This window comes from Phaeoacremonium minimum (assembly GCF_000392275.1).
Source record: "Phaeoacremonium minimum UCRPA7 unplaced genomic scaffold PA7_03_scaffold_61, whole genome shotgun sequence".
NCBI classification, from domain to species: Eukaryota; Fungi; Ascomycota; class Sordariomycetes; order Togniniales; family Togniniaceae; genus Phaeoacremonium; species Phaeoacremonium minimum.
The window spans coordinates 1-68,268 of record NW_006920968.1 but is presented as its reverse complement, the minus strand read 5'-3'; the positions used below and the strand labels follow the sequence as shown (position 1 = coordinate 68,268).

General features: G+C 52.0%; 16 protein-coding genes across 16 annotated transcripts in view; 10 read left to right on the top strand and 6 right to left on the bottom strand.

Moving 5' to 3' along the window:
• UCRPA7_1094 (putative rna exonuclease protein) overlaps nt 1-2,072 on the bottom strand; it is a gene marked incomplete at both ends in the record, with an annotated part of 2,777 nt that extends 705 nt beyond the window's left edge. Inside the window, 2 exons of the mRNA XM_007913667.1 lie at nt 1-1,511; nt 2,063-2,072. The exon at nt 1-1,511 is cut by the window's left edge and continues 705 nt beyond it. Coding sequence (XP_007911858.1) covers nt 1-1,511; nt 2,063-2,072 — 1,521 coding nt within the window. The remainder of the gene's footprint in view (nt 1,512-2,062) is intronic.
• Nucleotides 2,073-8,427: 6,355 nt separating this feature from the next.
• UCRPA7_1093 (putative nadh-ubiquinone oxidoreductase kda subunit protein) lies at nt 8,428-9,090 on the top strand (the record flags this gene model as incomplete). The annotated part of the gene is made up of 3 exons (XM_007913675.1): nt 8,428-8,568; nt 8,640-8,881; nt 8,949-9,090. The coding sequence occupies 3 exons, from the start codon at nt 8,428-8,430 to the stop codon at nt 9,088-9,090; spliced, it is 525 nt and encodes a 174-aa protein (XP_007911866.1).
• A 797-nt stretch (nt 9,091-9,887) lies between these two features.
• On the bottom strand, nt 9,888-10,647 carry UCRPA7_1092 (putative 40s ribosomal protein s15 protein; the record flags this gene model as incomplete). Its single annotated transcript, XM_007913670.1, has 4 exons — nt 9,888-9,957; nt 10,014-10,310; nt 10,461-10,537; nt 10,633-10,647. 4 exons carry the CDS (start codon nt 10,645-10,647, stop codon nt 9,888-9,890), a joined length of 459 nt encoding a protein of 152 aa, XP_007911861.1.
• Nucleotides 10,648-12,488: 1,841 nt separating this feature from the next.
• Nucleotides 12,489-13,541, top strand: UCRPA7_1091 (putative arabinogalactan endo- -beta-galactosidase protein; the record flags this gene model as incomplete). Its single annotated transcript, XM_007913683.1, has 1 exon — nt 12,489-13,541. The coding sequence occupies one exon, from the start codon at nt 12,489-12,491 to the stop codon at nt 13,539-13,541; it is 1,053 nt and encodes a 350-aa protein (XP_007911874.1).
• A 1,505-nt stretch (nt 13,542-15,046) lies between these two features.
• UCRPA7_1090 (putative glutaredoxin-c4 precursor protein) lies at nt 15,047-15,913 on the top strand (the record flags this gene model as incomplete). The annotated part of the gene is made up of 2 exons (XM_007913666.1): nt 15,047-15,527; nt 15,594-15,913. 2 exons carry the CDS (start codon nt 15,047-15,049, stop codon nt 15,911-15,913), a joined length of 801 nt encoding a protein of 266 aa, XP_007911857.1.
• A 1,473-nt stretch (nt 15,914-17,386) lies between these two features.
• Nucleotides 17,387-18,028, top strand: UCRPA7_1089 (hypothetical protein; the record flags this gene model as incomplete). Its single annotated transcript, XM_007913681.1, has 1 exon — nt 17,387-18,028. The coding sequence occupies one exon, from the start codon at nt 17,387-17,389 to the stop codon at nt 18,026-18,028; it is 642 nt and encodes a 213-aa protein (XP_007911872.1).
• A 12,989-nt stretch (nt 18,029-31,017) lies between these two features.
• Nucleotides 31,018-32,473, top strand: UCRPA7_1087 (putative cytochrome p450 protein; the record flags this gene model as incomplete). The annotated part of the gene is made up of 6 exons (XM_007913679.1): nt 31,018-31,126; nt 31,193-31,524; nt 31,578-31,705; nt 31,756-32,057; nt 32,126-32,227; nt 32,286-32,473. The coding sequence occupies 6 exons, from the start codon at nt 31,018-31,020 to the stop codon at nt 32,471-32,473; spliced, it is 1,161 nt and encodes a 386-aa protein (XP_007911870.1).
• Nucleotides 32,474-34,566: 2,093 nt separating this feature from the next.
• UCRPA7_1086 (hypothetical protein) lies at nt 34,567-35,304 on the top strand (the record flags this gene model as incomplete). Its single annotated transcript, XM_007913671.1, has 2 exons — nt 34,567-35,002; nt 35,081-35,304. The coding sequence occupies 2 exons, from the start codon at nt 34,567-34,569 to the stop codon at nt 35,302-35,304; spliced, it is 660 nt and encodes a 219-aa protein (XP_007911862.1).
• Nucleotides 35,305-38,915: 3,611 nt separating this feature from the next.
• On the bottom strand, nt 38,916-40,105 carry UCRPA7_1085 (putative plasma membrane low affinity zinc ion protein; the record flags this gene model as incomplete). Its single annotated transcript, XM_007913680.1, has 2 exons — nt 38,916-39,541; nt 39,610-40,105. 2 exons carry the CDS (start codon nt 40,103-40,105, stop codon nt 38,916-38,918), a joined length of 1,122 nt encoding a protein of 373 aa, XP_007911871.1.
• A 5,081-nt stretch (nt 40,106-45,186) lies between these two features.
• Nucleotides 45,187-45,813, top strand: UCRPA7_1084 (hypothetical protein; the record flags this gene model as incomplete). Its single annotated transcript, XM_007913684.1, has 1 exon — nt 45,187-45,813. The coding sequence occupies one exon, from the start codon at nt 45,187-45,189 to the stop codon at nt 45,811-45,813; it is 627 nt and encodes a 208-aa protein (XP_007911875.1).
• A 955-nt stretch (nt 45,814-46,768) lies between these two features.
• Nucleotides 46,769-48,028, bottom strand: UCRPA7_1083 (putative cystathionine gamma-lyase protein; the record flags this gene model as incomplete). The annotated part of the gene is made up of 1 exon (XM_007913669.1): nt 46,769-48,028. The coding sequence occupies one exon, from the start codon at nt 48,026-48,028 to the stop codon at nt 46,769-46,771; it is 1,260 nt and encodes a 419-aa protein (XP_007911860.1).
• Nucleotides 48,029-53,052: 5,024 nt separating this feature from the next.
• Nucleotides 53,053-54,089, bottom strand: UCRPA7_1082 (putative ribosome biogenesis protein rpf2 protein; the record flags this gene model as incomplete). Its single annotated transcript, XM_007913682.1, has 2 exons — nt 53,053-54,019; nt 54,076-54,089. The coding sequence occupies 2 exons, from the start codon at nt 54,087-54,089 to the stop codon at nt 53,053-53,055; spliced, it is 981 nt and encodes a 326-aa protein (XP_007911873.1).
• Nucleotides 54,090-61,146: 7,057 nt separating this feature from the next.
• Nucleotides 61,147-61,871, top strand: UCRPA7_1081 (hypothetical protein; the record flags this gene model as incomplete). Its single annotated transcript, XM_007913678.1, has 2 exons — nt 61,147-61,186; nt 61,372-61,871. The coding sequence occupies 2 exons, from the start codon at nt 61,147-61,149 to the stop codon at nt 61,869-61,871; spliced, it is 540 nt and encodes a 179-aa protein (XP_007911869.1).
• A 277-nt stretch (nt 61,872-62,148) lies between these two features.
• Nucleotides 62,149-63,168, bottom strand: UCRPA7_1080 (putative transcription factor fet5 protein; the record flags this gene model as incomplete). Its single annotated transcript, XM_007913674.1, has 2 exons — nt 62,149-63,006; nt 63,121-63,168. The coding sequence occupies 2 exons, from the start codon at nt 63,166-63,168 to the stop codon at nt 62,149-62,151; spliced, it is 906 nt and encodes a 301-aa protein (XP_007911865.1).
• A 1,464-nt stretch (nt 63,169-64,632) lies between these two features.
• On the top strand, nt 64,633-65,962 carry UCRPA7_1079 (putative s-adenosylmethionine synthetase protein; the record flags this gene model as incomplete). Its single annotated transcript, XM_007913673.1, has 3 exons — nt 64,633-64,713; nt 64,775-65,440; nt 65,501-65,962. The coding sequence occupies 3 exons, from the start codon at nt 64,633-64,635 to the stop codon at nt 65,960-65,962; spliced, it is 1,209 nt and encodes a 402-aa protein (XP_007911864.1).
• A 1,751-nt stretch (nt 65,963-67,713) lies between these two features.
• On the top strand, nt 67,714-68,223 carry UCRPA7_1078 (hypothetical protein; the record flags this gene model as incomplete). The annotated part of the gene is made up of 1 exon (XM_007913668.1): nt 67,714-68,223. The coding sequence occupies one exon, from the start codon at nt 67,714-67,716 to the stop codon at nt 68,221-68,223; it is 510 nt and encodes a 169-aa protein (XP_007911859.1).
• Between the last annotated feature and the right edge of the window lie 45 nt (nt 68,224-68,268).

Here is a 68,268-nt window from a genome sequence, read left to right as displayed (position 1 = left end):
AGGGCCGGCTTGCGCCCGATACGCGGTGCCCGCACGAGCGAGGCGTTTGAAGAAGTTCTCACCCGAGGATTCGCCAGCCGCCCATGCTTTTCCCTTCTCGCATTTCTTCTTGACTAGGTCGAGGCAGGTCTTTGCATCCTCGATACTGTTGTGTCCACGCATCGTCCCATGTCCCTTCTGGATCTCACGGTTGAGATATTTCTGCGCAAGCCATTTCAGGGCGTGCTTGAATGGCGGGCCCTTCGGGTGCGGGAACATGACCGAGGTGTCAACGATAAATGGGTGTGTGAGCCGTAGGGCCTTCAGATCTGAGTCCAGGGAGTGGCCAAGCAGTATAGTACGCGGCGTAATGAGAGCGAGAAGTCGGTTCTGAATGTCCTCCAGTGTCGTGGTAACGGGCTCGAGCATCTCCTTCGTGATCCCAGAAAATTGTGTCACATAATCGATGATGGGTTTTTCTGGTTTGACAAGCTCGTCCATGACAACCGTGCCGTCCCAAGAGACGACGCTGATTCTTGTGAGGGAAAACTCCTTCTCGCCCGTCATACACATTTCGCAATCAAGCGCGAGAATCTCACGACCTGCTGTGATGCTCCCATGCTGGATCTCGTTCTCAGGAACGTCCCCGTCCGCGAGCTTTTCTACATGGGTATGAACCCAGCCCTCTTGATCCTTGAAAGTGACGCGGCTCGCCTCATCGGTCAACGTGGCGGGATGCGGAAGAAAGCCGTTCTCAGAATACTGGTCCGGGCCAACTAGAAATTCAGTGATTCGTGTCCGTACATCCTTCCAGCCCTGAGGATCTCTCGGTGGCTTTGGACCTTTCCTACTCCTGTCCTCTGCTGACTTAGGCAGAGGAACCGTGAGAAAAGTAGTGATGGGCGAGTGCATGCGCGCTTGTCGGTCATCTCCAGTAGCTCTAACAGGCCATAGATGCGTGAACATCTCTGCAAAAGGTTTCAGGGCATTCGGGATCCGGTCCTTCTTCAACACGCGCGGGTAATAGTCGTCTGGCGATGTCGAGGTACGATCGGCCGGTGGCCCCGTACCATCCTTTGTACTCTGAGAATTATAGGAGGAAAAGTCCACATCATGCTTGAACATGGCCTCCTCCAGCCCAGGTACGATGAGGACTACCACTTTTCTGAAATGGGGGCGATGTCTTACGGCAATCCACGCGGGGGCGGAACCGTCTGCCATGATATATAGAACCAGGTCGCGCAGATGAGTGATTTGTATCTTGGCCTGTAGTCTGGCCTGCGATGAGAACGTGATAGATGGGTAATTGCTGCCATCGGGCTTTGGTATCTTTTTCGCCTTCTTATTCGGTCGTTGAACAAGTTGCCAGTCGTCGCCGCCTGCATCAGCCGCGTGTGGGCTTCTGCGCTTCACCCCGGCACTGCCAGTCGAATCGCTTGTAGCTTGAGACGCAGTCTCGCCGACGGCGTTGCTCACTTCCGAGCTCGCATTACCCGGACTTCCATCCTTATCCTCGGCACCCGTGGCCATGACTGTGAGCACGTTGAGCGAGTCGCACAGCTCGTGCTCGAATTCGTGTAGTGTCCCTCACTTGCCCCTCACTCACACGCGGGTTTCGAGGGATGTCAAAGAGGTGTAGATACTAGGGGGTACTATTCAGTCGTAGGCTTCGACATGGCAGGGTGAGTTAAGCTGGGAGGTTGAAGGGCTTGAAGCTCGGAGTGTAAGGTGTAGTAGCTGTTGGCGTCGCCGGGCTCTGCACTGGTGATAATTTTCTAGTGGACCTGAACTACGGTAGAAAGGTGTACACGCTAATGACGATCAACTACCTAACTCTAGGTACCGTCCGTGGGGTACGGGTGTGGGCGCCCCACCAGTCCAGTGCACTTTGTCGCTCTTTCGGGGGCCAGGACTTGGGGACTGCAATCTAAGGTACCTTAGTAGGTACCACTCCAAAGGCTATCTTCCCGTTAGAAAGTCATCTACCTAGGTACCTAGGTGGGTAGATACGATTCCTAACCTACTTCCTCCAACAGGCTGGATACTGCGGCTTTCAAGTCACCAAGACGTGCCTAGAGCGCACCCTTTGTCATGTTCACGATCGATGCTATCCTCTAGCCTACTATTGTTACCGCTCATAAGGACACTTCATCTTGATCCTGGTTGAGACACGGCGAGAGCTTTCGGCGAAGGCTACACGCTGTAACACCCTCCCAAACACCATTAACTAGCAGAAGTGCCGTTCACTATGGAACAGATCCGTTGCGACTGCAAGCAATGCGGTCATTCACTAGGCACATTCGTCAATAGTTGGACTCAGATCGGGAAGAGTTATTTCAGTCCGATCCTCTCACCAGAGCGCGGCCAACAAATTCGCAGACGTGGAGATGTGAGGTCAGGCGAGAAGCACAGTCTCGTCGAGAACTGGTAAGCTGAGACAATCTCCTAATGTTAGAAGTATCAAATATTCCGAGTCTTTGACACCCACCCTCTCTTAGCCAACTCCAGGATATTGCCTGTGCTGCTTGCGGTTCAATCATTGGTTTGGAGTGCGTCAGCACCCCCGTGAATCACGTCCTTCAGGAGTGAGTCCTTTCCTGTCCCGTTCTGTACCGTCTCCGAGCATCGTCTGACGATTTCATAGAAAGCAAATCCTCCTGCGTCATACGTCTGTGGTTCCAGTGTCAGTCGCTGGAAACCATCATGTCGACTTGGTGGTCAAGCGGTATTTGCAATTGCGCGAGCGCACGACCACTGCCTCAAGCAGTAGAGCCACACCAGGGAGAGGTCACGTTGGCAACCCGCCATCTTTCGTCGAAGACCAAGACAATGCTTCGGATGACGGAAAACATCTGGATATCTCACATATTCAGGCTGACCTCGACGTCCAAAGAGAGGATATTGATCGGATCGACAGCGCTGGCTACCAAATTGTCTCTGCCTTTGACAAAGCCGTGCTTCGAATCGAGCATGAGATGCAAGGCCTGCAAGACTCTTTCAAAAACTTGAAGCAAAACATGGGAGAGAATCAAGACCATCTCTCCTCCCTAAAGACTGAAGTGATTGATATCAAGAAAACTGCAGCAGGTATTAAGGCAGTCGATAGTCTAAGTAATCTCGTGACTTCTTTAAAGACAACCGTGTCTAGCCTCAGACACGACCTGGATGCCACCTCCATGCACATTCGGAAGGATCTCATAGCGGTCAAGTCTAGCGTCAGCCGAACGAAAAAGGAGGTAGACGATATTTCGGCGGTGGTGAGCGGCTGCACTTCAGCTGCCGAAATATACGCAAACGAAGTCAAATCACTCCGAGCAGAGCTGACAGCTCTTCGAAAGCAACTAATGCACAACCGTTCCGGACAGTCCACAACTTCGACAAACACAGCCGCATCATCAAGAGAAGTGGATATCCTAGCGAGTAACATTGCAAAAATCGGAAATCGAGCCAATCAGGTTGAGACTCTCCAGATGGAGTTTGACATTCTCAAAGGGCGGCTAGAACGTATGGAGGCAGACTACGGGAATAAACCTGATTTGGGAGTCGAAGAGACTGGGTCATATCCCCCGAATCTATATATATCAGGGAGGAGGAAACGTCCTTCCTCTGCTATGGATCCCCCTTCAGGACTCTCCCAAACAAGTGAATTGATCAAGTCGGATGGGAAGAAAACGCGACTGACAAAGACAGGCGCGGTAGATAAACGAACGCAGCGACGCACCTCCAGGCGTGGCGTTACTAGTCTAGACTAAGCGATCCCAAATACTTCAGTTCCAATAATCTTCCAATCTTTACCAACCAGGTGAAATCGCGGGGGCCGGGGGCGGGTCTCGAAAGTGCTCCCCAGGTTGTAGAGTCTTCCTGTCGTCTTGCGATTCAATGCCGATGCATTCTCGCTAGAACTTGGGTTTACTATCTCGACAGGAGTGATCTCGGCTTCAAATCTTTCTCCAAAATCCCTATCGCGAAACTTGCGAGATGCTCGACTTTTCTCAGGACCTCCGTCTCGAAGAATATTCCATCGGCACCGCCTTCTTTCCGAGCCCATGCGTGTAGTAAAGATGATTCTGTCTCTCGTCCTTCCAGGCTCTCGATATCTCGCAACATATCTTTGGCCAAGAGCAGTATCTCCCATTCCTCCGAGTGTGCCATTGGACCATAAGATATGACCATAAGTAGCATAGCTTGACATATTGTCACTTGATCCGCGCCCTGCAGAGCCCTAAGTAATGCTGGCTCGGTTTTCTCGGCAAGCTGTACCATGGCTGGATACGGTGCCGTGTTTGTCAACATTTTTGCAATGACCATCAAGCCCTTAAGCCTCCACTGCTTGAACGGGGCGACATGTTTGTATGGGTCGCAATTGAGCCTCGCAAAGCAAGCAACCGACAAGGCATGAATCAAGCTACCCTGTCCAACATAATATCTTATGGCCCCTTCGAGTGTTTGTGCAAGGGGCTCTGTAGCCCACATCTTCGCCTTTACAAGCTGTTGGCATTGTTCCCATTGATACTTAAGGGCCTCGAGATCGTCTCCATTGTTCTTCCCAAATCCTGCTTCGCAAGCAAGGTAGATCTCATCTAGCTGAGACTTTACTTCTACAGGCTCCGATGCTGTGATGGAAATCGGAGGCTTGTGAAACCGTTTGAGATCAGGGACAAGGCTAAACGAATTGAGACCAATGACTGGCGATCTCTTACAAACCTCATCTTTGAAAAAGGCCGTTAGTGTCGCTCACATGGTGTAGGAGATGGGGTAAAAAAAGAGATGGGTCAGAACAGCGTGTGCATCTACGCAATTCCCTGAAAGGTCTACAATCGGCATTGGGGTGCACTTACAACTGCAAGACAGGAGTTAGCAGAACCCACAGAACAGTATTTTAAAGTGCAGGAGTGTTTTTTCCTTGACTACATATCGATCTTCGATAATAGACAAAGGCTAAAAATCGAGATCTTGCCGAGGAGCGAGTTTGGTTTGAGATCTTGATCAGCCACAGCACTTACACATCTAAGTCACCACTGCATCTTAAGCAATCACAGCGAAAGTGATATAGGTCGAGACCCAGCAATCGGAATGTCTTCGGTTTCGTGTTATCTGCAGAGTATCAGCACCTAGCGAGGTATCGGAGTATCGGCATACCAATGTAAGAAATGGTGATCTCATCACCGCCTTTTATTGGCACTTCAGCCCTGAGAAAAGCCTTGCGGCCTATGAAGGAGACTGCCGCATTTGGTAGGCACGAGTGGTTGACCATGGCCAATATAGGATCTAGGAAGACTCCCGTCTGCTGACCTATGTCGACGTCCGACCTATCAAACGCATTTGTTTGGATCTCATCACCTATTAGCTGGGTCTCAGTTACGAAGACATTAGAGTGCGAGACTCACTTTACAGAGTAGATTCCTTGCCAATGATAGCTCCTCGTCTGTTTCGGCCTTTCCTGAGTATGTAACCCCGGCCACGGCCTGCAGATTAATGTCTTTCCACAAGTCTTTTCGCTTTTCGAAGGAGCTGAGATTACTCTCCAAGTTTTCTATCGCGGTTCTGATGCCCTCTTCTTCATATCTGAGAAGGATTTGCACCAATGCCCTCACAGGAGTGGGCAGCCAGTCTGTTTTGACACTGTCACGAACTCTTCGATAGGCTTTACACTGTGAGAGGAATGATCAGCGTTGTTTCGCGTTTCTACTACCGGTCGTGCACCTCTGGAAGCAAGGAGAATACGCTGATATATTTGTACATATAGACCTCAAAAGCTTTTCGATAACCAGATCAATAGACCTGCATAAGAGAATTGCTTACTCACCTCCTGCTTATGGATCAACACCCAATTCGCCTTCTGGCATGAAGGGCTACAATAAACGATGGCTTTACAGCCTGAGCATGCTCGAGGTTTGATGCCGTGGGCCAGGCAATGATTGCAGACCACTTTAGAGGATGGCCCGTCCGGCAACACCAGAACTGGGTCGGGAAATGTGGCGATAAGGTCACCCGGCTGGAAAGACTGAGAGGCATGGATCCTACGGCCTGCGCCTACACCACGGGTGCCGCCGATGGAAATGGTAGGAAGGGAGGTGCGAAGGGTCGTCATCTCGTTCACGTTGAACTAATATGTGACCGGATAATGCAATAATGACATAGCCAGAGATAATTGGTGAACTATGCTTGTCTGCTCAGGCTGAAATCGTCCATCTACACGCACAAGATAATGTTGGTCTTGTGGAATCACGTCAGAGACACGTGCTGACGAGTATTGTTGCTAGGAAAGATTGGTGCCGCAGATGGAAATATGGTGATATCTGTAGAATTGTCGCTAGTTGCCTCGAAAGGTTACGCTTCTATGCGCTTTCGAGGGAAAGTCTCTGTTCTGAGTGGCGAAGGTATACTGTGAAGTGGAGTGGAGGTTTTCAGAAGTGCCAGCGTACTTGATTTAGCGTACATGCCCATGCAGTGACATGTAGAACCCGCCGCAACAACAGCACGACGGTGCAACCTCAACTATTTCGTATTAGAAGCCAATTATGCAAGAGCCCTCTATACATTGTGTTTATTATGGACCTGCAAACTGTAGTGGTATTAAGATGATTAAAGATCCTCCTTTTCCTGTCGCGGTTTTCTTTTATCCCCTGCTCTCTGCTCCTTCAACCCGTTCCAGAGTTCCACGCTCCAGTGGCTCTTGTCCCTCCTATGCGCCTCCGCGATTTGTTTGATATGATGGTCCCATGCATCATCGCTGGGAAGACGGCGTGGCCACACACCTAACGTTGCACCCATATTCTCGTCCAAAAAATTATCCAGCACCAGATTCGCAAACTTCCTCTGCGCAGCAACGAGTTCTGGAGCGTCTGAAATCAGAGCCCGCAACACTTGTGCCATGCCATCATTAGCGAGGAAGTCGTTCCGAATGACCGGGCTTTTTATGAGGCCATTCATTGCCCCAACTTTGGCCTTCACGAGGCCTGGGTGTACATGATCTGAGATCATCGTCGTGGCATCTTCTGGAAAGAACATCCCAAACACGGCGTCATTTAATGGCTGGTGTGTCCCTTTGCATGTTAATCCTCTTATGTCCTTCCAAGCCACCTCAATCTCGTGGAGTGCTGTAGGGTTGTTCTGAAGCGCGGCGCTCAATATCGATGCTGCTCGAGAAGCTGTGGATATAGAAACATCGGATGCGTCCTCGCGGAAGACTTCTTGGCTGCTCATCATGCAAAGAAGTGCCTTCACTGCGCTCGTGTCCTCCGCTATCTTGAGCCCATAGTAGATGTCGTGCGCTATGTCCTCTAGCGTTTCCAGTGCCGCGTCAAACGGTCGATCGTCCAACGCCAATGTTTTAAGGACGGTCATAGAATCATGAAAAACCCTCGACTCGGTTTTGGATTCGTCCTTGGGTTCTTTGATCTTTCCCACTGGATCATAACCTGGTGCTCCACTGGGAATTTGTGGCTCATGTACAGCCGGCTCTGGGTCCACAACAACAACTGCGCGGTCAACGGGCAAGCCATCCAGTGAAGGATCTTCCTCATCGGGTACGTTTATCTTGGCCTCTTTCTGGCCGGTCCAGATATTCAATCTGACATGCAGCCCTGACGGTAACTCTTGATCGTCATGAACGGTCTGGAACTCGTTTGTTGGTTGAAACACCCTGGGATAACAGTCCGCCGGATTGGTCGTGTGACATATCAGATCGGTCTCTGGCGATGATGACGGCCCTCTTTCAGCGGCCGAGCTTGAGCCTGCCGTGCCGAATGCAAAGATGACAAATACTAGAAACAAGAGCATGGAAAGAGACGAGCCTTGTGATGGCCGCAACAATCGTCGACTATTGCCGGATGTTGAAATATTGACCATATCGATGCCCGGAAGGCTAGCAATGCTTGGTAAGAGCCACATATGTCGAAGCAGCGGCAAACCTCCCCGTAATGGTAGTTCCCAGGTGAACGCTTGCAAAAAAGAATGGCTGGTGCGTATGGGGCCGAATTTCGTGTGCACCGAAGATGAGAAGGCCGACAGCTGAAACCAATTTCGAGGGAAAGATCAAAAGGAATGCAGTTCACCCAATTAACCATCCATAGGATGAGGTCTCGAGTCTATTAATCATTCATAGAGTACATTGGCATGACACCGTATCCTGTTTACAATGAGTCAAACCATAGAATCCAAGAGAAAGGACACTTTGTATCTTGAAGACTTTCGCCTCTCTCTACCTTCACAGGGTGTCTTATCGAAACTCAGCACAAGGTAACTCTGGCCATTCGGGGCTTTGCCAAAAAGCACTCTATTTGGCAGCACATGATTCGCTACACTTGACGCAACCGCTGCTGCGCTAACGGCCAATTTAGCGCCCGGGGCTTGCCGCGCACCTTGCTCTCCTCAGAGCTTGACGGCGTGTGCTCCTTCGTTACTCTACTCAAACCACCAATTGACAACACAACCGGCCGAGCCAAGATGCTACCACTCCGACAGAGAGCGGCCGCTGTTGCTCGTCGAGCACGTCCTACACAGCTGCGGAGTTCGCGATCCTACGCCTCAGAAAGCCACGGACATCATCACGACCACCACGCCCCCGCGGTCGATGAGCCTCTCGGAGTATGTTGACCGGCAACAGAATGCGAGATGTCCATCTTGTTGTTCACAATGGGACTAACTATTGGTCATAGGCTGGTTTCTTCATTGCGTTTGGAGCTCTGCCGGCCGGGGCGCTCGTCTACTACATCTCGAGACCGGGCAAGGATGGCGAGCCGTCGAGCGTGACAAAGGCTATTCAGAGCTGGTCGGACCTCGGCAAGCAATGGGAGCAACGGAACACTCTTCACACGGCAGCAATTGAACAAGCAGCATTCGATAAGCACCTCTATTACAACGCTGGCCGGAACGCGCATATTGAGCTGAAATATCCAGAGTGAGTTCCGGCTCACGATAGCCGACGGCTAGTCATTGAAATGGGCGGTAAGCTAACTGAATGGCAGGATGATACAAGCGGGACCCGATCGTAATGTCCCAGCTGGCCACTATGCGAACCTGGATAATGTAGTAGCTCACTATCGAAACCAGCACCTCGCAGAAGAGGAGAGGAAAGCGAAGAAGCTAGCATCGACGAAGGAGGCGTAGGAGTCCGATGATGTACCATACCAAATAAAATGATGCACATAGCAGAGATACTTGCGTTAATCGACGAGTCTTGTCGCTTTGTTGCCGCCATTCCGGGTGCTCTTGTAGCGAAGCATGACTAGATAACTGACTCCTCTAGCTTACTGTGTTCCACATATTCTCACGCATGTATATGCTTTGAGACTATAGATAGCATGAAAGGAAGTCTAATTGAGAACCTGGTCTGGTGGTCCAGGATGATCTCACAATATGCCGAAACCATGCCGGTAATCCCGATTGCATGTCTGCCACGATTGTAATCTTCCTGCACCCGGAGCTGACTCAACAAATTTCATCCTTGATAAAAAGCAAGCACATTCATTAGGTTGTTGGACAAGACCAGTTCGATCAGCCTGCACTTACAGATTAGGCGAGAATTCCGACTCGCTGAGGTGTCCTCGAAACATCCTGATTTCGTTAGTTCCAATAGAGAATATTTCATTCCATGCCTTCATGCGTGAACCCTAGAGATGAATTTATCTACCCGAGAGACTGAGCAAGACAATGGTCACGACACGGAAAAGGATACGTCATGACATCTCCCACCAGAGCTGAAGCAAATCATTACACGGCAGGACTGGTACTTGAATGGTGAGAACGATCAATTCATATGGCTTGGGATGCCTAGTGCACTATGTGCATGTTTCATTTTACTATCTTCACTAGATAGTGTTGACCTTGCCATCCTTTGACAAAGTCGAGACCATTCGCCTGATCCATATTGAATCGATGCAAGAACCCCAAGAAACCCGCAGCCTTTACTTGAGAGGAATGAAACGAGAAGAGTGCGTGGCACCGATACCGGGTCTACCGTGCTTGACAGGCTTGCTATGAGGTGGTCAGTATAGTGATATTTCGATGGACACGCAACATTTAAGACGTACTATGAGATAGAGAACTCTGCCAGGTAGTGCCCAACCATCTCAGGCTTGATCTCGACCTGGTTGAACTCCTTGCCGGAGTAGATACCAATGACGCTTCCAATCATCTCGGGGACGACAATCATGTCTCGGAGGTGAGTCTTGACGAGGTCAGGCTTCTCGTTGGGCTTGGCCTCCTGCTTGGCCTTTCGCAGCTTCTTGATCAGGCCCATGGGCTTGCGCTTCAGACCACGGTTGATTCTGCGACGGGCACGTGCGTGAACGACATCGCGCAGCTGCTCAGAGCTGAGGTCCAGGAGTCTGTAAGAGCGAGCGTGTCAGCCTCTCGTTTCCTGTCTTTCATGCTTGTGCTCGGATCCTTCTCCATCCAGCTATCCATCCATCGCAGCAATGCTAAGGGAAAATGCGGTGTCGTAATCGGGAAACTGAAAAACAAGGCGGAAAACATACTGGTCGAGATCGATTCCTCGGTAGGAAAACTTGCGGAAGGCTCTTCTCTTCTTGATCTCAGCTGCCTCCTCCGCGTTCTGTTCACGAATTCAAGGTCAGTCTTGCTATGCTTCTCCGACATGTGTGTGCGCGCAGACGGGCAAGAGATGATGGGAAAGACGCCGCTACGTACGTATTCGTCAGCCATGATTGCGGTTGGGCTTGGTCGGGATTTTCACTTTTCGATGGTGATGAATCGAAGAGCGATAAATCTGGCGATGATGGGGCCGTCGTTGATTAACCAGAGTCTCGGGCTATGGCGGGCTTGGTTGCTCCTTCCACCACGGCAGAAAATTCTAGGGTTCGGCAACCCTCTCTGTTAGGAGATTGGCTCCTACCCACGTGACACTCTGACTGACTACACAAGTGCGAGCTGGGCGTCTTCAATTGGTCACAACTATCTTGACCCACTCTAACAAACCACGCGTGTTGATTGGTTTTCACTAATTGCTCTACCCACCTAGGCAGGTCTATGATGGATCCCGTCTAATCTTCTCTTAATCGACCGACTTGCAAATGTATAATGCATCCAGTCTCTTTCTACAATTTGCAGAAGTCGAGAACTCTTCTTTCATCTCGAAGTAAATTGAGATTGCTCGCTCTAGGAGCTCGAACCCCATGGAACGGCGACTTGCCCTCATGATGGCCAGTACCATCTATGGCACAAGTCCAGTCTCCGCAAGATCTGAGCTCAGTATGACGACTAATTGATGCTGTTCTCCAGCATATCGTTCCATGAAAAAGCGACCACAGGAAGCATTGCACAATCTGCTTTTGCTTTGCCCCGTAGATCGTAGTATTCCTAATGTGACTGTGCCATGGCGAGGTTCTTTCGATTAAAGTTGTCACGGACAGCCTATGCTTGCTACGAGAGTGCCTTTATGCTACCTATCGTCGCGTTATCAACGCCATAGCAAGTTCATGGCGTCAGGATTGTGGTCGCATGGCGCTACATCATTTCCGGACAACTGATGTTTGATGTTGATGTTGATGGATTCTTCTTTGATAGAGTACCCTAGGAGTGTAGAAAAGTAAGAGCAAGGGACTTCCTGGGCCGTAGCGCCGTTCTACTGGTACTGAATTATCAAAAAGGGGTCACGCTTGCTACGTGCTCAAAAGACAGTAATGGATGCCGCCTTGGTTACAGGTCTGGAGATACGTCAACACTACGCTTCTGCTCTTGATGGAATAGAGGATGTCTTACCTCGCGAATCGTAGGAAAGTCCTGGTAGCCATGTATTGAAACATGCTGAGTGGTGTACAGGGCGGATGACCGAATTGGACAAGCTCTAATACCCAAAGACGCAAATGCGGCGATGCCATGCAGGCATCTAAAGACGAGGCAGGTCTGATCGGACCGAAAGACTGGCTATATTGTACAGACGGGACACCTGCTGTTCACAGAGTTCATGGTGATTGAGTAGGTGGCCGTACGGTCCGGGTGGAGCCGAGCTTGTCCAGGGTTCCCCGGAAAGGTTACTGGGCTGTAGAATCGGGTTGCCGGGATAACGGGATGGTAAATCTTTGTAGAACCACCCAAGCTTGGGTAGGACGATTGGCGAGATCCTGCTCTGGTGTATCAAATTGATTGGTGGGGATACCAGCGATCGTGTGAAACCTACCTCGGTCGCGGATTGCGAAGGCGTTGCCTCCTTTTGGTAAGACTCTTCAGGGTGATGGCCTGTTACTGGCAAGGCGAGAGCCAGAAATGGTGTCGTGGATACGACAGGAGTAACCCCTTCCCCGCACCGTAATATCGCCAACGGCTGTTGCGACCCTGGGCTCGTCAATCGTCTTCCTCACTTCCCCCAATCATAGATAGGGGAAAGAGAGATGAGAGATTTGTCCGTCTCCGAGCGACTCCTCAAGGCTCGTTTGCCAAATTCTTATAAACATGTCTACATCCGCGACTGACCCCAGAGGTGGCATCGAGATGTGGGTGCCCAGTCATCGTTCGCATGAGAGATCGTCATCGCTACCACTCACATTATGTTGATCCAAACGGTTTTAACACTCGCCTTCGCAGCGTCAACAGCATCGGCAGCCCTGATGTACCGTGGCGTTGACTGGTCGTCCATCATCGTAGAAGAGAAGGCCGGGACCTCGTACAAAACAGCGAGCGGCACCACTCAGGCACTGGAAAAGATACTGGCATCGAGTGGCGTCAACACGGTCCGGCAGCGAGTCTGGGTCAATCCGTCAGACGGAAATTACAACCTTGCGTACAACCTTCAGCTTGCGAAGCGGGCAAAGGCCGCTGGGCTTGGGGTATATCTGGATCTCCATTTCTCTGACACCTGGGCAGATCCCGCCCACCAGTCAATACCATCCGGATGGCCGACTGCGATTGACGATCTCGCATGGAGGCTGTACAACTATACACTCGACGTCTCGAACCAATTCCAGAGCAATGGCATCCAGCCGTCGATCATCTCCATTGGCAATGAGATCACGGCTGGGCTATTGTTCCCCACGGGGTCGACGTCTTCGTACTCCAACATTGCAAGGTTGCTGCATTCAGCCGCATGGGGCATCAAAGACTCGACCCTGAATCCGAAGCCTCAGATTATGATCCACCTCGACAACGGTTGGAATTGGAGTACCCAACAGTACTTTTACAAGACAGTGCTTGCGGCGGGCACCCTGGCCGCGTCAGATTTCGACATCATGGGCGTCTCGTACTACCCTTTTTACAACTCTGCTGCGACATTGGCGTCACTCAAGTCGAGCCTGACGAATATGGCCAGCACCTGGGGCAAGGGTATTGTGGTGGCCGAGACGGACTGGCCGACATCGTGCCCATCGCCAAAATATGCTTTTCCCAGCGATGCCAGCAGCATCCCCTTCTCTGCCGCTGGCCAGACCACGTGGATCAAGGACGTAGCGTCCATCGTGGCAGGGGTGAAGAACGGTCTGGGGCTCTTTTACTGGGAGCCAGCGTGGATCCACAATGCCAACCTTGGGTCATCATGCGCGAACAACTGCATGTTCTCTTCAAGTGGTCAGGCTTTGTCCAGCATGTCCGTGTTCTCGAGCATTTGAGTCCGTCGAATTGTGGTCGTTCCCGAGCGATACATGTGCAGAGCTAGCGGGACGGGACAGAGTCACATCCAGCATCTTCCATCTGCGCGGGCTAGAATGAGGAAGATGGAAGAGTACAGCAAGGGCAACAGAAAGTAGGATATGACTGAACACAACAGAAACAGAACTTTCCTCGCTACCAATAGTCTGTGATCTGAAGCCGGTCTGCATCATGTTGTTCCATATACCTTTGGATCGTGAAATAATCCTAATTCCGGGCTCGATGGCCAGACGGAATATGATTGTGGTCTGGAGGAAAGAGGGAGGACGTTGTACAGGAGATAAGAGCCGCACACATCAGCCCTGTTCTGGCCCATTCGTCCTCCATGACACACCCAGGCACAACATGTAGTAGCCCCTGCATAGCAGCAAGCCCCTACTAGGAGGTTTCGCCCAGGGATACATTCACATTTCGATGTTGGGAGGTGACCAGGTTCCTCCCCTGTATGGCATTATCTCTTGAAGCGGTAGTCACTCACTACATGGTGGCCACTTATCTTTGGGAACTGCTGAAGTACATGTAGATACAGTAGCCAAGGCGAGAGCATGCGCTATGTGTCTACTCTGTGATGCACGCACGGGATGTGGAGAGGATATCGGTCGGGTGGTGATTGCCATGTGCAAGGCTCTCGCGTGCTGGCGTGCATAAGCTTGATAATAAGGTAATGGAAGATTGGTGCAACGGTGCTATCGAACAAGCCAACCTTTGAATCCACCAATCGACCCTACCAGGCAAGCCCCTGGCGGGAGGACCTAACCCAAGCACCTAGCCAATCACCCAAGAGACTCCCAGCTCGCGGATTTCAAGGTTACCTTTGCCGTACCTTGACACGTTATTTAGATAGATTAGCTTCAGGTAATACTTACCATGGCCAAGCCGACCGTTTGACCCGCAAGCAAGATGGATTGATTTATGTCAAGTGTGCCTTCGCCGGGACATCTCCATTGACATCCACGTGCTCTAATCAATTGCCTAGGTAATCAGTTGAGGTGTACGACAAGGGGTGTAGACGAGTTTTCATATCCCCAACTGCTGTCATCTTCTCCTAAGTCACCTAACACCTGCAGTCAATCAATCCCTTGGGGCAACATTAACCCCTCGCAGACTCCACCTTACAAACCACAGCTACGCTTCCTCCTCCCATCGCACGCCGTTGGAACCACGGAGTGACCTCTCCTGTTCTGGCACATTGATCCTCATTTGGAAGAGCGAGTGCAGAGGAAATGCTCACTCTGCTTCCTCTACCTGCTACATCTCCACCACACCGACGCGCTCACTGCGTTGATCGAAGCAGGTGCTGCACCTGATCTTGTTGCGAAAACATCCTCCCTGTGTGCACCCGATCAGCTGAGCAGCTCCTCTACCCAGCCAGACGTGGTCGCGATCACTTCTTGGAATCGATTGCATTCGAACTATTCTTGCCTACCTTGCAAGCTATACTTGTCGACCAGAGCCGCAGCCCAACATGCCTTCTGCAAGGCGCGTCCGGCTCCTGTTCTTCGGCGTGCTCGCCTTGGTCGTCATGACCCTCATGTACACATCCCGACTGCGCCAGTCACAAGAACGCGATACCCGCACACTAGGCGACTTCTACTACAAGACTGTGAATGGGCTAAACAAGGCCCATGGTGACCAGGCTGTGATGGGCACAAAGGCAGGCCAGACAACACAAGACAAGGATAGAGATGGCGACGTCGACGAGGATGATGAACAACTTGCCCGCGAGATGGCCCAGCGCCTCAAGGACGCCGAGCAGAAAGCCAAGGACCTTGCAAATGCAAAATCTCCAAACAGACCGGATGCGCCCGAGAAGATTGTAGGAATTGGAAGCTCAGCCGATGGCCAAGGCAAGAAAGATGAAGGAGGCAACAGTGTGGAAGCACAGGAGACAGACGAGGAACATGCAGTCGAGGTGACATTGAACGACATTCTCAAGAAATCACCTGGTCAGTTGCCTCGAAAAATATCCACCATCCTCCTCGTGAACATTAGTCTAACCTTAACCACCTCAGTCATCATATTCTCCAAGTCATATTGTCCATACTCTAAGCGAGCCAAGGGCCTGTTGCTTGAAAAGTACAATATCGACCCCGCTCCTTATGTTGTCGAGCTTGACGAGCATCCGCTGGGCCCTCAGATCCAAACCCGCCTCGGTGAAATGACCGGCCGACGGACTGTCCCCAACATCATGGTCAATGGCAAAAGTATTGGAGGAAGCGATGATATTGCTGAACTAGACAGGAACCACGACCTGGTGGAGAAGATTAAAACGCTGGGTGGTAAGCGTGTTGAAATGAAGGAACGCTTCATAGAGTCTGGCAGTAACCTTTGAAAATAAGTTGCTGGTCTTTGGAATTCCGATCCACCATCAGACACGGACGGCTGGTGGACAGTAATTGTAGGTGATTACCTTGGCCGTATTGGGCTTGGTTGTGGACCGTTTTCTTGTATTAATGCTGTCGGATGGCTCCTGGATTGCATCAATGGCGTAAGGAGTTTGTCATGACCATGGGATCTGGCCTAGTGGACAAATATTATCCATCAAGAAGCCTCCAACGATAAGGCTTGTGTGGGCGACGTGTATTAATACCATCTTTTGTAGCAAACAAGTGTCCGCATTCGTATATAAAGGTTCCTCAGGTCTGGAAGACATCTTCGCTTGATCTCTGTGATTTTAAATCTAAATAATATCCGGCGTGTTAAACTGTTTTTTTTTTTTTTTTAATTTTTGTTTTTTTAATAAAGAAAATGGTAATTGTCTGATATGTCGCGGGAGTTTTATATAAGATTGACTCTTGACTCTCGATCAGGTCCGGCTTAAATATAGTGCTTCATCTGTGTGTACCAAGCAACATCCGGGAGACCGCAGCTCTTCCCGAGGGTTCATGAGAGCATCTTAATTGCCTGTTGCACTAGCGCTCTCAGCAGCGGTGTTGAAACCCGTGAAAGGTATGTTGCCGGTGGCAGTTGTCGTCTGAAGTGAGCACAAGTACTCAGAGTCATGATTAACGGTGGTAATGGCTGCCATGTGCCCGGCTTGTGTCGCTACTTCCCTACAGCATCGCCCCAGTCACAGCTGCTTCATCGCAACTTTCATGCGAATTCACTTATTTTTATTGTTCATTGGTCTTTCCTATTGTCTACCTACTCACACGTCGACTTCACTATAGCTGTGAGCTCCGAGGCCATGATCCGGCCATCAGGGTGCACGTATATATAGGAGCACCGTTCTTGAGAGACCACCCGCCGTCCTTCACTCTCCGTCTTTTGCTTCATCACTCTTATCGCTTTGGCAACTTCGTTGACTGTTTGGACAGACATAAATCTGTGTATTGCTTACCACAGGTCGTTTCCCTCAACATGGCGGCTTGTGTCATTCCCGTGCCTATTCTCCTCCAGGTCGCAGAGCAGGCTGACCTTGAGACCATCATGAATTTAGCTCGAACCTGTAGTGTAGGTGCTTTGCTTTACCTGTTTACGTCTGATCTTGACAAGCAACTGGCGGTCGTTGAAATCAATTGGCAGACCCCGGGCCTCTGTTCTAACAGCTATACAGACAATACGAAACATCATCTTCGAGTATGAACACTCTATCTCTAGAGGGAGGCTCTTGTCTGGATTTCTTCTTCCACCTTTGGGGCCAGTGCTGTCCTCGGACGGACCAGATCGCTTGTTGATAGAGTCTTGGTCTTTTGCGGTCGTTCGGGACTTCGAGCTTCGGGAGCATCGCATCAATTCTATCCTGACAACATGTACCTTCTTGTGCACCTGGAGGCCTGAATCACTTCGCATCACAGCTGCGGCGATGGACAAGTTCAAGCAGGGGGTCAAGCGAGCTCTATACATCACAGATCTCCTGGCAGACACTGTGGCGCATTATCCCAAGATGCTCGAGGGTGCAGAGGCCAACGGCAAGAGGTTCCGCAACACCAAGATCATGGCGAAGATAAGATTTCAACAGATCAGAATCATTCGTTGCCTACCCACCCGTGATCTCGCATTCTTGTTGGCGTTGACAACGATGGCCGGAAGGGGGTACGCTCGTTATCAAGGCCCGAAGCTCGAAACCGAACCAGACGGCTGGGATAAAGTTATCTCATTCCAGGAGATGATCCTGCGACACGGTTCTTACAGCCTATGGGGCTTTGTACGAGGTCCGATTGAAATCACCAATCGTGTGCAGGACTACATTCTAAATGGTGTGGATGATATTCGAGAGTGGGAATGCGCGCAGCACTTCATATACCACGATGAAGATGGAGCATACGAAGCGACGAGCTTGGACGACAGCGACACATCTTGGATGGTTGACAGCTTGCCCGGATTACACTTGACGTTGATGAGGGAGTTTAGAGCCCGCCTCGAGAAGAAAGGAGAAACATTCTCAGACGCTGACAGGATCAATGAGGTTGTCGGCCAAAGTATTGGCGAACCAATTCAGGTATAAGGACGAGGTCGACTACAACACAGAGGCTACTGTCTTGGGTCGCGACTGGGTATATCTACATGTATTTATCTGCTGTGGGCTTCTCTGGGCGCTGGGGCTTTCGGGGTTGAGTCATGAGGTATGAGTTCGAAGATGGCCAATAAATCGTGGGGGGCTCGTGGTTAATTACGTATATACGATGCATTGATATGGTGACAACGAAACGATCTTTTTTGACCGGTGCAATGGAGCTTTGTTAATATTGATATCACCATCGTGGCATATGTTCACAGCAATCTTATTCAGCGACTCTCCAGACAAGTTTCTCCGCACTGGGAGCCCTATCCCGTAGGAGGCCCAGCGCTTGTTCCGCACGCTCCAAAAGCGATGGGCCATCGATGATCTTCTGTTTATTTGGTTGGATCACGCCGTCTGCAAGTAACTTTGGTATGATCTCTGGTTGAAGATGAAATTTGAAGAACTCGTTCTTCCAGGGGGTTAGTTCCTACCATAATATCTATCTTGTGAGTGCTGACCAAACTTACATCGGAGTAGAAATGGGTTCTCGTCCCACGCAGTTCCACGCCATCTTTCCACTCCGTCGGAAGACATTTTGTCACGTCCATTTCGTAGATCGGCTCGTCAGTTTTGCTCGCGTGCTTCATGATCACGGGAAGCATGACTGCTATCCTCGTCCCTTGCTCTGCGAGGCCAGTGAGTGGCCGGAGTGTGCCTTCTAGCGACCCTATGCAATCTATGATGAACGGTACATGGAGCCCCTGTGTTTCAGACACATGTCGTTTAAGCCTCTGAACAACATTGTCGTGTCGATAGTCAAAGCACTCCGCTGCGCCCAGCTCACGAAGGCGCGGATGATGGCTGGTCGAGGCAACGGCTACGATATTCCTATAGCCCCAGTGCCGAAGCACTTGCACTGAGTAGCTTCCCACACTGCTTCCCGCACCCCATATCACCACAGCTGCGTTTCGCACTGACTCCGGTGGTGCCCAAGTCTCAGGGATGGGCCATGGGAGCGGTAGTCCAAGATCGTGAGTGATGGTATGAAAAGCTGTGACTAGATTGGCGGGGACTGTGACAGCTTCCTGCATGGAGAGATTTGGAGGAATCTTCCCCAGCAAGTATAACGGCACGGTTATGTATGTCTGATGAGACTCCTGGCGTGGCTCTGCAAATGCAAAGCCAAAGACGGCATCGCCAACCTCGATCTCTTCGGAGGCACTTTGGTTCCGGGAGGGAGGTCCCACTGCGACCACAGTACCGGCAAAATCACCACCCATGATGTAGGGGTGTTTGACGAGTAGGCCACCATCCGCTTGATGAAGATGCAGGGGAGTAGAAGCGGCCCATTGCACATGCACAGTGATTTCTCCATCTATGGGCGGAATGGTGGACACCTCAAGCAGAACAAGCGGTGCCCGAGGCGCAGGAGTTGCAACTGCGATATGTTTCTCTGGTAAAAGTGTGGCCATGATGAGAATATGGTTCAGCCGAATTGTCCCTCAATGCTCCTTGGGCTGATTTCTCACACAATATCTCGACATGTTACCCCCTATTTATCATGAACGAGGCTCTACTCTCTTTACATCAACCCCCGAGTGAATTACCGGAACGAGTCAAGTGCATGACTCCAGTATCGCGGGCATTGCAAGTGCCTGTGTGTGAAATAAACTCATATGCAGGTAAATCCATAGCGTGGTCGCAATGTTCCGTGTACTTGTCGTCATGCATCTAACAAAGGTAGTGTTGTTGTTTTCAAGCATTGGAGAGACATTGTGCTCCTTCATTTGTCATCCCTCGATTTATAAGCCAGCTCACGCTGAATTAGGAAACTGGGGCTCGTTAGGACTGAAGCGCCATGAACCACTGAAGTGTAAACGAGTAAGAGGCATAGAACTTCAAGGATATGGCAAGTTTCTTGCAATCACAAGATGAGGCGCATGAGGAAGTCGATTGGAAGTGGTGGCTTTGGCATGATTGTTTCCAGAGACACTGTCATTCGGCATAGATATTTAGACATGGTTCTATCCTCGAGCAAGAAATGAATTACTATTGCCGGGTTGCAAATATGAGTAAAAAAAGCACATGCAACGAATCGTCATATTTCAGTTGTAATTCTGACTATCCTAGCCCACTGTGATAGTATCAACTCCCCATATTCGAGCCCACCGGCGCAGTCCTTGGGCTTTGAGCTTTTGGCGAGCAGTTCCCTTTCTATTAGATATAGACAAGGGGGCCCGCGAAACTCTCAAAGCCCAAGGCCTGTCATAGCTAGTAGCCCTTTTGGAGTATAAAAGTATCCGCAGGATGGTCTCATACCAGAACCCGATCTCCTACCAAATACCTCATGAGCGTGATTGTCCCTAGCAACTCTATTACACGAAAGGGGATGGCCCAGCCTCATCTAGCCCGAAAACGCCATTGGTGTAGTAAAAATGGTATGATCCACGAGAATCGGCGAATTACTTCGATGGGTAACTGATCGAGGACCTATCACCAGACTCATGGGATATTCGGACTTTTCCCAACCTTATGTATGCAACGCTGGGAGGTAGGTGGGTAGCCGATCCGCTATATAGCATTCTTCAATCACCACTTGAGCGAGATTTTTTGGGATTGCATACGAAATCGGCGTCTTTTCATTGTAAATAGCGATTTCAGGGGAGAATGTAGATGAGGTGTTGATTCCGTTGGTAGAAGTACCCTTTGAAAGAGTGTGGTTCGTCTTTATCGAGCCTACAATTCGAGAAATAGTGAGAGTGATAGCGTCGACGATGAGTTCAATCACATGTCTAATGCTGGAATATGTTGCCTCGAGACACGATAATTTCTCTTCGGGAGGCCCCTCTCTCTTTGAGAGGATCTCAAAGGTGAATGTCGCCAGACGAGCGCGATAATAAACGGCTAAAGATTGATGGTATCTCTCGGGGGAGATTTTGAATGTACTTATAGACATTTTGTCATGAGAGATCGAGCCTTGGTGCACGTTGCCTCGACCAACATGTTGCCACGGTATGTTATACAACATGGCATGACTCATTACTGTGTGGATGGTCCTTAAGGCAGGGCTGGTGACTGTGTGGTGCTTGCCGTGCAAGAGATGCTTCCTATCCTTATCGAGGAGGGAATTGGTCCTGCATGCCTGGCGTTGACGCACGAATCTGAGCCGCATATGGAGTCAGGCTCTCTGCAGAACTGCGGGTGCGACAGCCGTGTCGTAGGCAGAGGGACGTTGAATACCCTCCTGGTCGAGGTTGTATTAGGTGATGACAGAGTCCTACCTAGGCCTATACAGCGCGGCTAGGACAAGCAGCCTGTCCTATACTGCGCTAGAGTCTGCAGCTCTAGGCTCAACAATTGACGACGACATCGAGACGACGCAACTCATGGCGATAGTCTTCCACGTGGTCGTGAACTACGTAACTGGATGGGAGGTCTTGTCTTTTCCCTCGGCGCAGCAACAGTGAGTTACGATTATGCGTCCCTTCAGATACATGATGCCTATGCACCTAGCACATTGGTCAATCTTCGAATGTCTAGCCCGGGTTCGTCGTGAAAAAAAGTCGTAGGGTACGTGGTCATAAGCTTTTTTGGCCGCCTGCGCGTTGCATCCTCGGCGGATCTGGAGGGAACGGTGATCTGCTATGGACGCGTTGTAGAATTGTCGGGATGTGAACTGACTTGGAGCTGTATTGACGGTGATTGGAGGTGGCTTTGGCGCCACCACGTACTCGAGTTCGTTGACGCTGTAAGATGGAGGAACAGACCCCGCGATGCGATCAGAGTCAGAAGGCAGAGTCACCGGCGACAAGCAACCGTTGTCCTACCACATCCCCACCCACATCCGATGGTTGGAGATGTCAGTCACAGTCGCGAGATGTCCAGTCCAGTCTGCATCACATACAAATCCAAACCTCAGAATCGACAGCTGTCTTCTATCGCTGCTTGGAGTCCTAGGCATTTCACATGGATCTTGATTAGTCGACACTTGACTCCGGGCCACATTCACATGCTCTACTGCGTTTGCTCCAAGTAGGATGAACTGATGCCGTGAAGCTCATCATCCAATGCGGCGAGGCAATCATTCGCCGATATTGAGAATCAGTGTGTACAAGTGACATCGTTTTGGCACCTGGACCCCAATGTACATGTAGAACAGGCGCAGTCTGCAGCAAGGGGATGGGCAGCTTTCAGATCCAGGGGATTATAACAATCTACCTGCATGTAGGTACCGGTAGTACGACAAGAACCCTGTGAAATACATAGGTAAAAGTGTGGTAGCAGAATTACATCGGCGTGCATGCTCTCCGGCGGGTTCTGACTCTGGTTCGGGTTCACTTCACTTTTCTGTGTATGTTCCCTTTGCGCCGTGCAGTACAGTACCTTGAGTACCTCACCGGAAGTTTGATCAGCAATAGCGAACCACATTTAGTCGCGCATCCTCATAAGGTAGTAAGGGATGCGCTGTTGTCGTGAGCTGAGGACCTACGGGCTCGGACGTGCACATCCCACTTTGCCTGTGTCAGCCCCTCCCAGCTCCTACTGTAGGACTCACATTAGTGTAGATGTCGCTACCATGCTCATGATGCTAAGCAACAGAAACATCCACGCGGTTTCGCAGGGCCTCGGGTATTCCTGAGCTTACCTGTTTACGCATGTACAATACGTTCTTACCTGTACCTGTACCAGTACCAGGCAGACAAGGCACCTTGTCTGCCAACTTTGTTTGTACAGGCTGCAGTTACTTGAAGTGGACGGCATAATTTTGACGGTCTCCCTGGGTACAGACTGTACAGTACACACTTTACCATGCCATGCATAGCCGTGTCAAACTTCAGCTGAAAGACTCGAGGTCTTGGCCTCACAATCTAATGGCATATTACCTGGGTAGTGTCCTGGCTAGCACGCGGCGGCAGCGTTAGGGACTATTAGAGCGCCTTAGTCTGATGCAATCCCGTCCGACCCGTGGCCTTGACAAGCAGCCACGTTCCTCATTTATTAGGTGCCCAGTGCCATTGTCTCACGGCTAACAGTGACCGGAAAGGCGCTGAGCGGCGCGGGTCGGGGGCAAGACATGGCTCAAACGGGCATTCTAGCGCCGTTCTGGCAAAAAGAAAAGCTGAACGCAAAAAAGAAAATAGTCCCCTTTTCTCAAAAGCCCTGGGGGAGGACCCTGAACTTTTGTAATGTGGCAACACAAAGTATGCTTTGAAGAGTTCTTTTCAGTCCCGTCAAACGGCATGCTTACCGTTCCAGATCGGGAACAATGGAGGAGGTCTTGATCGCACTGCTAATTCCAATACCTGTCAAATTACCCTACCACGCCTTGCCTTGGTTCTCGTTCCCCTTCTCCGATAACTCTCCTAGGTATCTATGTAGGTAGGTAGGTAGGTACCTTAAAGTAGGTTTGTTGGGATATGTCATATAGACCACGAGGGCGCATGCTTGAGCTGTGCCGACGTCACTCATGTCTGAATATGGCCGGCATATGATGTTGAATGGAACAAAGCAAGCCAATTGCTGGTCTGGAGCCTGTACAGCTTGTTCATACATACATATATACACGTATAATCTACATCATACAAGCCTGGGTCATGACATTACCAACAGTGTGGAGAGGCAATATAACGATCCCCAGTCAGCCCAGTTAATCTACGAACTACATGAGCCCTTGCCGTAATGTGACTTCAACCCCCTGTTCCTGGTCCTGGGCGTGGATCTGGGGACGCTGCTGTAAAGGACGGGCCTTCCCATCGAACGAACCCTCCTCCAACTTTTGACAATGGATGGATTCACGACCTTTCGCCTGCCAGCCGTACTCAACATCTTGAAACACGAGAAGCTCCTTTGAACCCCAGCGCCAATTGCTCGCTCAGACGCCGACCAAGAAGCGCTGCTCTTTCTGTCTGCACTGCGACCTCTTCATAAGCCTTGTCAACGTCTTTCAGACGTCAATTGGCAGCCTGCACTCACTCTGTAGTTAGGGCGAGAGGAGAGCGCAGGTTGCGATCTGGCTCACTCCTCTCTATCTTCGGTCTCTCCTATTCTCGGGAAAGCGATGCGAGCAGTGGCACCTGTTGTCTGGTAGGTAGCGAGCGGCCTTGTCGGCAGGGAATCAATAACGCCAGAGACCCCTGCGTCCGCACCAGACCTTCTTCGGAGTCCATCCAACCCCCGTCGTCCCGCTTCTTTGGCTGGTTGTCTGCCTGTCTGCCTGTCCAGCGCTGCGGCCCGCTCAAGTGGAAAAAAGCGCACAGCTGGTTGCTGTCTCGATCCGCATTCAGCTGCGGGCTACTGAATTGGCTGGCTGTGCCGGATTGAGTTGTGTTTGTGTTGTGTTGCGCTGTTGCAGCTGGCACATATCACATCGGCCATGTCATGAGTGGTCCAACCCTCACCATGCTCGCTGCGGGCGTCCAGAGCAGCCGTTCCATGCCTGACCTGCTGGCGTTGCAGCAGCAGTCATCGCTGACAAAGCCCCCGCCAAGTGTCAGCTCTCCTCGCTCCTCCACTAACACCACCGCCGCCGCTGCACACGACGATCCTGGCCGTACCCTCAGCCTCAAGAGCCTGCCGAGTCTCCCTGCCTTCGATGTTCCCTCATTCGACTTTGACTTTGGCTCCGGCGCCGACCTCGACCTCGACAGCCATCTGCGCTTCGACAGCAAAGGGCCCCGAGTAAAAGTGACGACGGATGACAAGCCGAAAGCCCCGGCGCCGACCGAGACGACGTCTATGGCCGAGCCAAAGGCTGACAAGCTCAGCCGGTCCAGATCCTTCAGAGACAGGCCACGCTCATGGCTCCCGACCTCAAAGTCCACACCGAACGTGAGAGGACTGCTCCGGGGTGATTTGAAACCCTCAAAGGGGGACGATAGGGACGAGACCGGCGCATCCGAGGACGCTGCCGATAGATTGCTGTCCGCCAGAGACCGATCCTCCTCCTTTGCCGATTTCGCCAAGCGAACATGGAGCTCCGGCTCTCGATCTCCCTCGCCGAAGAAGGGAAAGGAAACAAAGACCGAAGAGCTGCCGGCAAGCAGCCCTGGCAGGACTAGATCTGACAGCAATGGCTCTGTGAACTCTCCGGGCAGGTTCTCCCGGAGGCGGCCAATGTCCACCCTGATAGATGGTGAAGCCAATCGCTCCGCCGACTCACTCAGGAGCACATCCAAGGCCTTCAGCCGGGCAGGTGCCTATCTGACAACAAAAATTAAACAAAGGCCGCAGAGCGTGCTGATTGAAGCAAGTGCTTCCACACCCGCCATTGGAGTTTCAGCACCATCTTCTTCTGACCTTTCTCTCCCCGACTCAGCCTCGTCAGCAACCGCCTCAGCCTTGGATCCCGCCGCAAACACCGACACGTCGAACCGACGGCTCTCCTCACAGACGGGAGCTTCGTCGACGACGGAGAGTAGCAATACCAGCACCAACCTAACAGATATCACCCAGAACACTGTCGACAGCATGCCGCATCCAAGCTCTCGAGACCCCCTTTGGGCGGCCTTTCGAAAGCTTGACTCGGAGTACGCCATGTTCACCACAAAGACGACGACCGCCCAGCGTATGATCGTGGCGCGGCAGACGCTTGTGCCGTTCCTTCGCAACTATGCGGAGCATCCTTCCAACAAAGATGCGTCCCTACTCTCATCAGAAGACGTTGAACGTCGAGCCGCGATTCTGAACAAGTGGTGGAACGGTCTCCTCGAGATGCTGGATGGCTCGGGTCAAAGAGTGTCTTCATCAGCTCCGACCCCTGCAGTCAACCTGCAACCGGTTGCAGGAGTTGATAGACCTGGCCTGCTCGAGGCTGTCATCCACATCATGGTGCGACCAGAGTGGCGCCTCTGCACAAACCATTTCCGACCCTTGGCGGAACGATCACCGCACGAGCGAGTTCGGGCTCGTGCCGACAGCGATCTCGACCAGGACAGCTCTGCACTACTTGCCGAGTCTGCGGAGCATAATGTCAGGACCATGTTCGTTAGCAATCTCCTGACCCAGATGGCCATTGTTGTGGAGAAGATGTCGAGCAGACACGCGCCAACATCGTTGGTCAATTTCTGTGGCAAGGCCTGCGCATATGCTTTCTTCTTCGTCCCTGGTGTGGCCGATGTCCTAGTGCGCCTTTGGGGTATGACGGCAGACCAGCTGCGGCGAGTGGCGGACGAACTTGGCTTGCCTCGAAGGAGTAAAGGAGAAAGTGAGGATATTGTGGCTCTTTTCCCGCCTAACTTGCACAAGCTCGGATGGTCCTCGGTCAAGCGAATGACTGACAATCTGCGTCTTGTGACAAAGCTTTCCCTGGTAGCTGCAAAGATCCCGTGGTATGGTCCTTGGGTTCCCAGATGGCGCGGCGAGGATACCGATCTCTTCTTCATATTTTGCAAGTACTATTACGTTCTTGCTGAGGATTTCATGCCCGTTGGCCTACCTTTGGTAGAGAAAGCGCGCGCTCCCGCCTTCCTTCTGATCCATGCTCAGCTGCTTGGAATTCTGGACACAACTATCCACCATCGACAGGCTCAATTTGACTCGATGCTCGGCCCTCCCCCCGTACTGGACGCGTTGCACGGAGCAGATGCCATGGTGACTGCGCTGCCTCGGCTTCTTCCCAACAACTTACTGCGTGGCATGGAAGAGAACCGGATGATCATCTTGCTCAAAGATATACTTGCTGAGAACTCGATTGGAGGGGTTGCTTCGAGTGCTCGGGACACATTTGCAGACGCATTCATGGCTATCCTCAAGGCGGCTACGAAGAAGACACCAACCTTCAAGCAGGCCCCGGTATTCATGCTTGTTGACTTCCTCCAGGAAACACTTACGGTATTCGACGCATATGCAGGTTATACAGACCCTGACACAAGAAATCAAAAGCCCGAAATGGCCAGAGATCACGTGGATTGGCCCTTCTGGATAGATGTCTGTAAGCGTATATTGTCTTCCAGCTGCACAATGTCCGAGATACGGATGCTTTCATTCCTTTTCTCTACATGGGACATTCTCGTCGCCGACCCAGCTCGAAAAGAGCAGATTTGCAACGGCTGGCTACTGGAGGAGGAATTGTTTGACAGGTTCTTTAATAATCATACACCGATGGTGCGGGCTTACTTTATGCGACTTCTGTGCTGGAGAATTTGCCGCGATGAGGGCAGCGCTAACGGCGCTGATACGTGAGTGATCTTAAATTCCTCCATTCATCGGTGCCTCCCAAGATCTTTGGCCATACCGCTAACATTGCTTCGTATAGAAAACTCTTTGCACTCGTATCTGAACGTCTTAAGAAAGTCTGGTCTCACTACCTATGGCTGAAGCAACAAGCCGATTTGCAACGAAAACTGCCGCCTTCGACCGCACCTTCACTTCCTCAGCCAGGCAAACGATTCATGATCATCCGGTGCGAAGTCGGAACTCCTCAGACTGGACTGTTGATGGGTTTCGATTCGTTCACAAGCTCTTTTTCCAACCCCGAGGTCAGTGCAGACTATCGCGCAACCATGTCTGGAGACAACAATGGTAGTTCGTCCGGGAGCGGTGGAAAGACGGATACGTCCTACAAGAAGAAGTGGACACTGCTTGGCAAGGTGCTGAGCTTCACATCTGCAACGACTCTTGGAGCCACTCCTATTCATGGGGGAGTAAGACGTACCATGGACGAGGAGCTCGAAGCAGCACGGCGCGAGACTGCAGCATCCCGTTCTGTAGCGCCGCCACCTCCACCGAAATCAGGCACTCAGGCCAATCAATCAAGTTCGGAATCCGATGCCTCTTCGACTGGCTCTTCTCCTGTATATGACGCAGCACAGTTCATCTTCAAATTCACCCTCAACAATGTGCAATGGCAACAAAGTCAGGGTGGAAATGGTGGGATCATGCCAATCCTTCCACGAGAGCGGATATTAACTCGGCCACGACTCCCTGCCCCAGCACAAGCAAGAGTCAGCGCACGATCGGTGTCAACAGGTCGGCGAAGCGAAAGTCCACCACCACCTGCTCCAGGATTGCCGCCTCCAGAACGACGGTTTTCCGGCCTCCTCCAGGTGGGACTTGTTGCAGAAGCGCGCAACGCGTCATCGACAGATAAAGAATCAAAGGTGTCACCGAGTGGGAATGGAACACTCTCGCGTCCAACCGTCAACACACGAGTTGCAAGCCAAGGATCACTTCGTGACAGTCCGATAACTTCTAGCCCAGACGGCAACCGTTTTCGCTCCGATGACCTTGGATCGGCAGCCCCGGAACGGAGCGGCGAGACTGAAAGACAGATCATGCAACCGACGGAGCCCCTTGGCAGTTTCAGAGACCGGGCGGTGTATACCGGGCGGGCACTGGCCGAATGGAGCCTTGTGGTGAACGAATGTAACTCCTTCGTCGACAGGCGACGCGAAGAAGGCATTCTTGGGCTGAAGGATGTGGAAGTGCCTAGTCTTGGCGTCGATGGTCTTCGACGATTGGCCTAGGGGGCCGCAAGCCGGAATAGCAGCGCGAAAGACTCTATTAGCTGGATCGTACCTTACGGTGAAAACGAATTAGAAATCTCGCGATGGCTCACAAATCAGGCCAGATTGGATCTGTGGTTTCTCAGGCTCATCTCACAACAGGATATCTCACATCACCGGCATAAGGACGGTACTTTTCCTCGTCTAGGGTAAACCATGCCTCAATACATCTCTCACGGGACAACTTTCTTGGTTGTTCCACCTACATCTCGAAACCGAACATAACTGATTTGCCATACATTGGAGTACTTGCGCTCATAGCGATTTATTTCTCGATTGCTTTCCTGGCCAGTCTTTCAGCATGGTCATCATAAGGGGTCAATTTCTGCACACAAAGTCACATTTTCAGGCGTTATCGGCTCTGGATGGAATTGAACAGTCAGTGGGGGTTCCCATGGGGATTCTGATTTAATGCGCTTTCTTTTCCAGTCTGCGATATTCAATGGGCCTGGCAGGCTTGAATGTGGGAAGGATCGATGCCATTTTGGTAAAATGGGTTTGGAGTAAACAAGCCTTGTATACACATGTACTATATATACATCGACATGAGACATATGAACACTTTCGGTTTATCTAACTCTTTTTGGGCGTGCTACAATATTATATCTGGAGCCTCCTAGCTCGACTTGTGAACAGTAGAAAATAAGCAGACAGGTCAAAAGCAAACTTGGGATTCGTGCCGCTCATACTCCTTCCAGCCAATCTAATCTCTCTTGTCTTCCCCGTTGGGATATGCCGTGGTTGCATATGTTGGATATTACGAGAAGAGTCGTGGCATCGGTGCATAAAGCTGTCGCTTATCACAGGTAATCTGACAAGCTCATTGGAGGTAAGATCTGCTTGGTGCTTTCTGATCATCCATGACTTGCAAGAATTCCACGCTCTTAAATGTCAAACCCCGGCACTTTCTCGAGCTTCCATGCTAGTCGGTAATACATCTGGTTCGTCTTTTCATCTAGCCAGACTATTCACCAGACGTTTCCCCCGGAATTCGTGGTGTTTCTTATGTCAGACTGCGAGTTTCCGCTTGCGGCATACTTGCCGCCAGTAGTGAACCGCGGAGCTTACCCATTTGGCGTGTCTTTGCTACGAGATGCCTTCTGGCAGCCAAATGTGATTTGTCAAATTGTTACGCTCATGGATGCTTCAGAAGGAGGAAGATCTGATTGGTCTGTTGCCCGCTGGGTTGACACCACTTCAAGGTCCTTTACGTAGCTAAGGCAATGTAAGCGTATTGATCCCACTTGTTGTCAACCATTGCTACATGTCTTACCCCAGGCTAGAATCCCGGAGATGCACGATCACTTAGACTTTGCAGGCCTACCGGACTTGATGCCGGATAGCAAGGATCATTTTGTGGGTGGTCATATTGGAGGTTTTCCGCCCCATGCTCAAAATATCATGGGTAAGGAAGCGTTGAGCCATTATGGGGAATACTGCCATTGCTATTTTATATAGCCTGCAAGCTCGATGCGAATTGCCCCCAAAGGTGGTCCCTCTTCTCGGTGGAGTATATAACGGTGCCGATGGGACTCAAGAAGCCTTGGTAGAATATTGTCGAAAGCAAAGTCCCCTTAAGGAGCTCACCACAATAACGTACAGTCAGCCCTCCCTCACTGGACTGATGCCCGCATTTCGAGCAATAAATTGGAATCGAGAATGTCGAACGTAGGGTTGGAGGCTTCGTGTCTCGCAGCTGGCGCAGTGGGTGCAACCTCTCACGTCTTGTACTGGGCTCATGGACACCATGATCCGTACGTTACTCGAATATTAGGACTTCACATCGGGTCATATGTTGCTATCTTGCTTAGGCAAATCTCTTTCTATGGCGCTTTCACTGGATTCTTATATACTGCGGCCATCTCAGCGTCGTACCTTGGCAGCCTTTTCACAAGCATGATCATTTACCGACTTTTCTTCCATCGCCTCCGTCATTTTCCGGGTCCCCTCGCCGCGAAAATCACCAAGTTCTACAGTGGTCCATGCATGTCTGGAAGTGGCAAGATGCATGAGAAACGTAAGCAATTTCTAAGTCTTGGACTTCCGCCACTGCCCGTTCGACTTGGGACAAGAGCTCTAGCAGACAATTCCCTAGACCTCTTTTGTCTTCCAATAGGTGTTGAAAACAGACTCTAACATCCAGGGTACAGATCTTCAGCTTGTCAAGGAATATGGTGACATAGTTCGTAGTGGTATGCCAATCTGCCACTCCTATACTAGCTCTTTGGTGTTGACGTAAGATAGGCCCAAATGAATTGATCTTATTCAATATTGATGCTATTGAGAAAGTCGTAAGTAACTCCTTGAGTTCGTGTTTTACCTGTGATAGACAAGTTTCGAGCAAGGACTGCAAGCGCCAGACCAATTCTGGATAGACACTCATGAGACGTCCTTATTGCGGCCTTTCTGCCTTTTACCCTCCTCATAAGGCTATTGCTGAGTCAAATGCCGTAGCACGGAATAAGGTCCAAATGCACGAAGCATCGAACAATGTACGATTATTTCCAGTACAAAGGTGCCGAGAACCTCGACTCCATCAGGGATAAGGAGCCTCATAGATGGCGAAGGCAAGTCTGGGACAAGGCTTTGAATAACAAAGGTGTGTGTTACCATCACTCACACCAGTCCAGTCTAGTTATTTCCTCGAGACTAACGCATTAGAAAGCCCTGGAAACGTACGAGGCGTACACTAGAGACACAGTGAAAGACTGGTTAGACAAAATCGAATCTTACGGAGGGGCTCCCATAAACACGTCTCTTTTTGCTGTTCTGATCCCTTTCGACAACATTGGCAAGGTTGCATACTCGACCAATTTTGGTTCTGTTAGGACTGGTAGGGACCTTCCAATGCTTTCATTGATTGAGACCTTGTTCAAGACCATCGGAACACTAGGCCACCTGGACTGGCCTCTCCCACTGACAGCAGACCTTGGACTCGGAAAGGAGCAGATCCAGTTCGAGGATATTGCAGTTCGCATGATTGATGAGCGCGACAAGGTTAGAATGACCAAAGCCTTTGTGGAGAATAAGCTTACATATGCCTGTCATAGCGTAGCGAGGAAGGCCTTGAAGACATGGTCAAATATTTTCTCGAAGATCTTAAATCGGCAAAGCCAAAAGCATTCTTTGACCGTAATGTCCTCCACTCGGACTCGCAGGCCATCCTCATTGGCGGAGCGTAAGCAACCATACCTCATGTAAAGACACGGCTGGACTGATCAATTCCAGACCGACTATGGGATCAGCGATCGGATATCTATTCTACCACATCGCCAAGCACGCGGCTGTCAGGGAGAAGTTGTACAAGAGTCTTGCTGAGGTGTATGGGAAGACCATACCTGGCCAATTCAAAGACTCGGATCTAGCGACACTCGAGTATCTAGATGCAGTCATAAATGAAAGCATGAGGATCGTCAGTCCAGGGGGCTCAAATGCACCAAGGAACACTCCACCCGAAGGGATCGAAGTTGACGGGGTGTTCATTCCTGGAAATGTCAAGATCTTCACGCCCATATACGCGTTCAGTTTGAGTATGACTTTCGTTATCCTAGAAGTGGTGTCGAGAGCTTTTAAATCATGGCTAACATTACACTTGAAGGCGAAAAATACTTTGTTGAGCCGGAGAAATTCATTCCCGAACGCTGGACCACCAGGCCTGAACTTGTTCTTGACAAGAGAGCGTTCTTCCCCTTCCTCCAAGGTATGCCTTGACACACTGACGTCGAATGGTATATATGATGCTAACGACATACTTCCAGGGCCATTCAGCTGTGTTGGAAAGCGTCTGGCATTGATGCTGATCCGGCTTCTCATCGCAAACACACTGTGGTCGTATGATTTTGAATTCGCCCCTGGCGAGGACGGCAACGATATTTTTAGGAAAGCCAGGAATCAGTTAGTTGTCAAACCGGGCAAGCTAAACGTTGTGTTCACCAAACGCACTTGAATGTAGGGTCCGCATAGAACGCTTAGAATTTTGTGGGCAACCCCTGTAACTGATTTAATTATACAGCTATAAAGGGTGAGATCTCTCTTTGAGAATTATATGGAGGAATTGCAAGGCAAACTTGTCACGCTTGAAATGAAACACAGGTAGGTTGCAGGTATGCAGCAAATCTCGTCATCAATTGATGCTTTATATTGAATCCCTTGCTTCCCGTCTTCTCTTTTGCAGTGATCTTTGACTACCTTCCGCAATGTGAAGTACTTACTTCTATTATCTCACTTACTATTACCCCCCCAAACTCTCCCGATATTTGGTGATTTCCGGCAGCAGCGCTGAATAGCGTTGCAAGCTTCCTTGACGCCAAAACTGCTCGCGATCGTAATACTCTTCGAACTGCGGTTTTTCGTCTTCGATGCTGATGAATGTGCGTCGGCTCCTTGTAAAGATGTGCAAGTCCGGCGCTACGAGCCATGCACGATCCAATGTTCCCACGCGAATGTACTTGACCAGATGACCAGCGCTGTATTCGCTCCATATGGCGACACGACAAGCCGGACAACGAGCAATCACCTGACCCCTGCCGGACTCTGACGGTGTACGGATGAACTCAGGTTGGACAACTCCGGCAGCAACATCCTGGGGCTTTGGTGTCGGCACCAGCGGTGGATTTGCGGGCAGGAAGACATCCGGATGGTCGGGTGATGCTGGAATGAACGCATCGGCGGGCGGCAAGAGCGTCACTTTTGACGACTCGATTACAAGGTTGACTGCAAATGCTGTCCCGGTCTCCCGCTGGCAAGAGGTGCAGTGGCAGCAATGGACAACGAGGGGCTCTAGATTGATACGATATCTAATCTGGCCACAGGCACAACCACCTTGCATGGGGAAGGCAGAGACATTGTCTGAGTAGTGAGGTTGTGAGGGAAGCGTCATGACCGTTAGCTGTATGATGTTCTTCTGCCGATATATCCCAGTTCAAGTCGGCGAGGGAGCAAGGGCTTTGTTCTCTTGTTTTGAATGTATGTAATAGTGCTTGGGAGAAAACGCAAGCTCCGAACGAGATTAGCCCTGCAGATGAAATTGACGAGGTTGACCGAGACCTGGTGGTGCACGAAGCATCGGTGGCCCTTGCTGTCAACTACAGGGCGCCTCTCGATAAACCCCTTATCTGGAGAGTTATGGCTTCAGAGATGCTTGGCAGCGATGTCAAAGGCGACGCCAGGCTCCAAGGCACCTAATACTGCCTAATCTGGAAAGTGGAGATACATTTTCTCCTTGACAACCAATCACGATCGATTTGAGCATCCACTGCTACACCGGGGCAGATGCGAATCTGTATCGGCCTCGTTCTTGCTGCATTCTAGATACTGACTCCAGCGGGAACGTTTGAGAAGGTGAAGATACTCCAGCATAATGTAGGCCCTTAGGTAGGCAGCCGTCGATGACAAAATCAAGCTCTCGTTCCGCGTAAAGCCCAGCGGACTTGAGGTCATACTGATAAAAATTCATAGACCTTTTTCCACGATGAAGCAACATATGTTCAAGATTTCCCCCCGTTTTCTCGAAATATGATCGCTGAGATCAATGTTCGACAGCACCACTGCAGAGTTGTGCCGGCCATTCATTCGCATTGGAAGGCTCATGCTGTCGCAAGAGCGTGGCTTCCTAATGTGTTGTACTGGTCTCTCTCAGGGGCTTTCCTTCCCTCTTAAGTTGCAATGTAAGTACTTGCCTTGTTGCGTCAATGGTCCTATTGCTCTTTCTCCTGTTCTCTGAACGGTCTAGGTTGGACTGGACAATGTCTTGAGGAAGGAGTGACATACTGCTCGAGAAAAGCAGGTGCACCACGTCGACTGAGGTTTCTTGACTGCCCATAAGTACCAGCACATCTCTCCTCCCCCTCCCACTCTTCACTTTCTCCCGTCTTCACTCTCTTCCACATCCAGTCCGCCGTGTTTCCGTCTCTCAATTGCTTCACCTTCTCTTTTGGGGTTCAGTACCGGACGTTCATTATTCTTCTTAATTATTCATCCAGACTTCAAATAATTTGCGGCTCCACTTCTTGACAATTTGTCGTTCCTCAGTCTGCGAGTATGGCGCCCGTCAAGTCCACCATCATCACAGTTGTTGTGGCCTTCGCTGCCATCACTTCTGCCCATCCCCCACCCACCGCCCCCATCAAAACCATGACCAAGGATACCGCTGGTGCAGCGGGAGGCAGCCACTATGGTGCTCGTAATTCTATCGATCAGCACTCGCCTATCCATTTCACCATGGCCAAAACCGTGATCCCAGGCCAGTCACGCGTGCCGTCGCTTTCCATCCTGGCAGATAAGCCCCTGGAGGAAGATCTGCAAGATGGCGCCCCGTCGCCACAGCCCGGCGAGGACTTCTATTGCCATACCACTCAGAGTAGCGCGAACCTCACCGACGTCAATGATGCCGTGGCCTTCTTCTCTGCCTTGGACAAGCAAGCATGCCAGAACAAGCCGGACAAGTGTTTGAACATGCTCAGCCTCCCCGGAGGAAGTAAGCCCGCCCCTGTGCTTTCGTCAGAAGAACCCTGTGCCCAAGTCTTGAGTACTAATAATGTGTACCATCAAACAGACAAGGTCGACATTCGAGTTTGGACGTGTGGTCCTTCTGAGGACTCCACCGAGTGCTCCAATATCGCTCCACTCCTGACAAACTTGATCAACATCTGCTCCAAGGATTTCACAACGACTGATTCAGACGGCAATACAACCACTGTCACTCGTGTTGGTGGTGTGACCTGGCTCAGCCCTGCCAAGAATGCCTGGATATCGCTCGAGGGAAAGCATCGTGACTGACTTTCGGCAATCGTGGCCGTTGTGTGTCTCCGTTGGTTGGTTGTTCTATTCATTCACCCTTGATTCTCGATGGTGGTTTCCCTTGGTTGTTGTTCTTCTCTTCTAAGCATTCAGGGTTGTTCGGTTCTCTGGCAGGACTCATTGGTGATCGCGGGACGGTGGAATCGAAGTCGTTGTATTTCATTGATGGCACTTCTCGTCAATAAAATTAGAATTCATTCCTAAGACTCTGCATCGGTCTGCTTCGTAGGCAACCAGCATACTTCGTGTGTTCTTCTCGCTGTAGGTTTGCCTATCACCAGCCACTCTTGTACCATGATTCTAGCAGCCTCACTCGGTGAAGCATCCATTCTCTGTAGGGAATAGAAATTTAATGATATCGAAGAACGGCGATGTAAAACTGGAAGCCAGATCATTTCTTGAACAGCGGAAAGAGTTGGGATTGGAAACCTCAAGGGCAGTACCCTAGGTACCCTGTTGGCTCGACCAGCTAGCCGAAGGCACCTGACACGGCATACCACAGACAAGGGTCAGGATTTGACTGTACGCTGAGACGGCCGCTGGGTCTATTTTGTCTAAATCATTGTTCGGGCGTAATGTCATAATTAGGTAGATTAAAGCATCCAGTTTGTAGTGAAAGGTTGGACACGGCTGGTTATTTTTGGGAGGGCATCCCTCTACTAGAGGATATCCCTTTATCTAACAAAACAAAACAAGAGAACTGATTTCAAAGGCCCCAGAAAGAGTATCTCTTGCCGTCGGGTGACAGTGCTTTGGCTTAATTCGGTGCCCATCGTCACGAAATCACGCACATATTCTTTAGTACAATTTAAAGGACGTCTTCTCAAAATGACACGACTCTGACTCCAAATACGAATGACAGCAGCAATTTTTGATTATCGCGCTGATTATATTTACACGTTATCCTACAAGAGCAACAGTACCTAAGTATGCTTGCTCGAGTTTGTCAGAAAGTCGTAGACTGCATGCCCATTACCAAGACTAGACCACCGCGGCTGCCTTCTATTTCGCCCCCACGACTTAGCTATCTTAATCTTGAGACTGGGAAACGTAAGAGTTTATGATCGAGGCAGTGGGATTCAAGCCTAAGCGTGCGCCCTCTTGCCATGTTTCGAGGCCTCCGAGCCTCGGTGTTAGACGGCTCTGTTGACTTCAAAGAAGCATAGACATGACGTACGGTTCCAAAATCAATAGCCATGACTTTGTGGATAGCTGGCGTTCCTCTGGGCTACTTTAGTGGCACCAGAAGCTTCTGAGGCATGAGGTGGGCACAAGGACTGTCACCTCAGGGGTTTTCTCTTATCCCTGAATTTCACCAACCCTTTCTATTAGCCCAACATATCGTTTGATCAATTCAGTTTAAGTACTAACCGAGGTGCATTCAAACAGTCCTTCAAATTTCTCAAGGAGGAGAAAATTGTGGTGGTAATTACGGCCGAGAGACGCTTTCGTCTGTTCAGTCCGTGATCTCGTAGATCGGGAGTTTAGGTACATGATCCCTTTCTCGCTGGCTCATTATTTTCAAGACCACTAGGCCATAGCTTGAATAGTCTGAATCATCAGAGAAAAGATCTGAATTCAATGACTGACAGATAAGCATTCATCTCCATCCATAGTGTTGCTATGTGACTTCGTTGACAAGCTCCGTTGGAAGAATCTCGACCGTTGTAACACGTTTCTGTACATAGTGCTTCAAAATTGTACAGTTAAATACCGATATAGCACTCTCCTCAAGTTATACCGCAAATGAAGATGTCATATCTCTGAGTGAAGTATTTACCATCGTAGTATATCCCCCGAGAATTCGACCACCAACACCCATGCTTGGGAACGTGACGACGAAAATAGATTGAATAATAGTTTTGTAATGCTATAGAGAGAGTTACTCATTGGATCAGTCATGCCTGCTGCCTATTGGAGGGCGAGCCCTCGGTGGTCGACCCATCTTGACACACCTTTCGCTCCATGACCACAGCCCCAAGTCGGGAGAGCGTGGGTACTATCACACCTGGACAGACAGAGCATGGAACAAGCTGTACCCTTTAGTATACCTGGGTAGATACGACATACATTGATAGCCAATGGCGCTTGCAGCGCCAGCCTTGAAAACTACGAGGCAGCCTCACCCACTCGCCCACCCCTTTTTCGGCGACTCCTGCGTTCATCCTCTCCGATAGCCGATCTACTACAGTTAATATCTTGCTAAACCCCACGCTTGCAGCTCGAGTTCCACTACAGGGCATTACTATCCCGCCTTAAGCTTCCCGAACAGAGACATGGAATGTGCTGGGAGGGTGGCTCTTTCGAGGCATTGGAGCCTTCGGAGATCCTACGGCGACGGTGCGTTGCAGACTTTGCAAGCCTGGGCTTGCAGATAAGCAGCTACCCATGCCCTATCACACACATTCTATGGATGGCCCCCCCTCCCTCCCACCTCGAGGCATCCTTGTATGTGTGACCACAGCTTCGGAGTACTCAGGACCATGTGCCAAGCGTGAAGACTTGCCAACGCATGCCCGCCGCACGCGACGGGGCAAAAGGACCTTTTGGCTGAGGGGAACTGATGGAGGTCACACGTGGGGAGTTTGGCTCTCTTCTGTAGAAGGGCAGGATTCGAGTATTTAAGGGGTGCTTCTCCCCGGTTGGGCCGGACTGAAAGACTGTTACTATCATCAACATCACAGACTTCACACATCAAACTTCCAACCTTTTAAATACAATACTTAAGTTCAAGTCTCTTGAATACTATCTTAAGCACAAAATGTCTCCCTGGTAAGCTTGTAAATTATCGAAATGTGGCAGATCGCCCAGCTCGCTTGCCCCAAGTGGCTGGACTGCAGCTGGGGTGCCATTATGCGCACCCTGATGGCCTCTCCCGTGTGCCATCAAGGTTCTCTGAATTGCAGCTAGCTAATCAAATTCTTCTCTTCTAGCTCCTGCTCCTCGTGTGCTGCTGGCTGCGCTGGCTCTTGCTCTTCCTGCTCCTGCAGCTCGTGCGGCGTGAGTTCCCGCCCGTTTCCCGTTTCCTGGGACCCTTCTTTCCAGGTCATCCAAGAAGTCTGACATGAAGCTTGATTGCTGACTATATATAGCACTAAGGATTGCACAGCTGCAGGTGCTAGGGTATATGATAGGGAGATAGTAGCTAGTTCTGTTTTGATACGCTCATTTCTCGCCGTCGAACATTTCAAGGGGATTTGGCCAGTTCATCTGCATGACAAGGAATGCAATATTGGGAACGCCTAGACCGCCATCACTCATTTTGCTGACGATGATCGCACAATATCGTCTCCGTATGCATTTTATCGACTGTGCTGGGTAGTTTGAATTTACATATATGATAACATTAAATTGTCTGTTCTCGAAGCAAAGTGCCTCTCTGTTTTTGTTTGTGTCTCTATCGAGTTAGCTGAGTCCCGTCATTTGACGAGAAAGAGAAGCATGCTCTGTAACTCACGCTGAACTGGGCTTTCCGTGTTGAGACGGGTATCATTATTTACTCTCACCGATGTATCGCTTTCCCAGACTTGACCCAACCCAACAACCAGGGAGCCAACTTCCAGCATTCCAGATAAATCCATCTTCTTGTTCTATGCCCATTTACCAAGTAGTGCCATCAGGCCGGCGCCAAGAGCCATGACTGCGTAAGCGGCGAGAGTCATCCCGATGTTGCTTCTTCGCATCTCGTTGTTGAACATGAACTCATGTGCCATAAGCTCGACCAGTCCGGTGTAGACGAGAATGCCAGCAGAAATGGAGTCAAAGACACCATTGACCGTGAGTGTCGTCAAACTGCCGGGTTGGAGGGACTGGCGGACTCCAAGACCTGCTGCGATCGCGATAGGAGTGGAAAGTGCGTAAGCGCAGCCGAGGACATACGGCATCCAGCCCTTGCCAGTAGGCCAGAGCGCAACTGCGAGTCGAGAGCCTAGACCGAGACCCTCGAAAGTCTGATGGAAAACAAGCACAATGTACAGAACAGTGAACTCGTCGCCGGAAACGGCAAGAGTTAGGCCGATGAAGATTGAATGGAAGATGACGCCGAATTCTAGAATGAAAAGCGCAGTCATTTGCATCGCAAAGGAGTCAGCATCGAAATGCTCGCGCTTGTGCCCCAGATGATCCTCTCCACCGGGCGGGTAAGACACATCTCCAGTGAAGCCACCAGCAGGAGCTGGCGCAGCAGCATTGGAGGCTGTAGAGTCAATAGGCCGATCTAGAGGTGTACCAGTCAGTAAATCTTGATGCTCATAGATTGCAACATGGTAGGGATCTATGGCTTACCTGTCATCTCCTCATCTTGCTCCTTCTTGCTACCCGCAATGAGGTCCATGGCGGGATCATGAGCCTTCACACCTTGAATGTTGAAATCATAACGACTCGCGACCAGTTCAATGAGGAACATGACGAAGATGGTCATTAGACAGATTCCCTCTGGCCAAGAATAGGCCGTGACGGCGCTGTCGTCGGGGAAGCATGGTGAACCCAAAGCCTCGTTGGCAGGCGCAAGCAAGTGAATAAAGGCGGTAGCGACGATGACACCAGAACCAAAATACTTCGCAATGAAGAAGGCGAGCTTGGGAACCCTCAAGCGACTGGATCGTGCTAGAAAAATGGGCAAGAGAGTGCCTAGCAAGGAGCCGATGAGGATGACAAAGACAGCAGAAATGCGCAATCCCATGCGGCCATCATAATCATTGCCTGAGTCGCAGTCGACGACGACGGAGCCGAGACCAGCGTCTGCAGTCGCGGTCGGCACGGGAGCATCGGTAGTGGCCATTTCATAGAAGTTGTCGGATTCTTTTATGATTCTCCTTTCAGTTGAGTCGGGGTATTCCCTGGCGTGGGTCTGAACCGAAGAGGTTGATGTCGCCAAGTGTGCCAACGCAAAGGCAATTGATAGCTGGGGACTTGGCAAGAGGAGAATGAGGTAGGAGGGAGGCGATCTGCCGCTTTTATCGGTCTCACTCCATGGCCCTGGATTCGTGATTGAGTGACTTATGGAGTAGTGTGCTGCAAAAAGCATGTCTGAGAACCTTGATGGCTGAGGAAACGGGTTCGCATTACGCTCTCCACTATTGGCCGGAAAACGGCCAAGACTGACTCGAGAGACATGCCCGCTGGTCAGAATCCATCAAGGTTCTCAGATTGACCTCCCGAATCACATACATCGAACACTATGTACACGCTGCCCAGGGGCCCAGCCTGCATGATTCCGTCTCGGCAGGCTGGATTGGCAGCATGACAAGCTTCAGCTGGCTTCAGCTACGCAGACACGAAACATATAAGACTTCAGCCCTGAACCAGATTCTCCGCTGACTTAACGGCCATGCACGAGTTTGCCCTTCATCCTGACCCGGGCCCGGGAGTCTGCAAGTAGGGGCTTCACAACGAGCACCGCCGGTCACGTCCTCGATACCTACACGACGACCGGGGCTCGAATGGCTCCGTAGAACAGCCTAGCTCAGTCATTTTCCCGACGCCAACCAGAGCAAAGGATCGCTTGCTCGAGTTCAGTAGCCACAATTCCGACAAACGTGCCAGCATTCGGTGCCGCCGTGCCGTTTAAGCGTCGGCTTTCACCAGCTTCCTCTTACTGTTGGAAATAGCACCCCCTTGGGATCCCCTCGGTTATCGCCCAAAGTCACCGAAAACACTCCGCACGATACATCACTGGCATATATCCGCTTGTGGATCGAGCATGCCTCCAACTGTGATGTTTGCCGCTCACTGTCAGCTGATACTTCCTGTATTTGGCACCCAGGTCACTCGACCGACTCACCAACGACAAAAGATGAAGGTGACCGAAGGGTGAAGCCCCGGGAATTGCCTCACTGATTGCTGACTCGTATATGGACAAGAAGCTTCATCTGGATCCATTTAGCTTGGGTAAACCAGCCGCACAGCATGTCTACGCCGGATGTTGCTGGAGGGCAGAAAGTGTAAGCACCTTGATAGACTCGGCTACCCCTAGCCCGCCACGAGGAGATTGCCATATGGCTCTCCCGGTGGAGATTGCAACCCGTTGGTTCGGACTCGACTTTTCTGTATGGGCCGCTAACGTAGACATCGAGACTGCCAACTACCAGAATATGGCGCGATGTCAATTTCTAGTTGGCTATTTCTGGTCACATAGAAAGCGTCGTCGGAAAGTCTACCCTCGATGGCCGGTTAAATCCTGCTAGCCGTTGACTATGTCCATCAAGTCCATGAAAGGGTGAGTTTCCGATGTAGCAGAATAGTTCTGTGAGGGCTTGCAATTCGGCGGATAGTATCGTCTCGGAGGAAGCACTGATATAGTGATCTTGCCTGGTAAGCTGGTCCTACAACTGGTCTCCTCTTCCGGAACAAGTGTCTGGCCATTTAAGATCGAAAAGTCTTCATGTTCAATGCCATGATCTTGTTGAGAACCACTCTTTGTCTCCCATTATCACTAGATTCGGAAAAGAGTCGTCACCTTCGTTGTTGTATTGCAAGTTACACAATCAACGAGGTCAGTGAGTGTAGCTTAGACACATATACAAGCATGGTGGTCATGGGGTATGATCACCGCCCAGAAGTTTTTTGCTTTGCTTAAACACAAGGTATTTAGGAGTCATGGGAGATAAGTAAACAAAACCATTTTCAAAAGAGTAAATATAATCAAGTAGTGCTAGTAGCTAATAATGATGTGTCTTGTTTGAGTTGATAATATTCTTGTGATTATTTCAAAGGAGAGTATGTTGAAATTGGCATTGAAAAGAACAATGTCAATTTTTTGTTAGTCAATTTCAGTCAGAAGTGAGAGACCTTGATGATGAAAGATAATGCATATTATCATCCCAAGTCGGTAAATTCCGAAATGCCCGGCTGGCGCAATGGTAGCGCGCAGGACTTCTACTTGAGAGGAAAGTTCTTGTGTTGGGGGCAATCCTGAGGTTGTGGGTTCGAGTCCCACGTCGGGTGCACGCGTTCTTTTTGGTTCTTCAGGTTGTCAGTCAAGGATTGATTGTAGTCAAGAAAGCAAATTTACCTGTTGAATGATGATTTTTACTATCTAATTTTGTCACTTCAACCTTTTGATTGCTGTATGTGTTTTTTTCTTCCTTTTTTTTATAAGCACCAGAGTTTGTATTGGAACTTGAGTAATACCTGGATTCTTTTTTGCAGAGGTTGGAGAATCCCTTCAATGCGGCCTCGGCACATTAGCAAGGGAAAGCTACCTAGGTAGGTATAACATATTTACCGGAGGTAGGTGGTTAGTGCTGTAATCGATCTGGGCACAGTTGCCCCGCCTTCTTCCGGGCATACCTTCCTCGCTACAGTGTCTTACCAGATGCAAACCCCAGCAGCCATGCTATACAGGGCACCTGCAGGCGGGTAAGTATAGATTCCCCCACTACAGTACCTTACCTTAGTTAAAGTGAACCCGACAAGGGCTTTCTCCTTTCCAGTCCCATTACCCGTCATAGATCGATCGACTGCTTGACTTGGAGCCTCATGGTTTGGCTACCTTCTGTTAACCTCGCTCGTGGCCATAGTAAAACCCCGCTGGCGTCATACAATCGATTGCCATTGAAGCACACCGTATCTCAGGTCAGCCATCGTCTTAACTAAGTCGGCGTCGGTAGAATCAGGTCATCAACCAGACAACCAAAAAGTGTCCTCAAGCCAAGCCAAGCAAGCCCTTCCCCTCGCTCACACTCAGCTAAGGTACCGTACCTAGGTGGGTAGACGGCAGGCCACAGCACCTGGGTACCTCAGGTTAGTGGTCAGCCTGCCCTGTGCCCCACCCCTCACCCCCCACCTGAGGTTCTGCTGGCCCTGGCCTGGGAGCTTCTTCCTCGGAGCCTCGCCTCACCTCGCCTCGTGACAACCAGCCTGACGACGACTTCAACCAACCGGCCCTGTCACACCCAGCCAGCACAGTCGCTACAGCCCTGCCGCCCTTCCGCCGTTCATCACCAGCTTCCAGACCTACGCGCCTCTGCAAAGAAGCTGGTCTCAATTGAGGGTACCATGGGGACCTAGACGCAGCCCAACAAGCGATCACTGGCCCTCACCTCGAAGGAGTGGGCTTGGAATCCCATCTCCGTCATCGTCCAGCGCAGCGCATCACATCACATCACATCACATCACGCCGTATCAAGCAGCTGATCCAGGGCCTCTCCAATGTACCTCAACCCTCGCGACCGCCTAGATCCCCATTTTGGGCACGCGGCGCACGTCAATGGCGACGGCCTGTCTCCCAGCATGTCTCCCGCCGGCAGCTCTACCGGGCCATTCTTCCCCTCGGTCGTCGTGCCTCCGGACCCCTCCGATCACTACGCTTTGGATGAGCGTAGACTCATCGGTCTAAATGAGCTTGCCGCCGCCGCCATGGAGACGGAGAGGCTACCCCTCATCCCCGTACAGACGCTCAAAGTTCCCCAGGCCTCGTTTCCACATCCGTTACCTGCCCTCGCCGTCGCTCAAGAGTATCCTACCACCAGCAACACTAGCCCTGTCCTCTCATTGAATCTTGTCAAGCACAGCATCGAGGAAGCCTCTCCTATACCCGTACCCAGCCATCCAACTACCAATTCAACGTCCTCAGACGAACCCAGCAGCAAGCCTCATGACATCTTCTCCAATTATGACACAGACGACACCGTTACAGACCCAGATCTGGAGGCGTCACGACGCTTGGAGCAGCAAGTCGCTGTTCCCACTGCGCCCATTGCTGTCTTGAAGCCACCATCACTCACTCCAGATCAGCCAAAACATCAGGTTGATGAGGTTGCCTCAAATGACAGATTAGGCGTCGTCTTGGCCCGCAGTACTCCGCAGATGCAAGCCGAGGTGAAGAAGGCCCCAGTCCGCGAGCTTAGCATAGGAGTTCCTCTAGTTGAAGTAGCCGTCAATGAGGTAGTGCAAGATGCAAGTACCCCCAAGACTAGCCAAAAGTTACAAGAGCGGTGTTCAAAGCCGGGCTGTCCGCCAGAGGTTCCATCGGTTCTTCTGACCATTCTTGACAACCCCTCGAGCGCCGACGGCATCCTTGCTAAACAGTATGCTTCTTGTGCTAGGGAGTTATGCCTCGTACACCTCCAGAAATTTGCAGAGCTCATGGCCACTATCGCGCAAACATCAACAACCCCAGTGGCAGGAGACCATCAGGGCCAACTGATGCACCAAACCGGGATCGGGACTAGATGGAAACTTCTTCCGCGAGGTTTTCGAAGACGGACCAGCCTATCGCGTTCACCCACGCCTAACGATAGCTCACCACCATTCAAAAGGCCGAGACTTGATCGGTCACCATCGTCATTGTCCAATCCCGTAATGGTGAAGGAAGGCGGCCGACGACCAACACCTGACATTGCACACGATGAGGCATATAGGCAGAAGATGCTCGCCGAGCTGGGGCAGCGGTTTACGAAAAAAGGCGAAGAAGAGCTTTCACGCGGCGAACTCACGAATAGATTGATTCATGAGATTCTTACCAAGATAAAGTCGCCAAATGCAGACCCAAGAAATGGTCCTGTCGATGCTGGAATGATGACTGGGCCTGAAGCTGCTTCTGTGCTCAACAAAGGCATTCTTGATGTGCCCATATTCACACAAGGCCAACAACAGTTCCAATGGAGCAACACAGACCGACCTATTTCTGAGCTTTTTCGACGTATGGAGGACCTTGGGAGGACAGTATCCGTGCAGATACCTTCAATCCATTGGGACTCACCCTCCGCAGAAAGGCGGACTCTCATCGATGTTCAGCAAAGGTTTCTCGAACACAAGTCATCTGAAGACCCGTGGAATATACTCGATTTGCGGAGCCCTCTTCCGCCATCTGTTCTACCTAGTTTCTTGACAGGAGAGAATTGTCAACTCCTTCCGCGCATGCGTGATGCCCTGTTGATGGGTAACTGCGCCGAGAGGACAAAGGCGATGCGACAGGAGTGGAACGAATGGACAGAACTCCTCGAGTGGGTGCTTCTGTCAGAGGGTGGACACAACACTGCTCCTCATATGGATAGTCATGGCTGGGCCACCTGGATCACCGTTCAGGAAGGCCTTTTCGGGTTTGGTTGGATGGCACGGCCTACTGAGGCGGAGCAAGCTGCCTGGATGGCAGATCCTATACATTACACAGGAGGCAACTGGAGGTTCCTCATACTGAAGCCTGGACAGACAGTCTTCTTCCCCACTGGCACCATCCATTTTGTCTTCCGCTTACGGAGCGAGCAGACGCTCGCCGTCGGTGGTCACGTTCTTCAATGGTCCGGAATCGAGCGGTGGATTATGGTCATACTGAACCAGCTGAAGAATCCGAGCATTACCAACGAGGACCTAGGCGTCGATGTTTTGAAATACGTGCGGACTGTCGCGTCGCTGGTAACCAACCGGCTGAAGCAGTGCAGACTCGGCGAATTGGGCACTATCGAAACAGCACAACGTTTCCTCGTGCTGACAAACGAAGTGGAAAGACATTTCCAAAGAAAGAAGAAGAAGAAAAGCAAACGATGATGATCTTCCTGTTCTCGAAGGATAGGAGGACTAATAGTCAGTGCGGAAGCGATAATGACAGGAATTCGGGAAGCCGAGTTCGTCTCAGCTGGAGCTGGGGTGATCTTTAACTAGAGGGCGAAACATTATGCTGTTCATCCTTGGTACAACTTCAGGAGCATGGAACCATTTGAATCGTTCTCACGCCTCGCTCTGTTTTCGACCAGGATTGAGCCGTTGCCTTTGGGGCCTTGGCCAAGGTGGAGTAGACGGAACATAAGGCAGTATCATGAGAGGCAGGCTTTGTCCTTCATCTACATGTATCATCGAGCATGATAAAGACCGGCATACTAGTGCGCAAGCATAGCCGGAGCGATCATTTGCAGGGTTTAAAAAGCATTTTGGGAACAGTGTTATATTAGGAACTGTACGATACGACTCACGGATGGGGTTTTACATGGGGGCACAAGCCGGGATTGCTAATTGGAACACATTTGCAAACTAGCTAGATCTGTTGCTATATATTTTGCATGGTTTTGACTGTATGATGAATAATCTCTCCTTTGAACGCTGAACTGGAGTGTCAGCCCCTTGAGTTGCAGACCGATTTCCTTTCTATCAGCTACACTCCCTTGAGTTGAAGCTCGCGGTTCTTGGCGGCATTACTGCTGCCTCGCCATGGTCCTATCTACATCCTGCGAATGTACCCAGGGCCAAGTAGAATCCCTGTGCTATCCGGCCACTGTAAAGCACTTATCTGGGACGAGCCGTGCCCATATCGCCTGAAGAGGTCTATTTGGACGTGTGTTAAGAATGATCGCTATACATACAGATCAAGGCGCGCCTTCAAACGCCAATTTTTGAGTATGATTTTGATAACCCAGAATCCACTGTTGAAGCATACAACCCGCCCAGCCTGTCTATGTTGAAAGATCTATGTCCTCCATCGCCAGAGCTCTCTATAATCTCCCGTGGCTCAACGCCCATTAAGCCCATTAACACCGTTAGCTGAGGACTTGGTTTCCCGCACGGCTCTCTCCAATGCCTGGAGCACGTCCGCCTTGAGGTCCTCGGCATCTTCGACACCGCAGCTGATGCGCACGAGGTCGTCGAACACGCCGACGGCCTCGCGCTGGTCCCGCGGGATGCCGGCGTGCGTCATGCTGGAGGGGACCTCGCAGAGCGACTCGACGCCTCCGAGGGACTCGGCGAGCGTGAAGACCTTGGTGAGCTGGCAGAAGCGCTCGGCGGCCGCGTGGCCGCCGTTGATGCGGAAGGACAGCATGCCGCCGCCCATGCCGTCCCTGTGCTGCTTCTTGGCGATGGCCCTGTGCGGGTGCGAGTCCAGCCCCGGGTAGTTGACCGCGATGACGTGCGGGCTCGCCTCGAGGGCGTGCGCGACAGCCGTGGCGTTGCGCGTCGCTTCCCGCGCCCTCAGGTGCAGCGTCTTCATGCCCCTGTGTGCTAGCCAGCAGTCGAACGGCGACGGGACGGCGCCGATGGAGTTTTGGAGGAACGTCAGCCTCTTGTGGAGCTCGTCGCTGTTGAATGCCGCCACGCCCATGACCACGTCGGAGTGGCCATTGATGTACTTTGTCACGCTGTGCACGACGATGTCGGCGCCGTGATCTAGCGGATTCTGGACGTAGGGGCTGAGGAAGGTGTTGTCCACCACGACCATGACTCCTCGCTCATGCGCGGCTGTCACAACTGCTCGTATGTCCACCAGCCTCAGCGTGGGGTTGCTGGGTGACTCGATCCATACCAGCTTGGTGGCATCTGTGATGTGGTCGCGGATGTCGACCTCGATCTCGGGGGTGAATGTGACTTTGACGCCGTGCGCCTTGGCGACTTGAGTGAAGTAGCGGTGGGTGCCGCCGTAGACGTCGGAGACGGAGATGACATGAGAGCCGGCAGCCAAGCTCTGCAGGATGGTGGCGGTGGTTGCGCTGCCGGAGCTGAAGGCCAGGGCGTACTTGGCGTGCTCTACGGCGGCGACGGCGGTCTCGAAGTTTGCGCGGTTCGGATTGCCGCTGCGGCTGTAGTCGTAGGGCCCGTACGGGTTGCCGACGCTGCTCTGGGCAAATGTCGTGCTCAGGGAGATGGGCTCGATGACGGCGCCGGTGGTGGGGTCGTGTGGTGACCCCGCGTGGACGGCGAGGGTACCGAAGCCCTGGACCGGGGAGGGAGCGCGTGGGGGAGTCTCGATGGGGTGGTCGTGAATTGGGACGGTCATGGTGGCGGTGGGAATATGCTAGCTACCTGAACGGGCAGTAGGACCTGAGGAACAGGATCTCGATCAATTGGACTGGCTCGTGAAGGCGTGCTGCTGCTGCTGCTGTGACGCCGTGGGATGGGATGCGCGCGCCTTTATGCAGCTCGGATACCGCGATACGGCTGTCGGTGGAGTATGTGATGGAGTAATGATGGGGTGATACAGCTATGGCGCAATCGCCCAGCCGCTCTTTATTTTTTCTCTATTTTTCTTCTCTTGTTGCGTAACTTTTCCCCTGCCGAAGCGAAGCGCCCTTATGCGTGTCTCCACGCCCAATCGCACTGCTCGTTATGGCCTGCCTGGGCACGGGTCCTTATATAAGAGGAAAACGGTGGCCCGTCAGCGTTCCCAGGGGGATGGCGATGAAAGGGCGTGGGTGAGATTGAGGTGAGTCAAAGGCGATGGCGTCAGATGGTGCCAGAGTGAGGACCTGGTTCCAATGCGTCAATGACTTGACCGCTGGAATGGAATGGGATGGGAATGCGATCCGGGACGGCTACTGTATTTGGTGCCTTTTTAAAGTTATATACGATTGTGCCGGATCTGACTCCCGGTCTTCTGAATTGGCACAATTCAAAGATACGAGTAAGGAGGCGGATTGGTGCTTAAGTAAGGGTTTGGGAGGTTGCGGTGCGACGAGACCGGTTCTTCAGTTTTGGCCGTTGTCGTTTCCGTTTGAAATCAAAGATGATGAGCAATCAATTCCAGCATCTTCAGCTCACCGCCACGGTTTCAATGCTGCAGCTTGACTGAGAATGCTGGTAATGAACTCTATTACTCTTCTACACCGCACATACTGCATAAGTCGGCTCCGGGTATCTGCGGTCTTTGCTCGGAGCTACCTACTGCATAGTATATGATTGACAAATTTAGAATCGTTCAAAAGCTGCCGTTTCTTCCACTACGTCGTGTTTAGTAATTGCTACCCAATCTCCGGTTACACAGACCGTGGAGCTGGGAAAACACCCCTGACCTGCAGCTTCGACGCAGCTCAACATGTTTAACGTAGGCATGCCAGAGATCCCGGACGGACTTTCATCCTGCTGGTTTCGCCAGCTTCCGGCTCTTCTCCAGACTAGACATCATCTCCCTGAGCTTCTTGCTTGACTTACCTGGAAAGAGTCGGCCGCTGACGCAAACCCCATCACCTTCTAGGATTGTGAATTCGATTATACGATTATACTCTGTCTCCCTGCTTGCCGTAGCAGGATCCATCCTCCTCGAGAAGCAACCGAGGTAGGTAGTTGCGCCCACAGTAGACTCTGGCGCTGGTTGGTGTTGTTCATCTTCCATCGTCCTGACAATACTCCCTGTGCATCCCCCAGCTTTCCCCGCTTCACCTTCCAGGGGTCTTCCGCTAGCCTGCTGGATGGAGTCATTGTGCATGGTTGTCAGGGATGATGAGCGTTTGCCAGAAGCAAAGAGCATCCAAATGTCAGGAACGTGTCAGAGGGCTTCGTGGTGATTTCCATTGTGCGTAGCATTGACTATCGAGATTCGCGCAGAAGCCACAGGCGGCGTTGCCCTGACTTGTACAGCATCTCAATGAGGGGCGCGCCTTTGACAGGCTGAGAAGAGGTATGAGGTAATCATCAGCAGCAACAGCAGCGATCACATGCGATGTGTTCCTGCAGCTGGTAAGATGCTTATTTGACAATTGATCACTCACGGCCAACGCCTGCAAATCCTCCTTCAAGCCAAGGCCAAGAAGGGGCAAACACACGCGCAAGCAGATCTCCTCTACGCAAATGCCGACCGAATCACAATACAGCGCCTTAGAACCTCCCGTCCAGCATGTCAGCCAGCCAGCCAGTCAGTGCCGCTCCGGGCTTGAGAAACTGTAGAAAGACGAAAAGAGACAAGAAACTGGTTGGCCAAGTTGTGAACGGCAGATTCGGCTACTGGACTATCCGGGTGGCTTTGAAGACTTGCTTAACTACATAGGTAACTGCAAGTGCGCAAATTCGCCTCCGCAGGCATGTCCGAAGCAGAGCACACACACTTCAGATATCTAGGGCCCCAAGGGCCCCAGGTATGCCAGGCTCCAACTTACCTACTGCGTAGTAGGTACATGTAGACACTTCCCAACCATTGTGGCCACCCGTGCCGGCCATATAGAGCCTGCGATATAGCAGATTAGATAGCAGACAGCAACATGAGCAGCGCACTTAGTCGAGCAGTGGGTGATGGCGATGATGCATATACGCGTGTAGATCTCCCACAGCGTCCTCGTTAAGGCTAAAGCCCCGTAGCAGCGAGCCAATCCACTTTTCCCGCTGTCTGCTGTGCCCTCCAGGGCTGGCACTCGGTGGCGCGGGGCACACGGAACACTTGAGGCCCATCAAGTAAAAGTGTACAGTGGCCTGGAAGGGCGGGTCCAATCGGGCTTCTCAAGCCCCCCGAAACTTCAACGTCCGGACACCTCAGAAATCACAGGCCGCCGCACGCATCTACATCCACACATACACACCACCACCGCCGTCTCCGCCGCCCTTTGGACGCCCCCCTCGTTTCTCGCTACCCCCCTTAAATCGCGTGGGCGCCTTCAACAACGCCCTCGCTTGCATATGATCTCCAGGGCTTTTGGCTTCTGAGACTGTACACTCGTCTGGAATCGCACCACTTCCAGGCACGTCTCTCTCCTCGGCGAGTCTCCCGAGTCCGCCGTTCCCGCTTCCGCAGTTCAACACGCACTCACGCACGCACAACGACCTGGCAACCCGCCGCGATCCTTCAGCAGCCGCTATGAATTGGTTCCTCGACCGTCAGAGACGGCCGTCGCCTCACTAGTCCCGAAAGCTCCAACATCTGTTAAAGACACCAATACCACTTCCTCCCTGCTGTCATGCCGCCTAGACGATCACACAAGAAATCAAGGGCTGGGTGCCGGCGGTGCAAAGCCCGCAAGATCAAGTGCGATGAAGTGCATCCACGATGTGGGAATTGCATGAAGCACGGAGTCCCCTGTGACTTTGAGAACCCTGAGATCTTGGAGGACCTGCAAGTGGCCGCCACTCCTGCTGCTGTTACAGAGAGCCCTGGATCTGTTGCGACCCCCGGGCCCTCTTCACGCAGCTTCGCGAGACCTCACATTCGCCGGCCAAGTCATGCCTCGAATGCTGTCCGCTCACCATCCGTGCCGGCCTCAACCCCTCTGTATCAGCAGCCGCCCACGCCAACGGTCTCATTCCAACCTGTCGGCCGACTCATGGAACTACGACTGATGCACCAGTACACCAGCCACACCTCAAAAACACTATCCTTCTCAGCTCCAATCACCGAGGAGATATGGCGGACAGCTGTCCCCAATCTGGCGTTTGCAGGCTCAGCGCATCTCACCGACGGCGTGCTTGCTGTAGCGGCCCTTCATCTCCGCAGCTTGTGGCCCAACGACAAGGAGTTGGTCCGCGCCAGTCATGCTTATATGGCTTCATCCCTCTCCGAGTATAGCGATACTTTGAAGCGGGGCATAAATGGTAACAATGCAGAAGCACTGTTTCTTACGGCAAGCTTGATTGCTACACAGAGCACGGCAACTCGGATATTCACAAAAGACGAGTCGACATTTCAGATACCCGGGTTCGGCGATAGTGACAAGGCGTACCGCGTTGCTGGAGGCTATGCCCCACCATTGAGCTGGTTTCATGCTTTCCAGGGCGTCAAGGCTGTCGTGGCTGCATCGTGGCAGTATCTCAAGCATAGCGGCGTCGTCGTCCCAATTATCGACTCCCAACCGCCTCTCCTACTAGACATTAGCACCGCCAAGGAAGGATTTTTTGGTCATCTGCTCGATGATCTCAATGAAGAGCTCGCAGCCCTTGCTCCAGATGGCTTGGTGACTGACACCCCCGCTGTGAGTGGGTTATCAGCTCATCTTGCAATGCACACCCAGCCCCAAAATATCGTGACGAGCACACGGCAAGCATACGAGCATGCAGTTGCGACTCTCAATTGGGCACACAAGATCCCTTATAGGGGCGCATTGGCTTTTCCCGCTACTGTCTCTAAACGCTTTGTCGAGCTCCTGGAAGAACGTCAACCTCGAGCCCTTGCGATACTGGCCTCCTTCTTTGCCCTGCTTAAAACGCTAGACAACGTCTGGTGGTTGCAGGGTATGGCAAGACGCGAAGTTCTGGGTGTAGTGTCGCTGTTCAACTCGGACTATTTCGGTCACGAGGTCGAAAGAAAATGGTGGCCTCACCTCGAATGGGCTGTGCGAATAGCATTGTATGATGACGGCCAGGAGGGCACTTTTGTGCCTCCAGAGATCTGGGGAACGGATTGGCAAGCTGAAGAGGTCGAGAAACCTCCAAACTCCAAGTTCACCAGCCATATCGAGATGCTGAGCCAAATGGCTTCTGCTATGCAGGCGTTACCAGCGCCAGCCGATGAGTGAGCGATCCCTTCTCCCATCGTTGTATGCAAGTCATCATTGACGCATATCAAGGCTCTTGAGCAAAAGAGTGCTCAATCTACCCAGCCCAAACCTAAGCTCGCTCGTTTGTGGTACGGTGTAAGAAGCGTTTCACGATAAAGGCAGCCCGTAGCTGTCCCTCGAAAATTGGCATACAGCCGATCTTGACACTATAGGTTCTGTGACAGCTAGAGCTTACACTCGACGACCCTTAGTACAACACGTTGAAACCGGAAGTGTGGCCAAAGGTCGATTTCACATTAGTCTAAGACATCATTGAGAGGCGTTGAGAGGCAAGGCATACCACCGCCTTATAGCATCATCTAGGAGCGGCATATTTGTTTCCGGAGTGGTTTACCAATACTGTATCAAAAGCGAAGTGGGTGGGCGTAATTGGCGTAAATATCACGCAGGAAATAATGGCAGGCAGACCGAGACGGCAAGGCATTTGATCTCGTAGGCATCGAGACAGTAAATATCAATTCTCAGTGTAACCTGGTTCCTAATGCCCTTTTCTAAACTGTCCTTAACGCCATGCCAAAGATGAATTACACACACCTCGAGGCTGTGTTCATTTCCTCTTTTTCTTCGGCTCATCGACACCGAGAGGAACGCCTCCCTCTTCGTCATCCTCCTCGACATCACGATTCCTCTTTAGACCCTTCATCTTCCTCGTTTGTAGATCGCTCATATCAACCTTGCCCATGTGTATGCGGCCCAGCTTGTCACCCATAATATCGGTCGAGATGTTCTTCTTTGTCCTCTCCTCTGCGGTCTTGGCCTTCTTCATTGCCTCCTTCAGCATGTCTGCATCAGGCTCCTTCATCCGCCCAACCCGGAAGTCCATCCGCGGCCCCATCTCCTCGACCTCTACCCGCGGTAGCCTTTGGCCGCTGCGGGCAGTCCTGATGAGATACACTCGTAGGTGGATGGCTGGCTTCTGGCCGTCGGTCAGACCCGTCGCGCTGGCGCTCGGCTCCTCCGCGCTGACCACAATCACATATCGCAGACCCTCGACATCGATCTTGTCGGGGCTGCTGTCGCCTCGGAAGAGATCCAGCAGAAGAGTCTTGGCAATGGTGTACTCATTCGTCACAGTGCTCTCAAACGCGGAGCCCGCAAACACCAGCATCGGACGCATGCCCACGGGCACCTTCTTGGTCTTGAACTGGCTCAGCTGGCGGTAGCTCTCCGGGTCGAGGTACAGCTCCAGCATAGCGAGGATCTTGTGGGCAAAGGTCGACACGAGGGTCAGGGCGTGGGGCCGCTTCTTGCTGCTGCTGCCGAAGACGAGCAGCGAGCAGTCGTTCTTCTCGGAGAAGAACTCGAACGAGGCCGCGTCCTCGAAGGGGTGGATGGCGTTCTTCTTGGTGAAGCGCTTGGCCAGCGGCTGCCGCAGCGAGAACAGGTCGCCGAGCGCGTCCTGCGTCACCTGGCTGCAGGTCGTGCCCCGCAGGAAGAGGCATGTCTTTGGGTTCTCGACGGCCTTGGGGGCGCGCTTCTCGAGCGCTCGCTTCGAGCGCGCATTGCGGGGGTTGCTGTGGTGCGGCGTTAGGATGAGTCAGGGATCATGGGAGGATGAATTGATACATACATTTGGCGGAGCATCTTGATGTAGTCAATTGCACCAGGTTTTCAGAGGCTTTCCGCTGGTGTGGCTGTGATAGTCAAGTTTGGCGTTGATGGTCTCAGAAAATTTCTTGTGTTATCAGCTTATCGGATAAGGTTTTAGTCGCTCCCCCGCCTGATAAGGTCGGACCGCTCCAACTGGCAACCAGGCAATTCGAGGTGCATGTCCCACCACCACAAGCTATTGGAAGAACCAGGAAGTTTTACATTCATTCAGAGAAAAAGGTCTATTCGTTATGAAAGGTTTCATTATCGATCAAATGCTTGTGAATAATTGCTCCATACATTGTCCATCGAAAAGCCAGGCGTACCTCCCAGGATTGATGGCTCTGCATATAGCAGCCCTGGTCTCGGAGAGTTCCAAGATGGTAGGCATAGATCTCTATATGGCGACTTGAAACACCATCTCGCTTGATGGGTCTCATTACGGGGCATCCCAACAAAATGCCGGGTTTTCAGGGACAGCCCTGTGGCAGAAAGCCTATGCGGCAGCGGTATCCGGACGAGAAGCATGAATATTGATCTCAGCTGGCGCCGCAATACTTGCAAATCTGTGAGCAGACAGGAACGGAGTCGCGCATGATGGTCTTGAAAGATCTCGAGAGAAAATGACGGATCTTTTGGAGAGAAGAATGAATACGTCATCATTCTGCATTCTCTTCAGTTCTCTGCAATTATGCCAAAAGAAGATCTCGGCGGCCATTTCAGGCAAGACATTACGTGACAACCGTGCTTGGTTAGAGTTTTGAGGCTCCGACACAGAACGGCGCCAGAGTGACCCTGAGGTTGCAGACGAGGTAGATCCACGGCCCCAATCCAACGAGGGGAAGAAATTACACGTGTAGAACAATCGAAGAACCAAGATATGCATCCATAAGCGGGCAAAGCCGCGCATCAAGACCTCATTTAGAGCAGAGCTGCATGCTGACCACAAGTCATTCGCGATCCTGGCATGCTCTGTATTAGTTGCCTTCTTATAGGACGCCGCAAATCGTGGTGGCTTTTTCAGGAACGGACGGACAGTCCTCGATGTCGCGTTCGCGTAAGGCAAGCGCGGTGCCTCCCGTGGCCCCTATCTTGGGACAGTTCGGCTCTCACTGTGGCTCTAGCCCCGGAAAAGGAATGGTGAAGTACCTTAGAGTGGTCTCACAGATTTTAAGACAGGCGGCCACGCGAATGAGAATTCCCCTCACGGCTCGGCTGTGGTTGGGTGGAAAGGCCCCAAGGATTGGCTGATCAATTGCCGATTTGTCCAGTGTTTCTCAGGGACAGGAACACCTTGTGTGAGACATCGAACCCCTCGTCGACTGGTCCGTCGATGCAATTGGACGCGGCCTTTCGTCTAGGCAAGAGAAACTTTGGCTAGATTCGAGGCCGTCGTTATCGTGACAAGATAACATAAAATGCTGGACTGTAGCCCGAGTCTCTTCACCTGAAATCACCAACCAAGGATGGTGAAGGCTGCAATAGCAATGGCAGGCGCGAATGCAGGTATTGGCGAGTGGATGTGATACTATGCACAGTGAGTTCCGGGAAGATGGAGACGATTCACAGGAGCAATCTCGCGAGACTGCTTGTCCTGGAGGTGTAAGATGTGGTAGCAATTTTCCATCCCAAGGCCATCCCTGACCCTTGTCCGCCGGCAGGCCGCTTGACTTTGAGAGTGACCCCTCCCCTGCTCGCTCCCCCTTTTTCCCGCCAACGCGTCCAGACTCAGAACGGAAGGGCAAGAAAGTTAGTTTTCAAGGCGGGCTCGCTAGGATATCATCCTCTGTGCTTGTTGAGTCGTGGGCAGCTGCAGCATAAGGTGCAGTAGTTCATGGTGATATGTATGGTGTATGGAGTACTGTCTGTACAAGATCGGTTACACATCTGCCCTTCTGGTCCTAGTGGCGTACCTAGGTAGTACCTGGTCCCAACCGCCTTCTTGCTTGCCCGTCCTGATCACAATTGTGCTGTCTCCTGTAGTTTCAATTAAGCAGATGGTACCGAGAACCTGCAGCTGCTCGTGCTGTGCATGCTTTTTTGGATCTCTTCTCCCAACCCCCGTCTTCCATCCTCGTTGACGTGGACGAGAACCGTGATTTTCGAGGCCAAGTCTCGAGACTGAACAGCGCGAACTTGAATAGCCCAGTGTATTCATCTCTGAAATTGTGAAGAGCCAGAGAGTGCAATTCGTTGCCGATCCTTGACCCGCCCAGTCCACGCAGTTTTGGGAGAGCAGCTCCGAGAAGCCAAAAGCAAGAAAAAGGTCACCTCCGCTCCGGACACTAAACTGCACCACACTGCGCTGCGCTGCGCTGCACTACCGCTCCTTGGTCGACCGAGGATCGCTACCTCCGCATCAACCAGCAAATCCAATTGTCGCCGCTAATACAGCACGGAGGCTGCCTACCTGATCGCTTGAACGTGGAGCTTCGAAACAGGCAACGCCATCCGCATCCGTCAGCCATTGTCTCCTGCCGTTTGTGTGGACTGTCTGAAAGGAGTCCTTCCACCGTCATCTCAACTCCGGCCGCCTTTGTGAGCACTTCACCTCACATCTCTATCCGGCCGCATTTGGACCTTGTCCCTCGACTCGACTCTGTTCCTTCACAATCAAACAGGAGTAGTCGAAGAAATCGGGCTCAAAGTCACACTCACCCCGTCAGGCGTGCATACCCGCAGTGCCTGCATGCAAGAGCGCGAGACCGATCACTTCGAAGCGCTGACAACCACAGCGAGCAATATATTGAACCCACCCACCTTATCTCAGTCCTTCGATGCCGTCTTGGATCGACCAGCCTGACAGCGGTAATTTATCTATTACCCAGCTGCCATAGAGCCACGACGGCTAATTGCCGTACTTTAGCGACGTCCCATCCCGTCTTGATCCCAGGTTCTACGTCAAGGTCCAGCGCAGACTGAAAAGTCGACCAAAGACGTGCGCGCGACTCAGTCCCGGCGTCCCACGACTCGCGGCGAGGGCCAACACGGCCAAACCTCATCCCCTCGCCGTTCTGTCCCTGATTGTCAGCGGGTCAGGCCGCTCCCGCGCATGCGAATAAATCATGACAACGATGGAGGCCGCTCCCAGTCCTGCGGGCTCCATGCCGCAGCCGTACCCTTCGCTTCCCGCTTCGCCCACGTTGACGAATCCTGATATGATTTTACCCGACTACGATCGCGCCGCTTCCCCTGCAGACGATCTCGACCTGCGCGCCCAATCGCCGCTCATGATGTGGAAGAATGCTCATGCGGCTGCGTCTGGCGACCTACAGCACATGTTCACCACACCGTCGCAGCAGCTTCGCAACTTCCAATCCGGACCCATGACCCCAACGACCCCAATCATATACGGCAACGGCACCATGCTTTCGGACATTGGCGAGGTCACCGAGGTGGAAAGCACACCGGGCAGGCCTTCGCCGGGCAGACGCCAGACGGTGATTCGTGCCTCTGATTTTCGTCTAAACGATGAAGGCAGTGGCAGTGATACTGCCATGCGATCTTCGCCTACAATGGGCTATAGTAGGGTCAAGCAGCAGGCCAAAGAGATGGCAGCGCAGCGGGAAAGGAGATCCTCCATGGAGAGCAACAGCACAATAACTACGCAAGACGCTGCAGGGCTTTTCGCCGATTTCGACGACACAGTCAGTGTGGGGGATAGCGTTTTTCAAGGCGACGATGAAGAGAGTCTGGCAAGCTCATATGTTCCAGACGACGCCCCTCCGCGGCATGATCAGGCTCCTGCACGTCTTGCAACCAGTACAGAAGTTCCTGTAAATGATGCTGGGAGCAACAGATACTCGACCGCATCCTTGAGTCAAAGAGCAGAGCAAATCCTGGCCAATGCGAAACGAAGGTTGACGGTAAGGTGTTCATGGACTGTTGTGGTAATAGGAAATGCTAATTAGACGCAGACTATGGAAGGTAATCTTAACAGAGCCCGGACATCGCTCTATATCGCCTCCCCTACATCAATGTCTTCTCTTGGTTCTGATGGATCAACACCATCACCTCCAATTGTTCGCGCAGCAACGGCGCTCAACCACTCCACGACAGATATGTCGTCTCCTGACTATTCGCCAGGCCACAGCAGGATGGGTAGTGACAATTCCCTTCGAATCGGACTGCCAGTCAAGGTGTATCCGCAGCGATCTGCCAGCGCCCTTGGAGCCGCAGGAGGCTACCGACAGCCTTTGACGGGCTCGAAGAGCGTACCTCATCTTAATGGGCAGTACACACGTACGACGCCCAGAGAAATTGCTCTGGAACCATTGAGCGAGGACGAGGTAGCGCCAACTCCTCAACCAGATCCTTCTAGCGAGCTCCAAGGCCAGAAGCTAGAGACATTCCTTAGCCCCACATTTGGATCATTCAACGAGCGAGGCCTCACTCGCTCAGCTTCTGTGGCGCAGATGAGGGACCTCAAAGATCAAATGAAGGACTTGAAGGGCAAGATTTCGAGCCTGCGAGAACAAGCCCGGGCTGACAGTATGAAGAGGCGGAGCTTGCAAAGTCTACGAACACCAAGTCCATTCACTCATGCCCAGGTCGACCAATGGTATGCGGAACCAAAATCAGCGGAAGGACCTGGCTCAGGAAGTGGTGGAAACGGTAGTGTTGGACGAAATCCTTGGAACGGAGAATTATCCAGCGTTGATGGGGAGAACGAGGAGGGCACGAAAACACCACAGAATGCTACCGAGGATGAGGAGTCGATAATTAGCAGCTATGACGATGCGGATCAAGCCGTAACTCAGCTTAGCCACCCGGGTCATATCGCTATTGGGCGGGACACCACGGACTCAATACCCGAGGAAGACGAAGAAGAGGACGTCGACGATATGCAGACCGAGAACGGGGACGTGGAAGAAGAACCCGAGGCACAGGATGTGGCATACGAGAGTGAGAGTGGCGAATCACTTTATCATGATACTGTCCAACAGCAGCTTTCTCATGAGGATCGTGAAGACGCTTTCGATTATGAGCACTTTTTCCTCCATAGTGCAATGGGCACAATCAGCCAGCAACGCTTGGATAGAAGGCGAAGCAGGGAAAGTTTCAGCTCTGATGACTCAGTTGAAACTACGAGAGGTCCAATTGTCGCTCCCAAGAGCGACAGCGATACCAAGTCTCACACCCTTTCACGAAGGGCCAGCATGGCTTCGACGTCTACAGACGACTCGTTCGCCACGGCTGACGAGGGACGATCGAGCAGACACGGGAGTGGCGGCAGCCGAAGCAGTAAGGAGGAGATTGTCGAGCAAATTGTGAACATGCCTTCTCTCGCGAGGACTGATAGTCCGGAGACGGCCAAGCGCGCGACATTTAGCCCAGGTATGATCAACAGCACCATGATCAACGGCCGTGGTTCAAGTTTCGAAGATCCGAGAACCCCACAGGCACAGGTGATGAACTCAACCATGCGGCGCCCTATGAGTACCTCGGCCACCATGGCGCATCGTCCATCGATTTCCTCATTCGAATCCACGGGGACAAACCGCAGCTTTCCTCTTGTCAACAGGAAGAAAGCAGCAAGTACTGGAATCCTGACACCGCAAGGCTCGTCTCCTGATCGAGACCTCAAGGCTATCTCCGATTCATTGATGAACGAGACTGCTAGTATTTACGAGAGAGAAATGAACGGTGATGACAGCACCCTTGTCAACGGTGGTCACAAGTATACCGGTAGCCTTGATACTGCGACGGCGGGTAGGAGCCCCCTGAAAGGCACTATGGGAGCCAATGACCCAGCAGCGATGCAAACTCTCCCAAGAGAGGATCAGTATTTGGTTGAGCGGCTTGTGGCGAGCCTGGGCAGGTGTGTGCTTGGCCTCACTGAGAGCGGACGTGCCAGCTCTGAGAGTCGCATGTACAGGAGAAGGATTGAAATGGCAAGAAGAATACTCGAGGGTCTCGAAACCGTATAACCAACCCCGTTGGCGATGCGCGTCTACATCTTTCACTTCCACCCACAACTTCTAAAAAGATATTATTACCACTGGGTTCGGCGTCACGATGGAGAACAGGCGCAAACTTCATTGGAGAAGTGTTGCGGCTCGCGCAGATTCCAAATTACGGCGTCTACACTATGTCCTACCAGGATTTTTATTCCACCAACTTCGATGTACGAATGCAGCGGCGTCACGTCTTCATGACTGGCGGTCTTACGATTTCGCGCCTGGTTTTGGCGCTGGTTCTATACCCTATTTTTCGTTTGTTACATTCTTGGACCGCTTATTTATATGTACATATCTTTACCATGAGAAATGGCTACTGTACGAGAACGAGAAACAATCATGAGAATAATGTATGGTATTCATAATGGTATGAGGTGTCATCATGGAGTATTTTGGTTGAAAGTGCTTAAGATTGTGATAAACTCTATGTCAACCAACAAATATGCCTCTACACCAACACTTGATGTAACCAGGCTATCTCAGTCATCTGGTCCTTCTCGAGATTTGACTGAGTAACGTGCTGCCCCAGTGCTATGGCGAACATTATGTTGTGCTAGTCAGAGAGGTGAGGCTGTGTCCACTCCATGGTAGAATTTCTAGGAACTTGAGAAGTCTATGTTAACTGGCAATTGATTGGCCAAAGAACACTGATCCTGGCGGATGTTGTAGACTGGACCCTGGAAAATAGGGCTGAGAGGTCAAGCAAGGGTCGTGTGTGTCTCATTGAGTGCGGTTCTGGAAACGCGTCGATAACAAAGACGCGACTCTCTTTATCTTTGGCGTGCTCGATAAGGGTGATAAGGTGGCTGCCGACCCCACCGCTTTACATACCTACCTAGGCTTTTGGGGCTTAACGACCTCCACCTGTCAAAACAACAATCACGACATCATCATCGCCATCTCAGAATAGCACGATTCGACCGCTTAGGCAAAGGTCTCGCATATCTGAAGCTTCTTCATCAAAGTACACTAGCTGTTTCTGCCAGTCCCCTTGGTCTCAACGCGTTATCATTCTGCGACTTTACAGTCAGCAAGCGCATCAATAGTAGGAAGCGCCAGTACCCAATTTGCGACTACTCCAGATCACGACCATGGATGCAGGCGACCAATGGTTGCTTAGCATCTTGCAAGGTGAGATAAGTCCCACAAAGCCTAGATATTCATCTAGTCATGACGAATCCTCTGATGCCCCTTGTGCCCCTTGAGCCCCTTGTGCGCGCTTCCCGCATCCCAGAGCTCACCGTGACTGATAAATTGAGAATGGGATTAATGAAGTCAGATATTCTCAGATATCCAGCTAACTCCTTCTCTTGCAGGCATTGCCTCCCCACAGCTACTTCAATTCATCCACGACCACGTGCTACATCCAGACGCCCCCTTCCAGATTGTCAAGCGCAAGATCATAGCAGCCGTCCAGAGCAGCACCGAGATCATGTATCCCCTGCTGCAGCCCTTCATCGACCGCCTGACGGTGGCGCTGTACAACTCTCCAGACATAGTCATTGTGGGCTTCGCCCTCGTCGTACTCGTCCTGACCATCCAGGTGCTCAGCTGGATCCGGCGCGTGTCCATGTGGGCGGCCGGCGTGGCCTTCCGGCTGATGTTCTACGCGGTCGTGGTGGGCGTGGCGGCGGCGGTGTGGCAGCGCGGCCTCGAGAACAGCGTCAAGGATGTCGTGGTGCTCTGCAGCAAGGCGGCGGGCTTTGCGGTCGCGCTGAAAGACTTCTGGCTGCAGGAATACAAGAAGTATGACGTCCAGCAGCAGAGGGCGGCGGGCGCTGGACGAGCTGGCGCAGCGCGAGGACGAGGACGATGATCGGCGACGAATGGATATCTGCTTGCATACGAGATTCGGGTTCAGCATTGGCGACGAGGCGATCACGGGGTGTTAGGATGTGGTTTTTTAAGGGCAGGGTATCAGGATGTGGTTGGTTACATGAGCCATCATGGTTTGATTCTCAGGCTCACTGCGAATTGCAGATGTACGACTAATAATTATTTGGAATACCCTTTAAACGCCAACGCTATGCGGAACCATGACCATTCCCCATCCGTCCAATCCAACTGTGCCGGTGCTTGATGTCGTGAACTGTCTATTCTTCTTCCTCATCATACTCCTCCTCCTTGAGTTCTCGGGGCTCCTGTGCCTCGTGGTACTGGATGCAGTCGTCGATGTAGCTAAGGATGGCACCTACGCTGTCCTCATCCGAGGCGTCGAGCTTCAGATAGCTCACCATGCTGAAGCTCTCAATCAGGCCAGCGACAGCCTTGTTCAACCTCCTGAAACTTGCGCCGCGCATAACCGCCTCCCTCTTCGTCGGATCGGCCGCATCGTCTTCATTGTCGTCCCCCTGCTCTCCGGCCTTCCGTCTTGCAATATCGGTCGGGTCGTCCTCGAGGAGGGTCGTGTCCGGCGTCAGGAAACGCTTCAGGTCCTTCTTGCGCACCTGGCCCTTGACCAGGTCCATCTTGGACAGGATGTTGACGTGGGGGATCTCGAGCATGATCATGGCGCTCATGGCGCTGAGGGTGCCGGAGAAGAACTTGGCCCGGTCGACGACGAATGTTGCTTCCAGCAGGTACGCTGCGCAGAGCCGGATGTCCAGCGCGCCGGCGGTCGTCAGGAACCTCACAAGAGCGGGGAGGATGGGGATGTGTGTGTATAGCTCGATCTGGCCGGGCATGTCGAAGATGATCAGGTACTCCTCGGTGAGGCCGTCCAGAGCTTCGGTCAGAAAATCGAGGTTCTCCATCAGGAACTCAAAGCAGTAGACGAGTCCGCCGTTGGGGCCGAGCCCCATCTCCTCCATGACATCTTCGAGGGAGATGAGGTCCTTGATGTCGAGATCGGGAGCATGTTCAAAGGACTCGGCAGCGGGGTCGAGGTTTACGTAGAAGCAGGAGCGTCTATTGAGGTTGAGATGGGTGATGAGGGAGGCACAAAAGGTGGACTGCGTGCAGCTTCGTGTCAGTGGGTTGGGTTGGCCCAGGGAGCTTCAGCGGGTTGAGATAAGTCCGGCAGGGGGCGCATCTGCCGAAGGTATCAAGAAAGGGACAGGACTGACCTTCCCCGCGCCTGCGGGGCCCATGACCATGACGCCGAATTTGCTCATCCTGATGGCGATGGGGTCCTTTTCCGGACCGGTCGTTGTAGGTGTTGAGGAGTTGTGATCTCCGCCGTTGAAGAAAAGCGCCTCGTTGGACGGCCAGCCTTGAAAATGACGAACGCGGCGAATCTGAAGGGCCTCAAGGTTATTGCCGTGCTCTCTCTTCAAGTTGCCCCTCTAATCGGGAATAGACTACCTTGATAATGCGCAGCTACCCTGAACTTTTTTTTTTTTTTGGCTTGGGAAATTTTTGGATTGAGGGAAAGATGCCCCGCAGTGGGGTCCTTGACATGTGCAGCGATAGGAAAAATGACTGGCTGTGGCTACAGGGGTAACTTAGCTAGGTAGCGGGTTGCTGTAGGGCAACGGGCTTAAGATATTGGGCGGTGAAGAGAGAGAGAGAGAGAGAGAGAGAGAGAGTTTCCCCTCGGTGCACGATATGACAGTACAGTACAGGACAGGACACCTATAGTCTCAAATGAAAGATGGGATGGGGTAAGGTACCTAGGGAGGAGGGATAGATATAGACAGTACAGCAGGATCATAGGCAGGTAAGGTAGGCATCTAATGCATCGGGGGAGGAACCGGACTTGCATACCTGGCTGTTCTCACTCACTATTACCTAGGTAGGTAGTCCAGATCAGTGCCATGTGTGGTTTGTCCCAAAAGGCACGCTTTTCTCTGCAGATGGCGCAATTGCTCGCTCCCAGGTGAAAAGAAAAAAGAGGCGTTGGCGTGGGCGTGGGCGTCGGGCGTAGCGGATACCGGGCCCTAGCGTGCAGATAGTATGCGAGACCCAAGTCACAGGAACCTCGCAGCGCCATCCATTCTCGCTCGGACCGGCGACATTTCTGGCGGATAGACTGTGCCTGGGAAGGAATTGCGAAACCAGAGCCAACCCAACCAACGGGCGGTGTCTTTGCCCGCAAAAAACCTCTTTTCTTCTCATAAATTCCCACTACATCCATCCATCCCCAACCCGCCGGCTTACTTTCTCCCTCCTCTCCTCCTTCTGTCTGCAGCAGTCCCACCGCCTTACAGTAGCAGTTTGATTGATTGATTCCTGATACCTGATTCCTGTACCTGAGGTGGTCTCTTGTCCTCTCCTTTTCCCTGGTGAGTTACCTAATGTTGCACTGGTGTTTTGCATTCATCTCTTCCACGGCATGCGCTGTGCTGTGTTGTGCCCCGCGGCGGGACAGCCAGGACAGACCGCAAGAAAAATACTGCATAGTACCGGCCCTGCGCAATCTCACTTTCGGCGCTTTTTCTTGCCCTCTCCGAAACTCCCCGCCGATAGGGCCCTGCTCGCATGCATCTTGTCAATTGCCTCTTCTTTCTCGCTCTCGATCTCGATCTCTCGTCCTTTTTGCTTGTTTCCCCCCGAGTGTTGTCGTTGACATTCTCTAGTTGACTGCCGCGTCTTGCCGAGAGCTATCCGTCTTTCATCCGAAAACCCTCCTCAACACAATGGCCGCCAACGGTACCAACGGTGTTCACGCCGACCCCGCCTCATGGAGACACTACAACGAGGGCACCTTCCTGTTCACCGTAAGGCACTACCTGCTCCCGCATCTTCAATTGACCGCCCGCGGCTAATCCGAACCTGCAGTCCGAGTCCGTCGGTGAGGGCCACCCCGACAAGATCGCCGATCAGGTCTCCGATGCCATCCTCGACGCCTGCTTGGCCGAGGACCCCCTGTCCAAGGTCGCTTGCGAGACCGCCACCAAGACCGGTATGATCATGGTCTTTGGTGAGATCACCACCAAGGCCAAGATCGACTACCAGAAGACCGTCCGTAACGCCATCAAGGACATTGGCTACGATGACTCCTCCAAGGGCTTCGACTACAAGACCTGCAACCTGCTGGTCGCCATTGAGGAGCAGTCTCCCGATATCGCCCAGGGTCTGCACTACGAGAAGGCTCTCGAGGAGCTCGGTGCCGGTGACCAGGGTATCATGTTCGGCTATGCCACCGACGAGACCCCTGAGCTCTTCCCCCTGACCCTCCTCCTCGCCCACAAGCTGAACGCTGTCATGTCTGCTGCCCGCCGCGACGGCACTCTCCCCTGGCTCCGACCCGACACTAAGACTCAGGTCACCATTGAGTACAAGCACGACAACGGCGCCGTCGTTCCCCAGCGCGTGGACACCATCGTCGTCTCTGCCCAGCACAGCGCCGACATCACCACCGAGCAGGTCCGCAAGGAGATCAAGGAGAAGGTCATCAAGAAGGCCATCCCCGAGAAGTACCTCGACGACAAGACCATCTACCACGTGAGTACTCTCCTGACATGTATCTTCATGTAGACTTGCCGTTCCTAACCTCTTCCTCAGATCCAACCCTCTGGCCTCTTCATCATTGGTGGTCCCCAGGGTGATGCCGGTCTGACCGGCCGTAAGATCATCGTCGACACCTACGGTGGCTGGGGTGCTCACGGTGGTGGTGCCTTCTCCGGCAAGGACTTCTCCAAGGTCGACCGTTCCGCTGCGTACGTCGGCCGCTGGATCGCCAAGTCTCTCGTCGCCGCCGGCCTGGCCCGTCGTGCTCTTGTCCAGCTCTCCTACGCCATTGGTGTCGCCGAGCCCCTGTCCATCTACGTTGACACCTACGGCACCTCCGACAAGACCTCTGAGGAGCTCGTCCAGATCATCCGCAACAACTTTGACCTGCGTCCTGGTGTCATCGTCAAGGAGCTGGATCTGGCCAAGCCCATCTACCTCCAGACGGCCAAGAATGGCCACTTCGGCACCAACCAGAACTTCAGCTGGGAGAAGCCCAAGGCTCTGAAGTTCTAAGTTCCGTAATGCCACCTTGATTGCCGGGAGATTCAACTTCTTCCCGGTAGTATATTTCATCATGATCCAAAGATCTACGATCACGAACTCTTTTTAATTCTGAAATCATGTCACGGACAAGGCACACGGCGTACGGTTCTCAACAAACCTGGTTAGGGAGAGACAATATCCAGTTTCGCGCTTCATCTACTTTATTTTCATTGGTTTTGTCAAATTTTTTTTTTTTTTGGGCGTTGACTCTTAGCGAGTCCGCCGCGGCTCACGACTCATAGGTATAAGAAAAGGCCAAATATAAACGGCATTCTGGCGGATGACCTGCTTGAACGGTCGGCGGGAGACGGCGTCTTTCAACAAAGACACATAAACAAACACACGCATTAAGAGTTGGCTGAGGGGACCCGGCTACGAGGCTTCCCTGCCACACGCAACATTACAATCATGTCATCAGCATTTGCGATACCAATCCATGAAAGCATTAGCATCGGCGTTAACGGGGAAACAAAAGAATTTCAACATACTTTTCTTTCCTGGTTTCAATGCCGATAATGTCTGGCTGCCCGGAGAGTTGGAGCAGAGTTCGCCTTGGCTAGCGACTTCATGCCTCTCGTACACGGGATAGGAGGAGACTGGGTTCTCGGTCAGAGACCCTGGTGTGGCAGTTCTTAGAGTGTAGATAGACAGATGACAGATCGCAGAACAGAATAGAGTCGATTATCTGCGGACAACCTGCCTCGTTTTCTAGGACATGGTGATATGTGTTTGAAGCTGAAAAGCCAACTAAGTATATTCAACGAACTAGCTTCTGTAAGCCCTTCATCATCATTCTAAGTATATGTGATTATCTCTCTGATCCAGCCAATAGCGCTACGTGAGCCGTGTCGTCTATGGGAAATCGGGTTCGAGTCTTTGATCACTGTCTAGACATCATGACATTGGTGCTGACAGGCCTATTGATCTCAAAGATAGGATCAACGAAGGTTAGCAAGTATTTCATTTTCCATATCGCGTTGGGGTAGCTTCATGGGACTGAGCCGAGGCACATGCTCCGCGAACCGCTTCCCCTATGAATAGTCGAAGAGCCCCTTCTTCGGAGTCTCGCCATCTATAATTATATCTCATACCTTGCAGCACCGGCTATCTTAACCATCTTGGCCCACCTTGGCCCGTAGACCAAAACGCTTGCTATTTTCCGATTACCCCAACTCCAGAGAGCTATAGATTATATGCATGCTAGGAACGCCACTCGGCTCCGGATCGCCTAAATGGCCTTGCAGCTTGGACTTCCCGCCCCCAGCTCATTGCAGTCGCTCATGCAGTCCATTTGTTGCATTGCCAATCTCGCAGCAACGAGAGCCCGTAAATCTTTGCGAGCTCTCCTCGGAGCTGGCAAGCATGGCCTCGCAGAGACCGCGGTACCGGAGCCGGACTGCCATGCGATGGTGACCGGACGTCCGTTGAGTGAACAATCTAAAACCAAGACCGGAGTCGCCTGGTTAAATTCGACTCAATATCTCAACCCCTGGAAATGCTCACGAATGCCTGGGTATCTCGGCACCGTGCAGCAGATTCACCAAAACTCCCCAAAGGATTGCTTTGATTGAGTGGTGACGATGAGAGGTATAAATAAGGGGAACGCCTTGAGCGAAGTCGAGAACGAGAAGCGCATACCCAACATCAGAGCTCACTGTGCTGGGTTCCTCTGCATCCCGAGCGGCCTACCTTGAAGTTCAACAGCGACCTCTCGCAGTGCGATGAAGCTCTGCGTGACATTCGCCCTGGGCGCCGCCCTGGCGGGTACGGCGCTGGGCTACGTGATCCGCGACACGCCAGCGGTGTGCATGACGCGCGACGAGGCCAAGGACATGGTGGACATCTACCAGCGGCTGATTGCCAACTACACGGCGTCGGACTGCGACAAGTTCTGCGCGGACAGCTTCGTGGACAACTCGGACAGCATCAACAGCTTCCTGAACCAGCCGCTGGGCGGGCCGACGTTTGCGACCAAGGAGATCTTCATGGAGGCGCAGCAGTACAATCCGCCGTTCCCCGTGGTGATCGAGTCCATCGACGCCGTGGACTGCGACGTGATTGCGCTGCAGTGGCACGCGACGTTTGGCGAGGCGAACCAGCCGAGCAAGGGCATCACCATCCTCAAGACGACCAAGGAGAAGGGCTACTGGCAGATCCGGGAGATTGACGTCGAGTTCAACAGCCTGACTTGGCTGCTTGACATGGGTGGCAGCTATGTCTGGGACGGTTAAAGCGGGAAGATGGGAGAGACAGAAGGAGGAAGAGGAGGAGGAGGA